Source organism: Chiloscyllium plagiosum, unplaced genomic scaffold (assembly GCF_037043375.1).
Source record: "Chiloscyllium plagiosum isolate Xiang-an unplaced genomic scaffold, Cpla_swu_hap1 HiC_scaffold_16, whole genome shotgun sequence".
NCBI lineage: Eukaryota > Metazoa > Chordata > Chondrichthyes > Orectolobiformes > Hemiscylliidae > Chiloscyllium > Chiloscyllium plagiosum.
The window spans coordinates 55,859,434-55,931,522 of NW_028270154.1; the positions used below are offsets into that span (position 1 = coordinate 55,859,434).

At 39.5% G+C, this 72,089-nt stretch overlaps 1 protein-coding gene across 3 annotated transcripts; it reads right to left on the reverse strand.

Annotated features, from left to right (window-relative positions):
- Nucleotides 1-2,840: 2,840 nt before the first annotated feature.
- pde6a (phosphodiesterase 6A, cGMP-specific, rod, alpha) lies at nucleotides 2,841-52,952 on the reverse strand. 3 transcript variants are annotated; one of them, XM_043703784.2, is made up of 22 exons: nucleotides 52,314-52,952; nucleotides 43,448-43,600; nucleotides 39,109-39,198; nucleotides 36,146-36,286; nucleotides 35,964-36,038; nucleotides 35,815-35,879; nucleotides 33,574-33,640; nucleotides 33,393-33,440; nucleotides 31,906-32,055; nucleotides 31,683-31,826; nucleotides 31,501-31,566; nucleotides 30,414-30,560; nucleotides 26,485-26,592; nucleotides 19,067-19,176; nucleotides 18,872-18,959; nucleotides 17,821-17,921; nucleotides 17,601-17,708; nucleotides 15,033-15,096; nucleotides 13,614-13,688; nucleotides 13,319-13,402; nucleotides 7,307-7,463; nucleotides 2,841-6,112 (listed from the first exon to the last, which is right to left on the reverse strand). In XM_043703784.2, exons 1-22 carry the CDS (start codon nucleotides 52,779-52,781, stop codon nucleotides 6,054-6,056), a joined length of 2,568 nt encoding a protein of 855 aa, XP_043559719.2. In that variant the 5' UTR covers nucleotides 52,782-52,952; the 3' UTR covers nucleotides 2,841-6,053. The 3 variants fall into 3 exon arrangements, with proteins under 3 accessions (XP_043559719.2, XP_087851544.1, XP_087851542.1); XM_087995418.1 differs by having other exon boundaries at nucleotides 52,239-52,339; XM_087995416.1 differs by lacking the exon at nucleotides 39,109-39,198.
- Between the last annotated feature and the right edge of the window lie 19,137 nt (nucleotides 52,953-72,089).

Sequence of the window (72,089 nt, forward strand, 5' to 3'; positions counted from 1 at the left end):
CCTATTAAAGCCTGAGCCTCACAAATCACCAGGATTTAAATTTTGAATATAGTAACATAATATGTACTCCTGTCAAACAATTCTCTGCCAGTATTCTTCACACCCTTTTATGAAATATAGTAGAACTGTGATCCCTTGTGAATGAAGGAATTAGAATTGAACTGATTGAAATGCTTCGATGAATAAAATGATTTGATATCATTGCTACTGAGAAACTCTTTGCTCTAGTAAGGGAATCCAGAACAAGGAGGATTAAGTATAAAATTGGAGCTGATCCATTCGGGGAAGATATTAGAAATCACGACTTTACACAAAACTGGAATTCTCTCACTCAAAGAGCTATTGAGGTTAGATTGATGTGAAATTTCAAAACTAAGGTTAATAGATTTTTGTCAAGTAAGAATTTAGAAATATGAAACCAAGATAAGTAATTAGAGATGAGATATAGCTGAGCCACTAGACTTAGGTGGGGGATAAATAGGTTTGCAGATTGGTCAGTTGGTTGACGATGAGGAAGAGTAATAGGAGGAGACAGATGGATTGGTCAGATGGGTAGAACAGTCGCAAATGGAATCTAATCCCAATAAATAAGGTGATGCACTTTGGAAGAAACAAGACAAAGGAATACTCATTGACTAGCTCAGAGAAACAGAGAGATCTTGGGATGTTTGTTCACAGATCTTTGAAGGCAGTTAGACAGGTTGAAAAAATAGTTAAAAAAGGCATGCAGGTCTCTCGCAGTGGATTACCAACCTATACTAGAACAGGCCATAATTGGATGAGCTATACAATAGGTAAATGTTTACTCTGCCAGTTTACTGCTTGTGTGGTAAAGATGGAAATTGCTTCCAATATCCAATCTCTGCTAGCTTGCTGCTTATGTGTATCAATAATTTTCCAATAAATACTTGAAACAATTGAGTTAAATAAAGCAGGTTTTTGCCTGTGAATCTTGCAAATCACTGCCAGATTCATATGGCAGCTCATTCAGTGAGCTGGTAGGGTGCAATTAACAGCTGTCTATAACTATCCATTGAAGATACTCAGAATGAAATGGAGAAGTTTAATGATAGTCATAACACACATAATGTGCCTCCATTTTTGCAATTGTCATCTTATGGCATGTTGCACAATTGGGAATGTCAATAGGGGAGCAGCATATGTACCTATAGCATTTGTTTACAATTAACATTCACTATCAGCAGTAAATTAATTGTGCAAGGAATGTTGTGGGAGATTTTGGATCTTTCAGCATGGACTTTTGCTATCAGTTTTGGAGAAGATGAAAAGAATCATCTTGAAACCTTTATTACAACTGTCAACTTGAACAAAAACAGAATGATTGGAGTTAGATCCTTAATATGACTGAAAATACTTGGTTTAATATTTACTGGCAGGTTTTCTGTGGGGACACGGGGTGGGGGGAATGAATGGTGAATGAGATATTGTGCTCAGAAGACAACGTGAGTAAGGTAAAAACAAGGACTGCAGATGCTGGAAACCGGAGTCTAGATTAGAGTGGTGCTGGGAAAGCACAGTAGGTCAGGCAGCATCCGAGGAGCAGGAAAATCGATGTTTTGGGCAAAAGCCCTTCATCAGGAATCAAGGCTTTGGCCCGAAACGTCGATTTTCCTGCTCCTCGGATGCTGCCTGACCTGCTGTGCTTTTCCAGCACCACACTGATCTAGAATGTGAGTAAGGTGACTATAATGGTCAATGCTAACACAAGTGTCAAGGACATGGGTTCAGTGCTGAAATGAGTTTGATGATCTCACAAAAAATTATCAAAGTCAGTGACTGCAACTGACCAATTGCATCGTTAAACTCACACTGTTCCATTCACCAAATCGTGATCATTCATTTGCTAACAATCTTCATTGATCACTACCTCACATTTATATGTTTAATCTCAACTTCACAATTTTAATATTGCTAGAAGATGCACACTCATCTCTCTCAGCTTGTACATACTGTTAACTATTCAACTATGGAGGCATATCACTCAAATATATTCAACTTTCTTTTCTCTTGAAACACCAGATGATGCCTAGAGATGGCAGCAGCAGCAAACTATAGCTGCACTTTCAGGCAGCCATGGAGAGATGGAAGTAGATATACTATTGTGGCCATCATAGATGCTGTGGGCTAAAGAGTGGCAAAACCCATTGAGAATCACGATACATTCCTGTCTAATGAACCTCAAATCCCACTTCACTCTCATACCACAATCTGTTTGGAAGTGCATGCTGCAGATGATGTAACTTTGTACTTTTAATTTTCATCCCACACCTCATTTCCTTCTTTCTAACCTTTGTTTTCTACACCTTAACTTTCTGATACTCACAAACAGCTAGACAATGGTGCCAGAAGTGGAAGGTAAGAAACATCATTACATTATCTTACATTCACAGTCACCATCTCAAATGCTGACTTGGTATGAACTTTAGAGACTAATAAGCAGCATTCATACTCTCAGAATTGCCATTCTATCAATGTTCCTACTATTGACTATGAGCCAGCCAGCTCGGACTACTGCTGCCCATGTAAAAAGTGATGCAGTCTGAAACTGGTCCAGGTCGGCTTTAAGGTCTTCTTGAAAGACAATCTGCAGTCTCTCCTACTGAAAGTCAATAGCTTTCCACCAATCACAACGTTACTGGGATAGCACTGTGTTGGAGCATTAAGTTAAAAATCACACAACACCAGGTTATAGTCCAACACGTTTAATTGGAAGCACTAGCTTTCGGAGCGCTGCTCCTTCATCAGGTGGTTGTCCTAATGAAGGAGCACCACCTGATGAAGGAGCAGTGCTCAGAAAGCTAGTGCTTCCAATTAAACCTGTTGGACTATAACCTGGTGTTGTGTGATTTTTAACTTTGTACACCCCAGCCCAACACTGGCATCTCCAGATAGGCTGAGGTATCCAGCAACTGAGGCACTAAGGGATTGCAAACAGTGATTAGTTGAGTATTGTATAGATCATTTATAAGGATTACTGGATACCATTGGTTTTGGTGTCTTTTATTTCAAACTTAGGGCCAAGAGGACACTGGATGGTACCTAATAGATGAATGGTTTGAGGATATGGTGATTTATTTGGGAAACAGCAATCTGTGGATACTCTCACAGAGTCTGTCAAGACTGCAGATCTGCTACAAATCTCGCCCCCTTCGCATCTTCCTTTTCCTCCTCCTACTCTCTGAGCTGGCTCCTGAAGCCCAAGTGGAAATGGCTGTTCCCTCCTTGTAGCCAGGTTGTGGACAATGCAGTAGACTATTGAGCATTGGGATGAATATGAAAGGTGCCTCATGAGGGATCTTAGCGTTGGAACCATTGGTTCAGCATGTCAATGATTTGCTCCATGACTCTCCCAGTTGGGCTCTCGATGTGTGAGTGACAACCACATGTGACACTATGGAAAGGAGTCTCAGCACAGCAGATAGCCCTTGCCTTTCAGCAGCAATTCTCTGGTTCAGTACAGTAGTTGAATATACAACAGCTAAATAGCACAGGTTGAATGTATCATGACTGCTGCCAGGATAGCAGACAATCACCAATATAATATTTCCAGTGTGGGTGTTAACCAACTGCACATTGAGCAAGAGATATTTTTTGTGGCTGTGATTCATCTCCCTGTTGAGATGAATTGCAAACAAGGCCATGTGTCTGCAGTAGATGGCTTCCTGCACTGAAAGAAGGCCAATATTAGAGCAAAACAACTTATCCTATTCTGACTGTTTAGAAAGAAGTTAATGAATTCACCTTTCTATGCATATAGAGCCTTTGTGTCATCTCAGAAGCAGCAACAGATGCCAAACACAATAGATTAACATTGCCACCTGTTCTCATATGGAAAGAGCTTTTGGCATTAAAGTTTGGCAGCACTGTCCTTGGCCTGCAGTTTTACTTGCTCAATTCTGTGAACCTCTACTTAGTCCATGAAGACTCTAGATGGTTCAGGCTTTCATGCTTAGAACCCTCCTCTTGCTTCTCCTTCTTCTCCATTAACCTTTTATCTACTTTTTCTGTTCAATCTTCCTCTGCTGCTGAAACTTGAGGGAAGTTTTAACTGTAGCTCCTTTGACAGGGAACAAACGACTGCTTATGAATATAAATCTGCCCTTTCACTGATCAGTTCAATAACTTCTCACAACTCCTCCAACTGCTTTTATTCCGCTGCAGCAGCAAGTTGATAGTCTAAAGCACTTCATCTGCAAATCGAATGCTGTTGCTTTTAAACGCATTGGTGGACAATTCCTTGTGCAATCCTCTTAAGCTCAGCTGTATTCATTTAAGAGAGGTCATTGTGAGTGACAAGGTTCAACATGTAGATCAAGCATCAACTCATCTGCCTGACTTCATGATCTACCCACCCTGCATTTTTCTGGCACATGTACAGATTGTTTTCATTACCCTCAACAAAATATAGCAACTGTGTCACACTAGAAATGATTGGATTTATTTTAACCCCAACCATTTCCCATAGAGCTGAAACCACTTGGATCCAGGAACTGAATTTCACCTAGTATGCAGCATGGAAAATGTCCATTCAACCCAACCAGTTCATACCAACAATGATACCCAACTTGAAACCTCCGCCATATTATTGCTTTTAAATCTGCCATTATAAGCTTCTGTTCCTTTCTCCTTGATATATTTGTCCATCTTCCCCCTTAATTCCACCTGTATGATTTGCTTCAAATACTCCCTATGGAGTAACTCCCATATTCTCACCACTCTTTGGATCAAGAAGCTTCTTCTGAATTCTACATTGGATTTCTTGGCACACTGTCTTATATTGTTGTCCTGTAGTTATTAATTTTGTGGCAGTCTTCTGCACATCTAGTCTATCAAATCCTTTAAGCAATGTAGGTCTTAGTGGACTGCAAGATCCAAGGAACCAAAAAGAAAATAGTTAGCACAGGAATGGAAAGCAACATAATATATAGTACTGCATTGAGCAACCGATCTGCTGGAAACCATATCCAATCAGGAACAGGCATATACAATAGTTCATTCTATACAAATGAACCTAAAATTGTTGATAGTAAAGCACAGTGAGCCACAGAGAATAAGGATATAAGGGTCTACCACCAGAGTTGCAATGGATCATTGGAAGATGTCTTGTGAAAGTCTGCCTTGTACACAATCAAACAGCACAACTGAGGAGAATTAATATATTTTTATTATAATTCACAATCTTTCACTTCTTCAATTTAATGGCATATTTTAGTCATAGCATCCTCAATGAGATTCAACTAGCTATTCCTCTGCCAAGTCCAGGTAACTGATTCCATTACCACACGACACCACGTTATAGTCCAACAGGTTGGATTATAATCTGGTGACGTGTGATTTTTGACCTTGTCCGAGCCAGTCCAACACTGGCACCTTCACACCATGACTCTATTACAGTTGATTTGTTTGTAGATTTAGCAAGTTGTGGCTGCCTATATTCTTTGTGTATCTATCGGTCCTCCTGTTGTATTGAGGCATAACCACAGGGTTGTAGGCCAAGATATTATAACTATAACTATGCTTTATTATTTGCTGTCGGTGATAATGCCAAAGTTCACAATTCACCAGTAGCTTCAACTCTGAATCCATAGTAAGATTTTTTTTAATAAAACCAAGATCATGGACAGTAAGAATAGGTTGTTGGAATGATTTGTGAAAATAGCAATGTCAGAGCTAATCAAATGTCAATGCATCTTCTGAAGCTCCAAATTCATCTCACAAATTGTCACATAACTTCTTTTCACCTCAATACAAGATGGAAAATAACTTCTTTATCTTTCAAAGGTATTTTAAGTTTCTGTAACACACAATATTTTATATGATTCATAAGATATAATAATTTTTTTACAGTACATATTAATCTGACTTTTTGAAATTCATTTTTCTTGTTTGAAGCCTTGTAACTAAGGAAAGGTTTTACTTTACTGTAAGCTATCTTTTAACAATGCAATTAATTTTGAAAAGTAGACTATTTTTCACAAATATTTGTAGTATACCGCCAGTGTAGACTCACAAAAATGGTTATTTGTGGTAGTTTACAAGAGATTGCATGTCTTAGACTGAGAACCTTGTGCCTTTTGTGATACATCATTAGCTGCAATTTGAAAGGGAGAGAAAGAAATCACATTAAAAGAATAAAACCTGACTTTAGCGATGCACATTAGATTGACAGATTATAATCTTTTAAATTATAGTTTAAAAATTTTAGAAACACAATTTAAATTTATATATAAACACATACATATCAGCTCTTGGCAACAGCCTAAGCAATCTGAATATCTTTTCTTATTTGCAGTTTACTCACTCATACTATTGAATTAATTTTCGTAAGTTTTACTTAGCAGATGATGGGTAGTAACACCTCAAAAAGCTGTAAGCAATGATTTAGAGTCATAGAGTTATAGAGATGTACAGCATAGAAACAGACGCTTCAGTCCAACCCGTCCATGCCGACCAGATATCCCATCCCAATCTAGTCCCACCTGCCAGCACCCGGCCCACATCCCTCAAAACCCTTCCTTTTCATGTACCCATCCAAATGCCTCTTAAATGCTGGAATTGTACCAGCCTCCAGCACTTCCTCTAGCAGCTCATTCCTTACATGTACCACCCTCTGTATGAAAAAGTTGCCTGGTAGGTCTCTTTTATATCATTCCCCTCTCACCCTAAACCTATGCCCTCTAGTTCTGGTATTGTTATAATTGTGTTTAAAATGGAAGTTAGGGCCCAATTTTGTCATCGTGTCATTGGTTCTGATTTCCACTTTTGGACTCATTTGATCTATACATGCATACTGCCAGATCTGATCAGCACCTGGTGGCTCTTCTGTTAATTGACAACCCAAAAAGTGAAGTCTACTTTTTTTTAGAGTATTCCTCCTGGCCCCAGAATCCATGCATGGACAGCTGTCAATCTAATTTCCACTAATCCTGAAGAATCATCTTCTCCTCATCTCTCTACTCTAAACCAATCATCCTCTGGCCTAACGTCCATACAGCCATCTCATATTGCAGGACCTACTTGTTTCTCCACTGCATCCAGATTCTAGCCAAAGCCTGCTGGCCAGCTACTTGAGCTTTGTGAGAAATCCAACCGTATGTGTCCAATTTAGCACATTTTACTGGATGCGCTGAGTATCTGCTACTGTATTTGATATTGAATTCACAGTATGAAGACTGGTAATTTGGCTCACCTGCCCTATGCAGGTCATAATGCTGCACACAAAAGTCCTCCTACCCTATTTAAACACAAATCCTTCTGTGTTCTGATGTATATCCAGATGTCTAACCTTGTTTTGCTGCACGTTCTTCTTCCTTCCGTTGTTTCTCTTCCTCAATGGCTTTCACTTTTGCTTCATGCTCATCAGCCAGTGCTTTCCATTCCTTTCTGTTATTGAGGATGCCACTGAGCATAGGCTGAATTTCAGAATGAAATCTGGTGAATTCCTAATATAATAGAAATAATATTAGTGCAATTGCAAATGATTAATTAAACATTCACAACATTCAAATATTCTCACATACGCAAAAGTTAGGTGGTTCGTGTTGGTTGGAAGAGAAAGGAGGTCATGTATTCTTTGCAAAATGAGGACCTAAATAAGGGACGTATGGAGATAAATGCACCAATCAGAAAAGTAAAGCATGTGCTGCACCCCCAGATGAACCATCAGTCAGCTAACAGATCCATACACAATCCTGGTTCAGCCACAGCATGAAAATCCCATTTTCAGGTTTCCCAATCAATTAGACAAACCATATACAATAAATTGCTGAATCTGGCATTGGAAAAAGTTATATCTAAAGGGATTCCTGTAGAGGGGTTAAGATGGTTGAATTGTATACTAATTCCTGAACTTTCATCAACCTCAGAATTGGAAAGGAGATGTATGAAAGCTGTCCTCAGACTCTTACCTGAAGCTCCCACTGCAGGATCAGTGAGACTGAAATTTCCCAAGTATGTGAGGAAAAGACCAGCCTTTCAAAGCATGTATGCATACATAGTTGAGGTTATGAGCAGGAACAGTTTAGTCACATGAACCTGGATATTGTGTCCAAGAGGTTCAAGGATCTCAGGAGGGCATTATAGGTAAGTAGCAAAATACTGTGTGCATTAGCCTGTAAACTGACTGCATAACACTGCTCAGAACAGCATACCTTGAAACTCCACTCATTTCCCTCTCTAGGCATCTCTCACATCCTCATCTGAGCAGCAAATGCTCACAGTCAGCTTCATCTTTGTATCATCTTGCACCCAAGCCCACAAATTTGTCCTTCTCTCCTCTCCTCATATTTCTCATGATTATAAATCCTCCCCTGGTAGAAGACAGCACAGAAATCCAGAGAGAACCATTTAAAAGTGTCCAGGCCTCTATGATAAACACATTATCAGCCAGTGGCAAACTGTCCTTACTTAGTGTACTCAGTAGGGGGTTTTGGTCAACAATGACTGAACATGGAAGTCTTCACCTTATGAGGCACTGTACTCAAATGCATTCAGAGACCTGCTGTGCTCCATATATTTAGGGGGGATTTCACTCCTAAGTTTGATTTCCCTCTTCATTCCTTCAGCCCTGTGGAGTGGCATGTGGAGGATAGGCAGCTGGTGCAGATCTCCTCCTGATGTCAGTCACGCTGCTCACTTGGTCCTTCAAAAGGTGCACAGTGGAGCAGCACCCATGCTGCAGCAAAGACTGACAGCAGGGAAGTGAATGTCCAAGTCCAAGTCAGGCAAGCTGACTTCAGGAAGTTAGAAGTCACCTGCTAAGTGGTGACAGCACTCTCTCAGATGAAGCTCTATGAATGGCAACCTTTCATCTAGGTCAGGCAGCATCCAGGGAACAGGAGAATCAACGTTTCGGGCATAAGCCCTTCTTCAGGAAAGAAGGGCTTATGCCCGAAACGTCGATTCTCCTGTTCCCTGGATGCTACCTGACCTGCTACGCTTTTCCAGCAACACATTTTCAGCTCTGATCTCCAGCATCTGCAGACCTCACTTTCTCCTCAACCTTTCATCTAGGCACAGCTGCAACTATTCAGTTGCATTCTTTGAAAGTTTCCCAACGTACTGTTTCACTGAAGACACTCTCAATGCTCAGTTCTCGTATGGTTGCCCCAATGAGTTCAGCACATTTGTAGAAAGCTGCACACTGCCTACAAAATCTAGAATTCTGGACTAAATTGCTAGTGGATTTGGACTTTTATGTGGAGTCATAGAGTTTTACAGCATAGAAACAGGACCTTTAGTCCAACTCATTCATGCTGACCAAGTTCCCCAAACTAAACTAGTCCCATTTTTTTGTGTTTGGCCCATATCCCTCCAAACCTTTCCTATTCATGTGCCAATGCAAATGTTAGTTAAATGTTATAACTGTACCTGCATCTAACGCTTCCTCTGGTAGTTAATTCCATAAAGAAACCACCTTCTGTGTGAAAAAAATGCATCTCAGGTCTCTTATTAAATCTTTCTCCTTTCACCTTAAAACTATGCTTTCTAGTTTTGAAATCCCCCATCCTAGTGAAAAGTCCTTTACTATTCACCTTATCCAATGTTCTCAAGATTTTACAAACCTCTATAAAGTCATTCCTGAACCTGCTATGTTTCAATGAAAACAATGATAGCTTATACAACCTCTCCATATAACTCAAATCCACCAGCGTCAGCAACATCCTGGTAAATCTTTTCAGAATCCTCTCCAATCTAATGATATCCTTCCAAAAGCAAGGTGACCAGAACTATGTACAGTACTCCAAAGGTGCCTTCACCAATGTCCTGTATAGCTTCACCATGATATCCCAACTCCTATACTCAATGGTCTGAGCGATAGAGGCAATCATGCTACACGTTTTCTTAACCACCATGTCTATCATTGAAATTACTCACCCAAAAGCTGCACAAAGTTGAGGGCTAGTATTGTACCCATAACAACAATATGTCTGGGTTAAAATGAGAAGTGAATGGGATAATCTCAGTTCACAACCGATTGCCATCTTTCTCAGCCTTTAGGCAACCACATACTACCCATGGTGGCTCAGTGGTTAGCACTGCTGCCTCACAGTGTCGAGACCTAAGTTCAATTCCACCCTTAAGTGACTGCCCGTGTGGAATTTGCATATTCTCCCCATGTGTGCATGCGTTTGCTCCAGATACCTCCCACAGTCCAAAACTGTGCAGTTTAGATGGATTAGCTAAATTGTCCAGGAATGTGCAGCCTAGGTGGATAGCCATGGGAAATACAGAGATAGGGTAGGGTGGAGGGTTTGTGTATTATGCTCTGTGGAGGATCATTATGAGCTGAATGGCCTGCTTCCAAACTGTACGGATTCCATAATTTTACCCAATCCCCTGCATTGAACCCATTGTTCTGCCATTTGGCAGCTAAAACTTTAATCGTTCAATAGACAATTCAGGTGGAACATTTTTATTCCCTGTCATACGAATTAGTTGAGAAGTATACAGCATATATTCACTGACAGAAAGCTAGATAAACACATGAGGGAGAAAGGAATAGAAGGACATGTTGAAGAAGTTAAGTGGAGATGGCTGGAAATAGAAACAAACTAATGTGGACCTAACTAAACGGTTTGTTTTCTATGTTAATGCTATGTAATGCTTATTTTGCTGAATTCCATTCAAGATGAATATAACTGACTAAATAACCTCAAGAAAAGTATATTCTTTTTATGCATAGCCAAAGATTTCTTGATATTTGAGAAATGTATGGTTTCTAAAATGAAATACTTTCTGTTACTCCAGGCAGTATGCTAAGCTATTATTATGGATTTAGTCAGTTATTGCGAAATCCCATCAAGACAAAGAGCACACACATCCTTCTGTTGAAATCTAGCCAACAGGAAACAAATTTACAAAAAGCACATGACTCACGAGGCAGAAAATGTGATTTTTGACTAGCAAACAATTAACTTGCTGTATTGTTGAGAAGCACATTGAAAATAATGCAGTTTTAATTGTTCTGAGATTAGTTGGAAGTGCTGAAAGACTATATGATGCAGGTTAAAAAAACTGACTTTGTACCATTCCTTTGTCCTGTCTCTGTCCCTTGAAAAAAAGTGAGCCTGCTTTATCTGGACCAAATGCTTCCTGTTCAGTTAAGGGAAAAGTCACTAATATTCAATAGGTTCCTGAGCTCAATAATAATACTTGTTTTTGCAATTGACACTACAAATTGATTTCAAAAATGTATTTGTTGTAATCTTGGGTCATACATTATTAAAATTAGCCTCTAACTGATGAAGACAAGCTATAAATAATAAAATAAGAAAAGAGCTAAACGCTATTGCCTATATGCCTATCTAGGTTTTGATGTTAGTTGATACAAAAGATCATCTTCGCAGGTAACCAGAACTATTGGTCAAAAGTACATTTCAAAACACATTTCAGAAATCTGACAAGCAACTTGGCATGGTATCTCGAAAAGATTACTACTGTAATACTCACAGAAACCCCTGATGAGACAATTGTAAACACCATAGGTAGACATATAATATATGGCAATTAATTAGCTTAACATTCAATGCTAGACAGTATTGTGACAAGCTCAATCTTAAGTATCACAAGCATCTGCCAAAGCAGCAAAACAATTTTCTCCACATGATTGTTTGAGACATCGATAATTCTAGGTCTAAACTCACACTATGAAAAATTCATTGATCACCCTGTGATTATTTACCTAAATTGACTGCTGTTTAAGTGATATATTACTTTTACCTTCTCATCTTTGTTTTTAACTCCTTCTATGACCTGATCCCTCCCTAACTCTGATATCCTCCAGCCCCACAAGCCTGTGAGATATTTGCACTCATTGAGTTCTTGCCTCCAGAGCATTCCCAGTGAGAAAAGCTCAACCGTTGGCCTTGGAGTTGCTAGGCAGTTCCAGCTGAGGGCACTTCATGTACACTGCTGCTCTGTATTAAAGCAAACAGCAGATGAGTGTATGGTTTCAGAGCAGATGGAAAGTGTGGAAAAATAAGGCTCGAAAAAAAATCAAAAAATAGTCAAGCAATGGATTCAGGACCATTCATGCAATCACCATGGATGGCCTAAAACTGAAGAAGAATTAGCTGAACCCCAGAGAAATTAGAATATTGGCGTCTGCGATTGTCCATTTGATCAACTCCACTCTCAAGACCATGCTTTTTTCAAAATTAATTGTTATATTTTAGTACAAACAACCTTGAATAGCTCCAAATTGTGATGACATGGTATTTTTCAACCTACAATGCATTTCTAACTGGACAATAAAGTTTGAAAATATATTTTGTGAATCATGCACTCAGTTAACAGAGTCATATATGCAGTCACAATATGTTAATCAATATAATTCTTTGTCTGGGATTATCCATGTAATGCTGGCTTTTTTGATTTATTTTTAGGTGGCACATTCAGTCTTTGACTGGCTTTCTTTAAACTTCATTGAATGTGCACCTTTCTAGATCCTGAAGAATTGATTCTAAATAGTCAATCAAAATAGAATTTCAATATTTAAGCTAGTTGTACCTGTCTGTTTATGGTATTGTATTGCAGCTATACATCATTTGAGATGTATACTTTTAAATGCAAATCTAGGCAAGCATTTGTAATTGTAATAACCTTACACCAAATAACACAAATTCATCAGAAGAGGCATATACTCATAAAATGATTCAGAAAAGACCTTTATACCAAACAGTAAGATCCTGCAGCACATGCTGATGTCCAAACACATTGTCATACCAACTTCTGGCAAAGCAATCCACAAAAATCAAAATTCCTGCATAACTCGAGGAAAATAATTATAAGATTCCGGCAGCACATAACTCTGATTCAGGTGATCATAACATCACCCTTCTCCCCTTTACCCCAAGTCTATGGAAATGTATGTAGACTCTATAAGATTGGAAAAGACTATTTGTATTTCATTATACTGGTCCCAAATGTCTGAATTTTCTTTTCAAACCTTATTACTCATTTCTTTACCCAAAAGCAAGTATTATTATAATTTTCTGAACATTTATAGCATATTTCATTTCCAACACCAATCCTGGACAGGTTATTTCACATGATCACCATCTGGATACATTATAGCCAAGTATTCACTTTGAATTTTGATGCATTTTGCCTAATTATGGAGATTCATTTTGAACTTTATTTAAGACCTGGTGGATTAAGGAAATAGGTCACAAAACATTCTTTATTCTGAGGATATTTTCACATTTATTGTTAAATTAAATTCACAAGTTTTAAATAGTATTTCAATAATAAAATAATAAGCAATCTTTAAATATTTTACTACCAATGTCCTTACCTTGTATACAAAAGTGCACACAAAGTCAATGAAACCAACTTGAAGTTTTGGAAGTTCATCAGCTTTGTTTCTATCCATCATGGGCTAAAATAGACATGAAAATTCTAAATAATAATTCGAATAACCATAAACACTGCAGTTCAGAAAAATTCTGACATTTGCCTTTTCTCAAATTAATTTATCAAATTACTTGTTGAATTACAATTTGTTAAATATCTTGTAACAACAAATACTCCCATTATTATGTTCAATATATCAACCCATTATTTGATCCAACCATTGTACCAGTACTTACAATAGGTTGCTGTTCCAATACAGTTCGTTCCAAGTCACCCTGTTCCCAGAATTCGGCTGCTACTAAGAGAGCTACCTTGAATACAAAGAAAATGATAGATATGCAACACAATGTAACAACTGAAAATAGGCTATCAATTTTAATGTAGGAATATAGTGGCTCTACTAATTGAAATGCAGATTGACAATGTGTAAGAAAATTTGGTATAGTTCTTTATTCAACAGTTGGCTATTATTACAATTATGGAGTTACTGGAGGCATAAGCTAACTTTATTAAGGGGAGGTGGTTGAGTGGTGGTAATATTACTGGACCAGCAATCCAGAGTCCCAGGCTAAAGTTCTGGAGATGTAGATTCAAATCCCTCTATTGGCTGCTGCTGAAATTTGAACACAATAAAAAAATCTCGATGCACTTAGTTGCATCAAGATTTTTAAAATTGAATTCAAATTTGTCATAAATATCTGGTTCACCAATGTCTTTAAGAAAGGAAATTTGCCAAACCCCAGCAATGTGATTTGCTGGAGGGAAGAGCAATAATTGCTGGCCTAGCCAGTAATGTCCGCATTCCATGAATGAATAAATATCCATTTAAGCAATTCCCAGTTGTGAAGAAAGGTCACAGACCTTAAACATCGTTCCACAGATGCTGTCTAAGCTGCTGAGTTTTGACACCTTTTTCTGTTTATATTCCAAGGAAGTGTCTGGTCATGCACTTACCATAGAAGTATGGCAAATACACTTCCACTAATTTCATAATCATTAATTAAAGCACAACTGGCACACTGGATCTTGTTGGGTAGATTCCCATTCAAGGTTTTTGGATAAGGAGAATGGTGTGATGCTAACTGCTGCCACCTGGAGTTTTTCCAATTAGGAAACTTTCTAACGAAAGTAGTCTGCTTGTTATGGTTTTGAAATGAGGCAAAAACAACACTTTTAGAAACTCTATTAAAGTTTATAAGACAATATTTGTCTTTTGTAGATCAGCGCTGGCTGTTCTTGAATAAACTGGTTTCCCAATGAGTACTAACTTTGTTATTTTTTGAATCTGCCAAGTTAACCAAGGCTAAGCAATCTGCAGTTAACTGGTTTATCCCAATTTTCCTTCTTGCATACTACCAACTCTCATTATTATTTTTCTTAGCTAAGGATGATTCATCGTTGCCTCATTCCCTATCTATACTTTCTTGGCCACTTTGAATTGTTGCAACATGCTGCATTACAGGAGCTCTAAACTATGACCTGCAGCGCTATGAACTCAAATCATTATTCTTTTATCAGTTACTGTGCAAGACAGATCAATAGAAATAAGTACAATAAGTTAAATGTAGAGTTATCTAATTCATAAAGCAAAATACTCCTCAGCAAATTGTTCATAGAACACAAAAGTAGGTATAAAACAGAAAATGATATTTTACCTTGCTTTGCACTTCCCAAGGTTTTGTGATTGCAGACAAATCACATGCTGTCATCATCATGGCCCTAAATTAATTATGCTCAGGATTACACAAAGGTAATTACCACAATAATACCCCAATAAGTACCATAACTGCAATCAACCAGGGTACCAGAACTGCGCAAAGCATTTTTTGTTGGAAGCTTTTTTGTGGGAAATGGGCATCTCTGCTTGGTTCAGCATTTCAGAAGGTGAACTGCTGTCTTTCACCATTGCAATTCATGCAGGTTTAGGTAACACCCCACAGTGCACATGGGAAAGCAGTTCTAGGACCTTTACTGAGTGACAGTGAAGGAAAGCAATTTATTTCCAGTCAGGATAATGTGTAGCTTGGACAGCAACTTTCAGGTGATGGTATTTCAATACAATAGCTGCCCCTGGTGTTTCAAGGTGATAGAGGTTACAGGTTCGGAAGGTGCTGTCAAAGGAGCTTTGATGGTTTACTGCAGTGTATCTCTTTGATAGTACACTTTGTTGATTGATTTGAACTTAGTTTCACTTTGATTGCCATTGATTTTAGCTTTGTTAGGGCTCCTTGACATCATGATAAGCCCTTTCTGATGAAGGGCTTGTGACCAAAACATCAATTCTCCTGCTCTTCAGATGCTGTCTGACCAGCTGTGCTTCTCCAGCACCACACTCTCGAATCCTTGATATCATACTCAGTTAAATCCTGCCTTAGTCAAAAGCAATCACCTTCACTTCTCGTCTGAAGTTCTGCTCTTTTGACAATGTTTAGACCAAGGCTGTAATGAGCGTTGGAGCTGAATAGCCCTCATAACCTGAGCATCATTGAGCAGACTATTGTTAAAGAAGTGTCACTGGGTAGCACTGTCAGTGATATTTTTCAACACTTCTTCTGATTATTGAAGTAGACTGATGGGGCAGTAATTAGCTGGTTGGATTTGATCTGCTTCTTATAGACAGAAATGCTTGGGCAATCTTCTGCATTTATAAGTAGATGCTAGAGGTGTAATTGCACTGCAACAGCTTAGCTAGTGGTAAAGCTGGTTCTGGAGCACATCTTCAGGACTATTGCTGGATTTGTTTTTGTCAGGGATCATAGCCTTTGCAGTATCCAATGCTTTCAGTCATTTTTGATATCACATGGATTGAATTGAATCGGCTGAAGGCTGACTATTATGATGTTGGAGATCGTAGGTTAGGATGGATTATCCTTTTGTGCTTCTAGGTTAAGGTGAATGCAAATGCTACAGCCCTATCATTTTTATTGATAGTCTGGGCTCCACCAAAGTGGACACTTCTCCAACACTGAGTTGCTTAATTATTCATCACTTTTCACAACCAAATGCAACAGGACTGCAGAGCTTAGATCTGATCCATAGATTGTCATTGCATTGCTTAGCTTTGCCAATCACATGCTGCTTGGCATGCAAATAGCTTTGCATTGTAACACCACCAAGTTGCCACCTCACGTTGTAGGCATGGTTGGTTCTACTCTAGGCATGCCTCCCTGCACTCTTCATTGAACCATAGATGATTTGCTGGCTTGTAGATAGTTATAGAATGGAGGATATGACAGATGATGAGGTTATAGATTGTGGTTGAATACAGATCTGCTGCTGATAGTCCACAATGCCTCACGGATTCTCAATTTTGAGTTGTTAGATCTGTTTGAAATCTGTCTCATTTGCTATGAAGGTAGTGTTACAGAACATAATAAAGGATACCCTCAAGTAGAAGGCCAATCTCCACACTCTGCACAGTGAATCACCCCCTACTAATACATTTATGGACAAGTGCATCTGCAACAAGTATATTGGAGAGGACGAGGACCAAGTATATTTTCCCTTCATGTCGGTTCTCTCACCACTTGCCACAGACTTAGTTTAGCAACTGTGTCCATTAAGGCTCAACCTGCTCAGTCAGTAGTGGTAGTACTGGATAAATATAATGGAGATTGAAGTCCTCCATCCAGTGTAAATTCAGTGCCCTTGCCATTCTCACGGTTTCCTCCCAAGCGGTATTCAATACGCTGGTGTACTAAATCAAGAGCTGAGGAGGGGTGGTAGGTGATAATTAGCAGAAGGTTTCCTTGCCATTTTCGACCTAATGCCATGAGACTTCATGGGGTCCAGAGTTAAAGTTGAAGATTTTCAAGATAATTCCTTCCTAACTCTATACCTGTGTGTTACCACCCCTGATGGGTCTGTCCTGATAATGTAACAAGATATGTCCATAGATGTCAACAGTGGTGCCTAGGACATAGTCTATGAGAATGACTGCCAGCTATTGCTCAACTAGTCTGTGGGTCAACTCTCTCAATTTTGGAACAATCCCTCAGATGTTAAGAGAACTTTGCAGGGTCAACTGAGATGAGTGATTTGTTGACATTTCTGGTGCCTTAGTTAATTCAGAAATAAATGTGAAGTTCAACATTCTAAAGTCACTGACTTACTGAATTTTATAAGAATAATTGAAGCCATATTTCTTCAGCACATTTTAAAGTCTAATTGCAGATTTGGAGTTTCAAAAAGATTCCATTAAGAAAAGCTAGAATTTCACTTACATGATTATTTCTTTCCTCGTTGTTTCCAGTATCATAAATTGCACCCATTCTTCATCATCTTCATATGTTTCTGACAAGTCTACTATCTTTTGAAACATTGTTCTTTTTCTGAGATGTGATAGAAATAATAAAAGTGCACATCAATTGAATGCTATGTCTCACAAAGAAATTAGATGAAATCCAAATCTGTGATGCCTTTTTAAGGTATTGAAAAACGTACTTGAAATAAAGTGCCAGATCTGTAGCAATGATGGCAATGTCCATCAGATGGAGGACATGTTCATACTGTCTTCTGTTAAGATTTTGGAAGATATTTAAATCCTGTTAAAAACCAAATAGCCACAAACTAAGTAAAAATGAGATCTAATCAGTACCACATACTGCATTACTGTTAGAACCATGTAGAAAGGAAGATATTTAGGAGCATATTATTAACTCTTTTCAACATTCATTCTCATTTATCTTTAGTTCTTTCATGTTTATTTTTCTATCATTATTTCCAGCCATTTATTACCAATGGCAGGAGAATGGGAAAAGTCTTGTTTCCACGGCTCTGTAAAAGCTGCTAACTGGATCCTGAGCGAGATGGTCAAGGATGAAACTAGGCACCAATTAATTTCCTTGATAATGGGTTTATTGATAGAACACAGGATTACACTGTGTCCCAGCAGTCTGAATTGGTAAATGTTCTAAGTCTTTTTGAGTTAACCGGTTTGGAGAAGTCATTACAGACCTCTGAAACTTGAACATGGACCTCTAGCTAAGAGGTAGGGACATTACCACTGTAGTCTTGTTTACATCAACATTTCCAAAATGTGACTCAGCCTATAGGTAGTGAAAATGACTGACATTAATGCCAAAAATTGTGGTGTTATGAATATATCAAATATGAAATAGCTGACACCGGTAGTGCAGGTATAAGTTAACAAAACTAGAATTTCCCTCTATTTTTATACAATCCTTTAGTTAATATTGAAAACTTTTTTTAAAAGTTACCATAGAAATGCCTGCTATCAAAAACATTGTTAGTATACATTTTTATCATTTTTCCAATGATCCTTACATATAAAATTATATGTAATCTTACACTTTGATCTACTGTTAGTTTTTTATTTAAAAACAACACATAATATACATAAAATATTTTTAACTTGTAAAACTTGTTCACTGTGTGTGTTATGCCCACCAGCAGACTATCTTCTTTTCTATTTCTTCCCGCCCTTCCTTGTGATGTCGTTTGAATATTGGGATTTAACACAATCCTGACATACCTCATCTTGAAGCAGGGTTTTGCCAAATTCCAAGTGATGGCGTTCCATAATGGATGAGCCATGAAGTTTTGCCAATGGATCCTGTGATCTATTGGATTGGTGAAATATAATTAATATGATTGTCTTTTGCTATAACATAGTATTCAAAATAATTGCAATAACACATGCCAACTGCCTTTAGTGATAGTTACTCACTTCATTTGATAGAGGTTGTTTGTTCCTCTGTGATCAATGTCATGGCAAAATGCTGCTGTCACCATGGCTAAAGCTTCTAGATCTGTGTAGTAGCGCTTTAGGTTTCCAGTCTAAAAGAAATTCACAGGGTAATGTTAATAGGTCAGAACTGTCTGGTACACAACAGCTCACAAAACAAGCCCCTTTCATTAGATTTATTTTCTCTCTCTTCAGCTAAAAATGTATTGCAAGATGAAGAGAGTGTCTAGGAACTTGGTGAATAATTGGACAAACAGGCTTTTACCAAACCTGAATTTTTGCTCCACAGTTGGTGACTTTGCTTTTGGGTATGTAGGTTCTAAGGTCTGGAATTCTACCCTTGAGACTTGTTGTCCCCATCTCCCTCTTTCTTCCTTAAGGCACTTCTTAAAATCCACTTCTTTGATGAAAAGGTAGATTTTTTTTATCATTTGTCCGAATATTGGCTTAAGTGATCTGGTGCCAAATTTTGCTTTTTAATACTCGTGGAATGTTTTGATACTTTAAAGACCTGATGTAAATACAAGTTGTTGATGGCAGAGTTTTAGTCCAGTTCATTGGTTGAGTAACAAAACAGAAATTGCCAGAGAAACTCTGCATGTTTGACAACATCTGTGGAGAGAAAGCAGAGTTAAGGTTTTGATTCTGTTGACTTTTCATCAGAATTCGTCATCATTGGTTGTGTCATTATTTAACTTGGTCTTAATGTACTGTTTATCATGTGTTGTGTCATCACAAGGTTGCTCTTTAATTTTTAGCTAAAGCTAGTGCCACTCTTCACATGCTCTTCTGTTATTTTGATTTGTTTTCATTTGATTTATTATTGTCACACATGATTCCTGAAGAAGGGCTTATTCCCGAAACGTCGATTCTCCTTCTCCTTGGATGCTGCCTGACCTGCTGCGCTTTTTCAGCAACACATTTTTCAGCTCTGATCTCCAGCATCTGCAGTCCTCACTTTCTCCTATTGTTACACATACCTAGGTACAGTGAAATGTTTTGTTTTGTGTAGATTTGTGAAGGAGCAAAAATTGCCTTTGCAGTGATATGTACTTCATGTCAGATGTTGGAGTTTAAAGAGAGTTTAAGGGGTTACTGCGGATTATATCTGCCATAAATGCTGTTGGATGTGAATTTTATCAGATTGAGTGGATCGGTTGGAGAGACAGATAGAAGCAATGAGGAATTTGCAACAGCAACAGTATGTGATGGATGGCAGTTATAGGAAGGGGGGAAAGTCTCAGATGCAGTCACATAGATGGGTTAACTCCAGGAAGAGTAAGAGAGGTAGGCAGCTAGTGCAGGAGTCTTTTGTGGCTATACCCATTTCAAACAGGTATGCTGTTTTGGAAAATGTAGGGGGTGATGGATTCTCAGGAGAACGTAACACGAACAGCCAAGTTTCTGGTGTTGAGACTGGCTCTAATGCAACGAGGGGTACGTCGGCTTCCAAGAGATCAATTGTGACAGGGGATTCTCTAGTCTGAAGTACAGACAGACGTTTCTGTGGCCAGCAGAGAAAAAGCAGAATGGTGTGTTGTTTCCCTGGTGCCAGAATCAGGATGTCTCAGAGAGGGTGCATAATGTTCTCATGGGGGAGAGGGGCCAGCAAGAGGTCATTGTCCACATTGGAATGACATTGGAAGGGAAAAGGTTGAGATTCTGAAGGGAGATTACAGAGAGTTAGGCAGAAATTTAAAAAGGAGGTCCTCAAGGGTAGTAATATATGGATTACTCCCAGTGCTACGAGCTAGTGAGGGCAGGAACAGGAGGATAGAGCAGATGAATGTATGGCTGAGGAGCTGGTGTATGGGAGAAGGATTCACATTTTTGAATCATTGGAATCTCTTTTGGGGTAGAAATGACCTGTACAAGAAGGACGGATTGCACCTAAATTGGAAGGGGACTAATATACTGGCAGGGAAATTTGCTAGAACTGCTCAGGAGGATTTAAACTAGTAAGGTAGGGGAGTGGGACCCAGGGAGATAGTGAGGAAAGAGATCGATCTGAGGCGGGTACAGCTGAGAACAGAAGTGAGTCAAACAGTCAGGGCAGGCAGGGTCAAGGTAGGACTAATAAATTGAACTGCATTTATTTCAATGCAAGGTGCCTAACAGGGAAGGCGATGAACTCAGGGCATGGTTAGGAACATGGGACTGGGATATCATAGCAATTATGGAAACATGGCTCAGGGATGGGCAGGGCTGGCAGCTTAATGTTCCAGGATACAAATGCTACAGGAAGGATAGAAAGGGAGGAAAGAGAGGAGGGGGAGTGGCATTTTTGATAAGGGATAGCATGACAACTGTGCTGAGGGAGGATATTCCTGGAAATACATCCAGGGAAGTTATTTGGGTGGAACTGAGAAATAAGAAAAGGCTGATCACCTTACTGGGATTGTATTATAGACCCCCCAATAGTCAGTGGGAAATTGAGAAAAAAACTTTTAAGGAGATCTCAGTTATCTGTAAGAATAATAGGGTAGTTATGGTAGTGGATTTTAACTTTCCAAACATAGACTGGGACTGCCATAGTGTTAAGGGTTTAGATGGAGAGGAATTTCTTAAGTGCGTACAAGACAATTTTCTGATTCAGTATGTGGATGTACCTACTAGAGAAGGTGCAAAACCTGGCCTACTCTTGGCAAATAAGGCATGGCAGGTGACTGAGGTGTCAGTGGGGGAGCACTTTGGGGCCAGCAACCATAATTCTATTAGATTTGAAATAATGATGGAAAAGGATAGACCAGATCTAAAAGTTGAAGTTCTAAATTGGAGAAAGGCCAATTTTGATGGTATTAGGCAAGAACTTTCAAAAGCTGATTGGAGGCAGATGTTCGCAGGTAAAGGGACGGCTGGAAAATGGGAAACCTTCAGAAATGAGATAACAAGAATCCAGAGAAAGTATATTCCTGTCAGGGTGAAAGGGAAGGCTGGTAGGTATAGGGAATGCTGGATGACGAAAGAAATTGAGGGTTTGGTTAAGAAAAAGAAGGAAGCATATATCAGGTATTGACAGGATAGATCGAGTGAATCCTTAGAAGACTATAAAGAAAGTAGGAGTATACTTAAGAGGGAAATCAGGAGGGCAAAACGCGACATGAGATAGCGATGGCAAATAGAAGTAAGGAGAATCCAAAGGGTTTTTTCAAATATATTAAGGACAAAAGGGTAACTAGGGAGAGAATAGGGCTCCTCAAAGATCAGCAAGGCGGCCTTTGTGTGAAGCCACAGAAAATGGGGGAGATACTAAATGAATATTTTGCATCAGTATTTACTGTGGAAAAGGATATGGAAGATACAGACTGTAGGGAAATAGATGGTGACAGCTTGCAAAATTTGCAGATTACAGAGGAGGAAGTGCTGGATGCCTTGAAACAGTTAAAGGTGGATAAATCCACAGGACCTGATCAGGTGTACCCTAGAACTCTGTGGGAAGCTCGAGAAGTGATTGCTGGGTTTGTTGCTGAGATATTTGTATCATCGATAGTCACAGGTGTGGTGCCGGAAGACTGGAGGTTGGCAAACGTGGTGCCACAGTTTAAGAAGGACGGTAAAGACAAGCCAGGGTACTATAGACCGGTGAGCCTGACCTCGGTGGTGAGCAAGTTGTTGGAGGGAATCCTGAGGGACAGGATGTACATGTATTTGGAAAGGCAAGAACTGAATCAGGATAGTCAACATGGCTTTGTGCATGGGAAATCATGTCTCACAAACTTGATTGAGTTCTCTGAAGAAGTAACAAAGAAGATTGATGAGGGCAGAACAGTAGATGTGATCTATACGGACTTCAGTAAGGCGTTCGACAAGGTTCCTCATGGGAGACTGATTAGCAAGGTTAGACCTCATGGAATACAGGGAGAACTAGCCATTTGGGCACAGAACTGGCTCAAAGGTAGAAGACAGAGGGTGGTGGTGGAGGGTTGTTTTTCAGACTGGAGGCCTGTGACCAGTGGAGTGCCACAAGGATCGGTGCTGGGCCTCTACTTTTTGTCATTTACATAAATGATTTGGATGCGAGCGTAAGAGGTAATGTTAGCAAGTTTGCAGATGACACCAAAATTGGAGGTATAGTGGACAGCAAAGAGGGTTACCTCAGATTACAACAGAATCTGGACCAGATGGGCCAATGGGCTGAGAAGTGGCAGATGGAGTTTAATTCAGATAAATGCGAGGTGCTGCATTTTGGGAAAGCAAATCTTAGCAGGACTTATTTACTTAATGGTAAGGCCCTAGGGAGTGTTGCTGAACAAAGAGACCTTGGAGTGCAGGTTCATAGCTCCTTGAAAGTGGAGTCGCAGGTAGATAGGATAGTGAAGAAGGTGTTTGGTATGCTTTCCTTTATTGGTCAGAGTATTGAGTACAGGAGTTGGGAGGTCATGTTGCGGCTGTACAGGACATTGGTTAGGACACTATTGGAATATTGCGTCCGATTCCGGTCTCCTTCATATCGGAAAGATGTTGTGAAACTTGAAAGGGTTCAGAAAAGATTTACAAGGATGTTGCCAGGGTTGGAGGATCTGAGCTACAGGGAGAGGCTGAACAGGCTGAGACTGTTTCCCTGGAACGTCGGAGGCTGAGGGGTGACCTTATAGAGGTTTACAAAATTATGAGGGGCATGGATAGGATAAATAGACAAAGTCTTTTCCCTGGGTTGGGGGAGTCCAGAACTAGAGGGCATAGGTTTAGGGTGAGAGGGGAAAGATATAAAAGAGACCTAAGGGGCAACTTTTTCACGCAGAGGGTGGTACGTGTATGGAATGAGCTGCCAGAGGATGTGGTGAAGGCTGGTACAATTGCAACATTTAAGAGGCATTTGGATGGGTATATGAATAGGAAGGGTTTGGAGGGGTGGGCTGGTTGCTGGCAGGTGGGATTCGATTGGTTTGGGATATCGGGTCGGCATGGACGGGTTGGACCAAAGGGTCTGTTTCCATGCTGTACATCTCTATGACTCTATGACTCTATGCATGTAGTATCATACAAAGATCATAGGGTGATTGAACACAGTGAGGAATACGAAGTAATGGCTGCAAAGAAGGTGACAAAAAGTAAGTTAACATTAGATTTGAAATTTGAGAGATCCATTTAGAAGTCAAATACAGCAAGGTAGAAGCTGTTCTTGAACCTGTTGGTCCGTGTGTTTCAGCTTTTGTATCTTCTGCCTGACAGAAAAGATTGGAAAAGATTATCATCAGGGTGGGAGTGTTCTTTGATGATGTCGGCTCCCTTTCTGAGGCAGTGAGAAGTATGCATAGAGTCATGGATAGACTGGACTGTATTCACAATTCTCTGTAGAGCAGTTGCCATACTAAGCCATGATGCATTCAGATAGAATGCTTTCTATGGTGCATCTATAAATGTTGGTGAGAATCCTTATGCACATGCTGAATTTCCTTAGCCTCCTGAGGAAGAAGAGGCATTGTTTTGTACCTTTATTACTGCATTAATATGGGTTGTCCAGGACAGAACATTTGTGATCATCACTCCTGGGAACTTGAAATTCCCAATCATCTCCACCTCAGCTTCATTGATATAGGTAGGGATGTGCCCTCCTCCTTGCTTCCTGAAGTCAATGATCAGCTCTTTAGTTTTGCTGACGTTGAGGGAGAGATTTTATTCTTTATGCCATTCCATCAAGCACTCGAATTCATTCCTGTATTCTGTCTTGTCATTGTTTGATGTTCGGCCTACAACGGTGATGTCATCAGCAAACATGGAGATGGAGTTCTGACAAAATTTGGCCACACAGTCATGAATGTACAGAGAGTACAGTAAGGGATTAAGTACACATCCTTGCAGGATGTTGGTGTTGAGGATTGTTGTGAAGGAGGTGTTGTTGCCTATCTTCACTAATTGTGGACTGGGTGTCAGGAAGTTGAGGATTCAATTGCAGAGGGTGTAGCAGAGACCAAGGTTTCTGAATTTGGAGACTAGTGTAATTGGAATTGTAGTGCTGAAGTTGAAATTGTAGTCAATAAGTAGAAGCCTGACATAGGCATCCTTATTATTGTCATTGAATCATAATTGGCTCCCGGGACTAATGGTAATGGTGATGTGATGCATGTGAAGTTGCTTATTGCAGTGGAATATAATTCTGATGTATCTAAGTGACTGCAGCATCACATGGTTCCCCAGGTTTTGAGCTGATTGATCTGTTCTGAATCCATTGCATTTAGCAAGATGTATTACTATGGAAACTCAGTGGAAGCTGTGTGCTTTCTAAGAACTAAGGAACATTTAGGAATGTGTAATAGTCAACCTCATATGTTTGTCATCAAGAGCAGATGCATCTGTAAAATGTAGACTGGTACAGGCTGATTGTTTTCTCATTGCCTGCCACAATGTCAATCTTGCATCTTTGTCATTCAGGAGCCACCCAGCTCTGTCAGTGCAGTGCTACCAAGTTATTCTTGGTGATAGACAGTGAAATTCTCCACTCAGAGTGCTTTTGTCCCCTTGCTACCCTCAGTCCTTCTTCAACTGGTGTTCAACATAGAATAGCACTGACCTATCAGCTGAGGGAGGGTAATAGATGGTACTCAGCAGGAGGTTACTTTACCTCTGATGACACGAGACATCATGGGGTCTGGAATCAATTTTGGGTACTCTCAGTGCCATTGACTTCCAAATATGCCACAGCCTCTAATGAGATAAAACATACCCAGGGATGGTGATGGAATTGCCTTGGCTGACAGGCATAATTCACTGAGTAGACATCAAAGAATAACTAATAACACAATTTTAACATGGACTGTGGATGTCATTTTGTGCTGACTATGTATTTCAGAGCAATCAAGTAGGCATAATCTTTTCTGTTTAAAGGAAACATGTCAAGGGATTGCCAATCAAAGCACACCGAAGAGATCAATTCACAACTTTATTCGTATAGTGATGCTGGGAGACCCTGTTTCACAGATTTATTCAGTTTCCCAGGTCTCAGGAAAAATGGCAGTTTAATAGAGGCAAGGACACCTTCAGGATAAAGGACAGATCCTTTACTGAATTGCTCATGGACCAGGAGGAGAAGCAAATTTGTCCCTAGCTATGCAGTTCCAACTGGGATTCAGACCTGTTAAATCAGCCTGGCTTCTTGGTGTGGAACCTGTTTAGTAAAAAGCAGGTGCCAACTAATCCATAACATGCGAGGAAACTGGGACTTGAATCCTGCCTGAAACTTCAAACTCACTTTGTTGAGAACACTAATCCCTGACAATATCAAGGTTAATGAGTCCTTTTATAATTCACAGACTGTGTAATTTAATTCAGATTTGAGGGTTATGTGGGAACAAGCAGGGAGAGACAATATTGATGCAAATAAGCTGAACAACATGCTTATGTGCTATAACCATCCTACAATTTCATATTTCATCTGTAGACCTAAGAAGGTAAGTTCTTACCATGAGAAGGGCAAACATGGTGTGCCCAACATTGAACCCATGCCGCCAGTTGTGATAGGTGATTTTTCTGTATCCTTTACTTAGAGAATAAATGAAACGGACCAATACCTGTCACATAACAAAAAGCTTTGTGACTAATTTAGTCAAAACAAAATGTTAGTTTTGTGATGAGTTTTTCTTCAAGCTGGTTACAATTGCTGTAATTTCTCTTCATTTTACAAAATCACCAAGTTATTTTCTATTCAAATGTAAATTTCAAAAGCAATAGTGACTACTGGCTGAACTTTCATTTTTTTTTGACATAAATATTGTTGTTGGTGTCAAAACAGAGAAGGAAGGCCTTTGAAAATGGTGGATATGATCAAATTCTGGATTTCCTGTTGATATTTCTATCCCCAGCAATTTTCAACAGCACCTATAAGAGTCTGGGTCACACTCTCACAAACAGCACTCCCAACATTGCTGGCTGTATTTTGGGGTTGAGCTTTTAAGACTTGCTCTTCATCTTATCTCTAAAACTTTACTGGAATCAAGAAGGGTTTTGCGTCAGACAAGATGCATGGCTCCCCAGAGAATTCATAAACTGGTATAGAAACAACAAGCCATTTCATAACACTAGCAACCCTTGAACTACTCATCAAATTTAAAAACATCATTAAAATCCCTTGTGTGTATTCCCAACCAATTATCTTTAGTGTTATCAAGGAAAATCAAAGTGTTAGAAACAAATCGTACTTTCTCGTGCCAAAGGACACTCAAGGAAGTATAAAAGGGCCCATTATCAGGTTGAGCTTTCAGAAGATATGGGATCAGGCAGATATGATGGAATCCGAGAACAGGCCCTTCTTTCTACTTTTAATGTATGGGCTCAGTAACCAAGTCTACCACCCACTTGGACGGGGCAGTAATGAAGGATACCAGGAGGAACATTAGCTGAGAAACTGGATGCCACACCTTCATCTGCATTTACATTTGGATCAGGTGTAATTCATGATTGGGGAGGAAGGAAGGGTTTTGTGATGGTTTTAGGCCTCAATAACTAGTTTCTCTGTTGTTTCCTTTGAACCTCCTCTTTGGTCCGGGGTGGTGAACAAAGAAAGAACATTTACATTTAAACCCAACCATTTCAGAGATTGCTTCAGTACAGAAACAAAAAATACATTTTATTGCTGGAAAACGTTAAAAATATAAAGAATACAGAGCAAATTACAATAACCTTGATTACATAATACCATAAGACATCTGAGCTGAATAACGTTCTGGTTAGCACTGCTGCCTCACAGCGCCAGAGACCCGGGTTCAATCCCCACCTCAGGCGACTGACTGTGTGGAGTTTGTACGTTCTCCCAGTGTCTGCGTGGGTTTCTTCCGGGTGCTCCGGTTTCCTCCCACAGTCCAAAAATGTGCAGGTCAGGTGAATTGGCCATGCTAAATTGCCCATAGTGTTAGGTAAGGTGTAAATGTAGGGGTATGGGTGGGTTGCGCTTCGGCAGGGCGGTGTGGACTTGTTGGGCCGAACGGCCTGTTTCTACACTGTAAGTAATCTAATCTAATCTAAAGACTATTTAGCCCATCGAGTCTACTTTGTCATTTAATCATAGCTGACATGTTTGTCAACCCTATTCACCTGTCCTTTGCCTATAACCCTTGATACCCTTACTAATCAAGAACCTATCAATCTCTATCTTAAAGACACTCAATGATTTGGCCTCCACAGCCTTCTGCAGCAATGAGTTCCACAGATTCACCACCAACTGGCTGAAGAAATTCCTCCTCATTTTAGTTTTAAAAGGTTGTCCCTTCACTCTGAGGCTGTGCACCTCAGTCTTAGTCTCTCCTGTGTGTAGAAACATTTTCTGCACATCCATTCTATCCATTCCTCTCAGTATTCGGTAAGTTTCAATCCGATCCCCTTCATCCTTCTAAACTCCATTGAGAACAAACCTAGAGTTTTTAACTGGTCATCATATGCCAAGCTCTTCATCCCTGTAAATTTCCACTGGACCTCGAGATACATGTCCCATAATGTTCCAACTATGGTCTGAGCAGAGCTTTATACAGCTTTGGCAGTGCATTTCTGCTTTTGGCTGTATTGTTAATGTATCATGTGAATAGTTGTAGTCCCAATACAGTCCTTGTAGAACTCCATTAGTAACTAACTGCCATTCTACTTTCTGCCAGTCAGCTAATCCTTTATTCATATCAATACCTTTCCCCTAACACTGGGTTCTTATCTTATTTAGCAACATGCTATTCAACACCTAGTCAAAGGCCTTTTAGAAATCCAGATAGATCACATCCACTGTCTCCCCTTTGTCTAACTTGCTTGTTACTTTTTGAATGAATTTTAACAGATTTATCAGACATGATCTCCACCTGACCAAGCCATACAGACAAAGCCCTATTTTACCATGCACTTTCAAGTACTCTACAATCTCATCCTTAATAATAGATTATAGAATCTTACCAGTGATTGGGGTCAGGTTAACTAGCCTATTGTTTCCTGCCTCCTGCCTCCCTCCCTTCTTAAACAAGGATGCTACATTAGTCATTTTCTAGTCCTCTGGGACCCTTCCTGACACCAGTGATTCCTGAAAAATCACCAGCAATATTTTTACAATCTCCTCAGCTATCTCCTTGAGATCTCTGGAGGATAGTCCATCTGGTCCAGATGATTTATCCACTCTCAGACTTTTCAGCTTCCCCAGAACCTTCTCCTTAGCAATGACCACTACATTTACCACTGCCCTAAATCTCTTTAAGTTCTGGTATGCTGATGATGATTTCCACTGTGAAGACTGATGCAAAGTATCTATTCAGTTCTTTTAGCATTTCTTTGGTCCCCATCACTAATTCTCCAGCCAGAAAAAAATATTTTCTTTCAGTATTCTCTGCTGATTTATAAAAGGTTTCTCAATCCTCTGACTCCCCACTAATTTCCAACACATTGTATAATTTTTATTTTGCTTTTATGCTGTTCCTGGCTTCACAAGTTAACCATGATTGCCTCATCCTCCCCTTAGTATGCTGCTTCGTCACTTGTATGAATCTCTGCTGTGTCTCCTAAATAACCACCAAAAACTGGTACTTTAGCTGTTTCACCATCTTCTCTGCTCGCTCCCCTTCCAATCAACTCTCACCAGCTCTTTGTAGTTACCTTACTCAATTGTAATACTATTACATCTGATTCAAGCTTTACCTTCTCAAACTGCAGGGTGAGTTCTATAATATTATGGTTACTGTCTGCTAGGGGCTCCTTCACCTTAAGCTCCTTAATCATCTGCTTCATTACATGTCACCAAATTTAGAACTGCCTGTTCCATAGTGGGCTGTACCACTGGTTGCTCCAAAAACATCATCTTGTAGACATCCCAAGTATTCCTTTTCTTGACATCTGCTACCAACTTGATTTTCCCAGTCCACTTCCATATTGAAGCCCACCACCCCAATGATTATTGTAATAGTTCCTTTCTTGCATGCCTTTCCTATCTGTTGATTTATTTTCTTCCCCATATCCTGACTACTGCCAGGAAGCCTGTACACAACTCCCATTAGGAACTTTTTCCCTTTGCAGTTCCTTCTATGAAAAACATTATTTTAAAACATTTTTTCCATTATAAATCTAGTGGTTTTGGGATGCTCTAACTCATCAACTTCCAATAACCTTAACTAAAGAATGCCAATGCAAAAATTCGCACATTGTTCCTTACATTGGAGATACTAGACACTATGGTGTTTTAACAATGATGTTGCAAAAGCCCTACTGAAGGAAAAAGGCTATAATCTGCTAAAACACATGCTCTTACAAAATGCATTGACTTTTTGCACATTGAGTAAAGTGCATAATGTGCCTGTCAATAGACTGGAATACAGTAACCCTAGTTTATCACATTTAATTGGTTGCAGTGTAAACAAACAAAATGACTCACCGCCTGTGGTATGTGGAACTTATCAACCACACCAAGTTCATAATACATCTGTATTCCACATTTCACAAGGTCCAATGGAGACCATTCAAAATCACAAAAGTGAAACTCATAGAGTTCTGCTTCCTCAGCATCTGGAAGTTCTTCAGCCTTAAAAATAATACAAAAACAAAGATATGAATTATAATAATTAACAATGTGGTGGAATTTCTGAGCAATTCACAATCCTGACTTTGAACTGGACCACCTGTACTTCACTGTTGCCGAGTCAAAAACTGGAACTCCCTTCCTAACAGAACTGTGCACTCCAAGGATGGTAGCAGCAAACCAAGAGGATGAACCATCACCACTGGCTCCAGGGCAGCTAGGGGTGTGCAATAAATGAAAACCTAGCTAGCAATGCCAATATCTCATGAACAAATAAATAAAATTGATCAAATATGGAGGAACGAGAGTTATACTCATTTTTAGAAGATCTTTTCATCTCCATATGGATCTTGAGATCTTCTCATGGTAGAAACCATGTGACTGGCTATAGGGGTGCCAAAGAGGGCAGGAGAGGATATGAGGGATTAGTGCTTAGTGAGTTTAACATCTTCTAAAAAACCTAGGACAAAATCCCAGAGGACTGAAGTGGGGTTTCGAAATATTCCGCCTCAGCATTTAACTACTCACATGGCCAACTCTGCTCTAGTTTCTGTGTCGGTTGGCTTGATTTTGCAACTGCCCCCATGGAGGAGAAATTGCATTTAGAGGTGCTTTTTACTGATGTCAGCAGAATGAGATGAGAAATCTCTCAACTTGTGCTATCTTAAAATCGTGCACTAAGTACCACTCTTCTGTAAACTGACCATAGCCAAGGGAGTAGGGTCAAGTTCAAAGAAAAGAAGAAAATTTCCCTTTTTTGAAAAGAGGATGCATAGTCTTTGCTGTTCGTTATTTAGAGAAATTATTTAGAGTATTCTTAAAGTTATGTTTTTGTTGAGAGTGTTTCTTCAGTCTTTTTATTTACTTATTGCAAAAGATACATCTTAAACATAAGAAAAGAATGAGATAGTGTATAACTATAAATCCAGAATTATTCACTCACCAATATTTCCTGAAGATCTTCTTCCTCACACTCATCGGGTTCTCTATCAAAGTATTCTCTAGTTTTCTGACAAATATAATGTTGTTAGTGATTTGTTTCTGGAATCATAGCATTGCTGGAAATTTAATTTCAATATGATATAATATTGCTGAACAAAGTTCATTAACTTTTTTCCAACATACCAGGATATCTTGTATTTCATCTTTAGAGCATTTAACATGATAGTTCACCATATCTTGTGCAATATCTTTCCTATTTTCTAATTTGTTCATTTTGTCATATGTATCCGTGTTCAAAACAGACCATCCAAGGAATTGTGTCAAGGCCTACAAAAGATAAAGACTTGTAAATATGCAGTATCTTGTAGTCTGATTATGATTCCAAAATTACCAGATTGAAACTTACTTCCATTAAAGTTTCATCCATTTCATCAAATGGTTTTCCATCCTTCCTATTATAAAAGGTGGCAACTCCAACAATCTCCTCTTTCTTGTTTACTATTGGCATCGATAGCACATTTTTAATTGTCCATCCCAAACTATCAAGTGGCTCTTTCTGTAAATATGAATAGAATGGATTTAAACTATACACAGGGATTTATGGCTTATCCATAGTATATCTGACAAACTGATCTATGTATGTTCACTTGAGTTCAGTCAATCTGTGCAAGCTCCAATAAATTTATATAGAACCATTGGGTTGGTTTTAGTCCTAACATTGTGGCATTCACTGGTCGTCTGGACAAGTTGGGCAAAGGATGTGTTTCCATGCTGCATGACTCTATGATTCTATGTCGTTTGGGATCTGGTACGGGTCTGTCATGGTCAGTTGAACCTAATGACATAGTGGTCGGCCAATGAATGCAGGTGATGTGGGCTTGCCACTGGATTACATGGCAAGGAGCAGCTCAAACAGTCATTGACCATGGAGAATCCTGCACCACCTGATGACTTTGAGCTGGCAGCATATTTAAAGGGCAAATAAGCCTTGTGCTGGATTTAGAAATTGTCTTTTAAGAATTGCTCTGTAGGTTTTAATTTCCAGCATCTAAATTCTTGTTGCTCCAACACAAAAATACATGCCGTTATCCAAGAAGAAGACTCCTCTGATGTCATGCTAGATCATTTGATGTGTCAAACTGAGGTCAGAAATGTCACAGTACAACTATCACATCCCCTCCAGTGCTCAAAAATAAAAAAAAAAGACAGGATAGATACTTCCCACACTGCCATTACTTCTTGATTTCCTTGCAGGCAGCCCTACAGCTATCTTCACTCGACGGCCTCAAATTTATGATGCCATTTTAAGGAATGGATTACATTATTTGAGCTGCTCCTTACCATGTAATCCAGTAGCAAGCCCACATCACCTGCATTGATTAGCCAATCACCATGTCATTAGGTTCAACTGACCCTTACCAAATTTTGGACCCAATATGTCGAGGCTCTAAATTTTCTTCCCTGAGGCTGCATCCCTCAGAGAATCTGCTCAGCAAATTTACACACAGAGTAAATATTTCCCAAAATCAATCCAGTCCAATCCGCAGCAAGTCCACCCAGTGAGTTGTGGACCCCACACACAAGTTGCTAGCTTTCACTGGATATGTAACTGAAGATACGAGAGACACATGTGAGTTTAACTGAGTTGCAGAAGCAGGATTAAAATATGCCAAATTGCAATTAATAATATATAAGGTAATTAAGCAAATCAATGAGCCAATGAATATGATTCCTGTTCTATTGCCTTCCCACTACTGACTTAATTGCTTACAGCTTTCCATCATCACGAATCTGATGCATGGACACCCGCACAATTCCCTGGGCCCAATCATCATCTTGCCCATTCTAGCAGGCTTGACAACTGTCCATCATTTTCTCTTTGCATTTACCTACCTGAAATTCAAAGAATTCATCTGCAGCTGCATTCATAATGTTGCATATCTGGAGAAACATGAAATACAGATAATTTCCCCTTTAGTCTCAGTTAACATATATTGATAGAGCAACTTGCTTTAATGTAATACTAAAGCACAGCAAGGTTCTATTGTGTCTACTGTTGGGGTACAAAACTTACAAGACTGGTTTCTGCAACATACGACGGTAACCCACTAACTAGGGCCCAATGGTCTGGAGGAGGGTTCCTGAAAAAATAAATTATCTAAATTAGAGGAAACCATTTAAGTTGAAAAAATAATTGCAGTGACTTCCTCTTAATAACAACATCTAATATCAGAAACATAAGTGCTGGCCCTCTGGTGGGCACCTTTCCAGTAACAAACATCTATTCCCCCAGTGACAGGGCAAGGAGGAGCAATTAGCTGTTGATTGTTTGGTGCCTCCTGCCTGGGTGGCTGTTTGGAATTTTGACTTCTCAGGTCCTTGATACCAAAACCCACTGTTGGCCATGAAAGTCTCTGAATGACACTTAATAAAGCAAGCCATTCCAAAAAGAGGCGACGCTGGGCTCTCACTGTTTCTCTGGCTCTTTGGTGAGAGCATAAATACCTGGATTAAATTCTGTCCTTCCTATGTGAGGGAACAGAGAGATTGCAATAAAAGGGACAGAATAGAATGGATTGAACTGAAGACGGGTGGGGAAGAACAGAGGTCAAAATTTTTCTTTGGACTTGAATACATTGCAGCTATTCTAATTTTTCTACAAATTAAGATAAGAGAGATGGGCATGACTGGAAAGCAATTGAGAAAAAGTGATGATTTTTTTTAGAAACTAAGAAATGAACATTTTTATTGCACTTTTTACAGTGTCAGGACATTCCAAAGAAACTTTAAAGCCTTGTCACTGTTGCAATATAGACAGTCATGGTTGTTAGTTTATATACAAAATCCCCTGGACATCAGTTGGAAACATACAGGACTTCTTTCAGTGATATTAGTAAAGGAAGGAAGGTTGAGTAGGGTGGCAAAAGAACTCCCCCATCCTCCCAAAAAATGGTGCAATTAGATCTACATCATCTGAGAGGTCAGTTGGGATCTCAGCTTAACATTTGTCTTAAAGGACCTGTCTCCCAACCTTGCACCGAAATGCATAAATTACTGAATGGGATTTGAAGGCAAGAATGCTACTGCTGAACCAAAGTTGACATTGAAAAGATTGGCAATGAAAAGAGCATGCAGGGGGAATGCATGTCTATGGGAATGAATTGATAACATTTTCCTGCAGTGGACCTATTAATTACAAGACATTCAAACCACTCTTCTGTTGAAAGGTTTCTTTTATAATTTCTTTTGTATTTTGAACACAGAATTTATTACCAAGGGCCAATCACGTTATATTGGACAATAACAACTTGTATCTAAAATAATGATTTTAATGGAATATTACATCCTAAAGTACTTAACAGGAGTGTTACAAAGCAAAATTGAACACCACACCAAATAAGCAGATATCAATTCAGATGACCCGAATCTCAGTCAAAGATATAGATTTTAAAGGGTGTCTTAAAACTTGAGAGTTGGAGAGGTTTAAGGAGCAATTTCCAGAACTTATGGTCTTAATAAATAAAAACATGGTCATCAGTGTGATATGAATAAAATTGGGTTTGTATAAGAGGCCTCTAATTAATGAAGTACAGAGATTATTACAGAGGTTTGTGGGACTGAATGACATTTTAGGATAGGTAGAAGTGATGCATGAAAGTATTTTAAAACGCGAACGAGAAAGAACCAAAATTGAGGTAGTGTTTAACTGGTCAGTGAGCGCAGGGACATGGGTAAATGGGAGTGGGTACAAATTACAATGCAAGCAGTGGGGTTTTGAATGACTCAAGTTTACCAAAACGTGGTCCCTTTAAATAGACCTAATAAATCCAGATTTCTTTCCTCTGTGAAATATAACTTGTCCCTTTGCAGGTGTGTATGTGTCCTTTCCCTTTGCTTCATACATAAAGGGTAACCAGCTGACTGTACAGTTTTAGCTGTTGTGTAAAGCAGCAGGCCTTTCTGACATTGGTTAATACCATTAGGAGGGGAATGAGGCCCTTAAGTAGTTATTGCTTGCTCACATAGGGGTCTCAATCGGTAGGGGGATGGGAGATTTGACCATGGGTCTTCCTGCTCAGAATATAGTTCTAGGAGAGATGGAAAGGTGGTGACATCCAGGTATGCTTTATCCTGCTTCCAAGCTCACCAATGAGAACAGAAGATTCTGTCTAAATATCCAATCAAATTACTTCTGCCCATTCTATTTTCTGATTTTTTTTTCTCTCTGAATCCAAATGTGGATCTGAGAAGTAACTTGAATCAACTTTGAACAGTGTATTCATTTCTCAACTTTTTATTGAACAGAGAGACTTACGGGATGACTTTAATTTCCTCTTTTCCATGAAGGATGTAATCAATTATTTTGTAGAAGTTTATTTCCTATAGATAAAAATAAAGTACGTAAGAATAAAAATGTCAAAACAAAAGTAATATCTTTTGAATGAAATGAATTGTAAAATATACCCTTCCATCTGGAGTTCTTGGACCATCGTATGGTGGTACTTCACCCATTTGTACTGGCCAAAGATCAAAAAATTCCTGCAATAAAAATTACAAAATCGAAATGAAAATAAAGTTACCTGAACATAACTCATAACCAAGTCAATGCTGCCATATTTGAAGTACTGATGCAAAAATTACAAGACCTTTTCCTTTGTCATGTCCAGGAGCGCAACTGAATATCTGTCACAGTTCAGAAAGGCTCGCACAGTGTAAAGGGCTTTGTGAAATTGACGCTCAATATCAGTAAGTTCTTCAAATACTTTGCTTGCGGACCATAAGAGAACCTGTGAAATAAACGTTTCTACACTCAATTGTCGAGACAAGAATGTTAACACATTTCCTGTGATACGCAAGACTAGACGTTCATCGGAGTCAACTTGTAAGATGTATGTTTTGAAAAAGCTTTTAAATAAGGTAAGAGCTCTGAAGGTGCTAAAGTTGATGTTGCATCAAGGTCCAAACAATATGATGATATCACACAGCCTTCTGGTGAGGCAAGTGAAGGTCTGCATGCATTACCAATTGGAGCTGATGTGTTTTGCACAGGTCCTGATAATCCTAATTTATTATGCCTAGTTAATTAATGCAGATTATATCTATTGTCATTATACAATAAATGGCTTTCTTATATAAGCATGTTTTTCTGTTTAGACCCTCTCTTACCATGAATGATTAGTTTATCCCTTGATTCAGCACAGTGAAAGGACAATACACCAGATAATGTTATTTTGATGTAGTAAGTTTCAATTCACCTTTTACAAGTTTCATTTAATAATTTATTTGCTTTTTTCTTTGTTACAGTGTCCCATCCAGGGCTACTTAACTTAATTTTGTGTTGTTTAAAAGAATAAAGAATGACTGATGATAGTGAACGATCAAACAAGGAATATAACAAACAGTTGTCTTTGGCAAAAAAACGGTATAGCAATAGTGCTGATTGCCAGTAATAAGTAATTGAAGTGATTGCCAGTAATTGAAGTAATAATAAAATTTTCTTCTAATGAAATGGGAAGTCAAATTGAATGTGTTGCAAATTGTGACAAAGGCCAGGAAAAACTAGATGATAAAGTTATTTCAGCAGGATTGGAAATTTAGTGTCAGTTGCAGTTCATTATAAATAGATGTTACACAATACATTTTAAAAGTAATCATAGAGAAAGAAACCCATACCCTCACCCCTTAACCAGAGCAAGAAACTTTAGCTTTTAGTTGTATAGATCATCTACAAATTTACTGGAGGACCTCACCATAGCACCTACTAAACCTGTGAAAACTACCATGTAAAAGATCATAGACAGCCAATGCATGGGAATACTATTGCCTGCAAGTTCTTCCCCAAGTTACACACCACACTGATATGAACCTATATCTCACTGCTTGGCTGTCATTGTGTCACAACACTGAAATACTCTCCTTAACCTTACTGAGTTTGTACCTTTACCAGATGAACTCCAGCAGGTCAAGAAGGCAGCTCATCACCACATTCTCAAGGAAATAGCAATAAATTCTAGGCTTGCAAACAATGCTCACACCCTATGAACAAATTATAAAATTAGCTACTTGATGTAATGGACCTCTACAGAGGTTAAGGAAAGAAATTGCCATCCTTACCTAGTCAGGCCTACATTTAAATCCAGACCCACAGCAATGTGAGTGACTCATAACTGTCTGTCTGGGCAATTAGGGATGAGCACATACAGCTGAGGGTGCATAAGATATTCCTGACAGGTAGGAGGTACAAGGATAAACAATGGTGAATTTTCCTTATTACTATCAATTATTGGGATATGTGTTGACTTGGCATACATTACAAACCTATTTGTTCAGCTACAAAAGACATGTTTTTCCATATACTGTACTCTAATGTACATCCCCTTCAGTGGAAACATGATTTTTTTTCTCATTAAAGATCAGCCTCACACTTTCATGCCAAAAAAGTGATGGGGTACACTCCTCCAGCCTTGTTTGTCATTCATAAGATCATGGTTGATCTGATTGTAAACTCAAATACACATTCCTGCCGATCTGATAAACATTTAGCCCTTGATAAAACAAGAATCTGTCTTATTCTGTCTCCAAAATAATAAAGAACACTGCTTCCACCAACGTTTTAGAAGGAGTCTTCCAAAGACTCACAGGAAAGAAAATTGTCTCATCTGTTTTGAATGAGTGACCCCTGCTTTTTAAACGGTGAGCCTTAGTTCTAGATTCTCCCATGAAAGAAAATATCGTCTCCGCATCTAACCCATCAAGACTTCTTAGGATCTTGTATATTTCAACCAAATCACTTCTTACTGTTCTAAACTCCAGTGGATACAAGCAGTTTTCCTCAGCAGATAATCCTCTCCCAACCCGACCATCCCAGGTATTAGTCAAATAATCCTTCTTTGAACTGTCTTCAACACATCTACATCTACATCTAAATCTGTACGTAGTGTTCCAGGTGAGGTTTCATCCACATCCTATATAATTAAAGCATAACCTCCTTACTTTCGTATTCAAATCCTGTTGTGATCAACTATAACATACAATTAAATTTTCCAACTGCTTACTATTCCAGCATGTTAATGTTTTATTTGTGATGCTTGCACTAGGCTACCTGCATCTCAGAACTCTGTGATATCTCACCATTTAGATAAGATACCATTTTTAAAATTTTTCCTGTCATAATGGACAATTTCACATTTTCACATTGTACTCCATTTGCAGAACTTTGCCCATTCCCTGAACCGACCTATATCCCTTTGAATGACTTTATGTTCTCTTCACAACATATATAACCTTTAATACTATTCAGAAAAAGTCTATTATGTGGAGTAGCTACTTTTATTTATCTTTTAAAATATAGTGATTAAACATAGTTACACAAAAATATATGATGCACAGAGCCCCCACCTCCAATTTCCATCAATTGCACTGTGGATTCAATTGCCCACTCACTGTCTGATATAACTGATGTCAACTTACAACTCAAACTATTTCCAAGTACTATGTTCCTATGTTCAAACTATCAACCTTTATATTTATTATAAACAGTATTATTAAGTAATTTATTAAGTTGTATAAGTACCTATGTTGTATTTTTTACATTCCCATTTAACTTTACCTGCCCTTTCCTGGTTTCACACCCATGGAGGTAATTCAGATGGTAGATCTTGAGTGTTAGGTTGAGAAAATTGAGATACTTTAATAAAATCTGAAAATAAAATTGAGATTATTTTCAATATACTAGACAAAAATGAAGAAACTTAGGTCTCATGTTTCTACCATTGTACTTACCCTGAACTTCAGTGCTGAATTTTCATGGAGTTGGAATGATACTGAAGCCTTTTAAAATTGACAATGGGACACAATTTCAGGATTCCTGACCCACTCTCAGCATTTGCTTGGATGTCATAAAGGCACAGACAGTGAGCCCACAATCTACACTTTCAAACTGACTAGTTCCATGTGGGAAAAACATCTCTGTAATTTTCATGGATTCGAACTAGCTTCTCCATAACCAGCTTCTCCATACATGGCCACACAGAGGAGTCATGAATCATAGTTTGGTTTTGGGAAATTTTTGAAAGGCAAGGCCAAAAGGTCTTCTCCATACCTTCTACATTCCAAACAATACCAACCCATGATCCCAACCATTCTGAAAGCCCCTTTTACTCGCTAGACTAACTTATGACCCCGGCCACTCCACATTGTCCCTCATGCTATCCATGCCATTTCCATGCCCTTTCATCTAATATGCATTATGTACATTGTCCAGTAAGCTGTATACAAACTAATGGAACTAGGGAGCTGCTGAGAGGAAAGTAGAAATTCACAAAATCTATTTTGAAACAGAAACTGCTGTTCCTGAAACCCCATAAAAGTATCAATCAGTTAGATCATTAAGGTAGCAATAACAGAGACTTCAAACATGTCACACTCCTTAAACTTGTCCAAAAACCATTGAAGCATTGATATAAGAGATCACAGAAAGAATACCTTGCTACAGCTATATTAAATATGTTAATGAAGCAAAGTATCTATGCACTTCCATTATCGAAACAGATTCCTGATGAAGGGTTTTTGCCCGAAACATCAATTTTCCTGCTCCTCGGATGCTGTCTGACCTGCTGTACTTTTCCAGCACCACTCTAATCTTGACTCTGGTCAGTATCACAGCCATGCTTGGTGATAAGAAATTGGATTGCAGTACAGAAAATGGTTAGAGGAAAGTAGCAAGGTTTTATCTTTGCAACTCAGGATGATCTGAGAAAAGCAAGTTGTCTTTACTGTTGACAGCAAGTCCTGATGGTGCTTTCCTGTGTTCCAACCAGATCTGGCAGTGAATGGCTAAACAAATCATATGCCAGCTGCGGAAATATTTTGGACAACAGTGAATGAAAAGTAAACAATTGAATTTTGACAGTAAAGTTATTACACTGAAATAGCAATGAATAAAATGCAGATAACTTGAACTCTGGCTGCAGAAAATTTGTCTTCTGTTCCAGCCTGCAGAACTGTATATGCTACATCACTGAGTATTCAAAGGTTTTCCTTTGACATTTACAAGCAAATCAGTTTTAATTGCAGCTTGCTTAGCTGTCTTGAAGCCGTGCCTAACACAACTTTATGAGTGGGTTGTGATACAACTTATTATGATTTTACTGTAGCTAAACAGGGGATAGTTTTATATCCCAGGGCTGGTCACAAAAGAAGGTAATGGTGGGAGAGGGAAAATGAACATGAATGGAAAACAAATTAGGGAAGTGGTCAGAGATGTCTTTACCATGTGATTAATACAATGGGGGTAGTGAGACTATGTGAGATGGAAGACCGGGGACTGTCCATAAGGGATATATTAACAGAGAAGCATAAGAGGACAGTGAACTCAAAGAAGAGAAACATGATGATATGAATGCAGCTGAAACTCCTGATGAGAAGTTTCTCAGTGCAGAGACTAAGCAAGGCTAGTCATGAAGATTGCTCAGTTTGAAAATTGGCACGGTACTTGGCTAGAGAAAGAACGTTTTACACCAGAACCAAGAGGAATGGGACAAGATGAGATGCTGAAAAGGCATAGAAAGAGCCAGGTGACAAACCAAAGTGTCATCTGCCAATAAGACCCACACTATCACCATTGCCAGCATCACTAACACAAAGGTCTGGGCAAGGAAAGTGTGGAAGATAAAGGCAGAGCAGTTTAGGCAGTAGCTGACATCAATCCTCAGCCAGGCTTCCATCAAGGCCATGATATTAACTCAATTGTCAACTATAAGATTAGATTAGATTACATTACATTACAGTGTGGAAACAGGCCCTTTGGCCCAACAAGTCCACACCGCCCCGCCGAAGCGCAACCCACCCATACCCCTACATGTACCTCTTACCTAACACTACGGGCAATTTAGCATGGCCAATTCACCTGACCTACACATCTTTGGACTGTGGGAGGAAACTGGAGCACCCGCAGAAAACCCACGCAGACACGGGGAGAACGTGCAAACTCCACACAGTCAGTCACCTGAGGCGGGAATTGAACCCGGGTCTCTGGGGCTGTGAGGCAGCAGTGCTAACCACTGTGCCACCATGCCGCCCACTATGCCACCGTGCCACCCACAAATTAGAGGTACAAGTAGCTTGCTGGTTTGTATATTCTCAATCATTCCACACCCTTCTTGCTCACTTGTGTTCTGAATGATTAAGAAGGTCCCAGGAGAAAGTTTTTGAATTCTCAGCTATAAGTTGAGAAAGCACCGGCACTGACCTGGTAGCTTAATATATTTGTAACGTCCTGGCATCACATAATTGTAAATACCCTTAATCTATTTTAGCAGAGTGAAACCAATATATGTATTCTATCAACTGTCTGATATCATTTGAAGGATAATTCCTCAAAAGTTAGCCTTTCGCTAATTCTTTCAATCTTGTCACAAAAGCAAGTTGCACAAAATGAAAAGGTAAAATTACTGGAGTCAGCACAACATATGTGGAGAACTGCATCCTTTAGAGGAGAAGGTCAAGCATTTGCCAGGAATTTTCTTTTACCTTTGGATCAAAATAATGACAACTAGGAAGGGCATGTTGACGATAAGACCATAGAAAAGTCTTCGGACCAAGATCTTCATTTATGTTCTGCTACCTTGGTCTCCATGACAACACCGTCTCTATCGCATGCTTTCACATTCATCTGTCAATTCAAAAACTTTCTCCTGGGACCTTCTTAATCATTCAGAACACCAGTGAGCAAGAAGGGTGTGGAATGATTGAGAATATACAGACCAGCAAGCTACTTGTACCTCTAATTTGAAAGTTACAAGTTTGATAAATTAGATATTTCAGGAAAGCCAAGCGTATACACAGACACTGGGGACAACCTCTCAGCATGCCTGACAATTGACACCTGTGACTATCATCTGTGATAGCATCAAGGAAACAGAAGGAACAAAAATAGACCATTCAGCCCATTGAGCCTGCTCCAGTATTTAATACAATCATGGCAAATCAATACTTCAAAACCTTTTATCGACTCTACCCCCTTTATGTCATTGATAATCAAACATTAGTTTCTACTTAAGATATACTTTCTGCTTATTAAAAGAATCTGCGCAGCATGTGGCATTTGCAGCTGTAACCATTCTCCATCTCCACAGCTATCAGGAATCAGTTAGTCTACCAAGATAGATTGAAGCCTTGGTTGTAAGTGCAGGCCAGATCAGACTGCATCCTGCATATGGATATCTGAGAGCCAGGGTGTGACCATTGGCTAAGTGCATCAGGATTAGAAAGCAGTCATAAACCAACAAGCCTGATGGTCAGTGAGGAAAGATATTTGACTCAATAAAATGGAGAGAGCAGGAGTAGACATAGGAAAAGCTTCCTTTTCTCAGCCCTAGAGAACTACTCAAACAGTGAACAGGAAGCAATGCTGCTGAGGCACAAATTTAAAATATGTAGTCAGCAACAGCTCCCTCCTATTATCAAACTGCAATAAAAGAAATGCCAAATCATCTTGTGAGACTTTCTTATCATAGGAATGGTCTACCCTGAGGTTACATCTGGGAGCAGCTCTAGAATGGGTGGAAAAAGGCTAAGTTCGACAACTGGGTGAAAAGAAAAACAATGTGGTGTAGGAGTAGTTATCTTTGGTGCCTTGGAGGCAAAATTTATGGTCTTCACAACTTCAGTGATGATCATCCCTATTTGAAAGATATTTAAATACGCGCAAATACATCAGATAATATATTGAGACAAGGCCCTAGCCAGTAATGAAACCTACACTATAATTATGGGACAGAAAGCTATTAACATTGTCATCTAATTCACCTAATTATATGGTCAAAAAAAGTAAACTGTTATTGTGGTTCCAGAAGAAGTGCTGGAAAAGACATTGAACTTTAAAGTTTTAATTTTTAAAATCTGTACATACAGAGTATGTGTACAAAATTAACCTGGAAAAATCTTACCTCTTCATCTTTGGTGGTGAAATGTGATCCTGTTTCTTTGTTTACAGCCATCACAACAGCAACTACATCTTTTCCATTCATTATTGGAGTTGCCAGAACACTTTTTGTTCTATACTCTGTCAGGGTGTCCACAAAATCACAGAAGTGTTCATCCTACAATACAGGAAGGAGTCAGTTAATAGAAATCAATGAAATCTTCAACAATCACACTAAAGTACTATATAGGAAATAAGAGCCAGTTGGACCTCACCAAATCCCTGAACCTCCAGAAATAATAATTATATCTGATCCTAAAATCTGATTTTGTTTCTGCCTTAAAGTATTATCTGTACAACTAAGAACACTAAGGTTTAACAAACAGGGGAAATGTGTACAGGATAACTTGCCCCCACCCCCACTTTTCTTACTCTTGGATAATTGCAACACCCTGTATTTTTGGGAAGGAGTGTTTTGATATTTGTAAGCTCCGTGACAAACAAGTTCTTTTTTGCATGTAAGAATAAATGTTTATTTTCACAACACCTGAAATGTAATCACAACAAAAATCCAAACCCCAAACTTGTACATTTATGCATACACAAGAAAAGATGATTTTAAAAATATACCTGCACTTATATTACTAACAGAGTATCAAGAAACACTCAATCTGTTTAACTAGTTTTAAAGATTGAGGTTGAAATTGTTACTGGTCTGAAGGATTCCCTCTTGGTTCCTTGAATAGCAATGGAGGTTGGAATTTTCTGATTGTTTCAATGAAGTTGTGGCTGAGATACTGAATGAATTAGTTCATTTTGACTGCCTCTTAGAGACAGTATTGTTTTGTTTCTGCTGTTCAATCTTTCCCTCTGTGGCGCTCATCCCAGAGTGTTCTGTAAGGCTTCCCTTTGACTTCTTCTCCAACCAATATCAGCCATATGAAGACAGTATTCAGGCATTTGATTGTCTGTACAATGGATTGGAGTTGATGCATTCGTTACACCATGAAGAGAAAAATATCCAAATGACATTTCAATTATGATCAGACCATTGAAAGATTTCTTTCGAAAAGTCATTTTCATTGGGCTGGCAGGTCTTGTAGCCATTGTCATACAGTTATAGAATCATTGAGATGTACAGCACGGAAACAGACCATTCAGTCCAACTCATCCATGCTGACCAGATATCCTAAATTAATCTAGTCAAATTTGCCAGCATTTGGCCCATATCTCTCCAAACCCTTCCTATTCATTTACCCACGCAGTTATCTTTTAAATGTTGTAACTGTACCTTTCTCCACCACCTCTTTTGGCAGCTTATTCCATAAATGCACCGCCTTCTGCATGAAAAAGTTGCCCCGGAAGTCCCTTTCAAACCTTTCCCCTCCCGCCTTATACCTATGCCCTCTCACTTTGGACTCCCCTACCCTGGGGAAAAGACCTTGGTCATTCACCCTGTCTATGCCCCTCAAGATTTTATAAACCTTTATAAGAAGCTGTCAATTAGCACCTGGAAAATCAATTCGTATTTTTAAGTAATCTCTCAGATATATTAGACTGGACTTTCTAAGGAGTGGCAATCTCAAGCAGATTGCTATAGATTCCCTCGTTTTTATGAAACAAGAGATTCCACATTTCTGACAGGAGATTCCGCTCAGCACTCTTCAGAAATACATGATTTTCATTCAGTCAGTTATCTCATAGTGCAGAACTATCAGAGGGCAGGCAACCTATGCCCCCTTTTCACAGCAATCAGCTAGTGCATTCTGAAATTTCACAGTCCAGAATCACAATCAATCCCTTTGACAGCTGCTACCAAGGGTTAAGTCCATAATGAAAGTATGAGGTTCAGGTGCCGGGAGGGTAGGTTGCCAGATTGATGTGTAAGATGTGTGAGGTGCCAGGTAGGATAGAGCCAGGTTAGATAGAGTCCAGTGTGTAAGGGAAGGGTTTTGGGATAATGGATCCAGAGAAGAGAGAAGGCTGAAAGGGGTAACCAGTACATAGCCAGGAAAGAAGGGCTGGAGAACATTTTTTTATTCATCTGAGGGATGTGGGTGTCCCTAGTTGAGCCAGCATTTACTGCCTGTCCCTAGTTGCCTTTGAGAAGGTGATGGTGAGCTGTCTTCTTGAACCACTGCAGTTTACCTGCTGTAGGTTAACCCACAATGCCATTAGGGATAGATAGAATTCCAGGATTTTGACCCAGGATTCTGCTGGGTCTGGTGGAGAAAGGAGGAGTAGGGGAAGAGGAGCTAGTTTGGAAAGGACATAGGAGGAATAGTGGAAGGTTTTTGGATATGAAGCAGGGGAAGGAGAGGAATGAGAGAGGGTGGTGAATCTCTAGATAGGCTAAGTAGGGATCAGGGTATGGAAACAAGTGTTGGGTCTGGAGTAGGGCTGAAACATCACATCATATCCCGTCACATCAGGAGGTCGATATCTGAGGAGGTGTAGTTCGGGTTGAGGGAAGTGATTATGGAGTTAATTGAAAAGTTATTCAGGAGACTATGTATTTAACAGACTAATTTTTCCTAGTAATTATTTACTTTATTTAATCAGAACCCTCCAAATTTGCCAATTTAAGTAGATCCTTTTAGAGGGGTCCAACAGGGATCATCAAATTCACCAAGCAATTTCTTTGGAGTTTGCTCTGATGGGGATTCCACAGGGTCTACATGTGCAACTCCCAAACTTGAATAATGACTGCATGGCCAGCAGCAACTCTGGGCCAAAGTCTCAGATCTTTTGCCTACCAGTGGAAACCACAAAATGAGACATGGTTTTCCAGAATATACTTTGTGAAGGTACAGTGTTTGTTTTCCATACTGCTTTCTTCTGAAAAGAAAATATTTCACCTCCTAATTAAATATCATGTCAAGTATCCTGTGACCACTACAAATATCTATAATGCGATAGGAATGTCATCAGCTCCAGTTTGCCCTGCTAGGAATACAACCTTTTTGCTTCAGCATACTTTGCCATTATTGGATTGATATTTGGTTAGAATCATGGAATTCTGTACCTAATACTATTGTTGGAATACCATCATTAAAAGCATAGCAAAATATATTACGAACATAGCCTAGACCATAACATTTTCTTATTCTTAAAAGGCAAATGTAAGGTGTTGTGTTCTGGATGCAGCTCGATTGATCAAACTACCAGACTTGAAGCAAAACACACTTTATTCTGATACTATAGTTAAAATACCACCAAAAGAAAGAACAATTGGAATAACTTAAATCTATTGGATTAGATTATTTAACTAATAAACAACAACTGTTCCAATACAGTAACATCCTTTAAACACACCCTTGGCAAACACAAATTCAGTAAAATAGATTATCTCACATGCAATTCTAGCAGTGGGAAGAGAGCCCAAGCTTTTAGCTTTTACAGAGAGAGGAAGAACAGCTTCCACATCCAGCTTCAAGACTCTAGCATCTACTGAAAGTTAAACTAAAATCCTGATTCTGTGGGAGCTTGACCCACCCTTTTATGCTGCTTCTGTTAGAGTGATAGAGTCATGGAGATGTACAGCATGGAAACAAACCCTTTGATCCAACTCATCCATGCCAACCAAATATCCTAACCTAATCTGCCAGCATTTGTCCCATATCCTTTTAAGCCCTTCCTATTCATGTACCCATCCTGATGCCTTTTAAATGTTGCAATTGTACCAGCCTCCACCACTTCCTCTGGAAGCTCATTTCATACATGCACCAAGCTCTGTGTGAAAAATCTTGCCCCGTAAGTCCCTTTTAAATTTTCCCTTCGCACCCTAAAACTATGCCCTCTAGTTCTGGACTTCCCCAACCCAGGGAAAATACATTGTTTATTTACTCTATCCATGCCCCTTATGATTTTATAAACCTATAAGGTTACCCCCTCAGCCTCCAACACTCCACAAAAAACAGCCCCAGCCTATTCAACCTCTCCCTACAGCTCAAACCCTCCAACCCTGGCAACATCTTTGTAAATCTTCTCTGAACCCTGTCAAGTTTCACAACATCCTTTCTATAGGAGGGAGACCAGAATTGCATACTATATTCCAAAAGTGGCCTTGCCAATTTCCTGTACAGCTACAACATGATGTCCCAACTCCTATACTTAATGCTCTGACCAACTTTTTAAAAAAAACCCAAGGCCTCACAAACTGTTCACATTATTGGCGTGAAATAGACTGCTCTCACCTCTGCCCCACCCTCTCTTCATATAAAAAGGACACAATACCCCTCTTAAAGCTATAGTATCATCACACAATCAACCTGCTCAAAAATGTTATTGCACACCTCTGTGCTACTTGAGGTGGGACTTGAACCTAGGCCTGCTGGGTCAGATGGTGGGACATGACATCCTTCCGGAAGGTAGCTCATCAGACAAGTGTGCGTGAGGTCCTGTTTGGCCCACTCAAGGGCATTAATTTGTGATAGGGTGGGAAGGTCACATGTAGCCTTTTGATGTGGACACATTATATTCTGTTCACGAGAACATTTAAGATAGTTGGAAGAATCCCTGCATTAGGAAAGAAAAGATTGGTGAGCTTGCCAAGTGCTGATTCATGAAAATATTGTCTGAAGTCATTTCAAGCTTGTGGTACTTCCTTTCAGTCATGTGAAAAACTGGGCAGCCCTGCCTCGAATCACTTGTGCACTTTTAAAGATAATTTGGCACTGAGTCCCAGCTTGGGCAACATTCCACATCTGGCAGATTGTGAATGGCAGCCATTGGTTTATAAATAGCCCCATTCATTCCAAATCATGTCACTTCATGATTCCATCCACACCCCCAAACCCCCAGCCCCTCATATCCTTGTGATGATATGTGCCCTTCTAACTATTGCCATTGGCCCTTATAACTCCTGTGCAAAGAAATCCAATTTATTTCATGACTCCACCGCCTTTTGCCCTTACATCAATTTATCTAGCATTCAAGATGGGCAAATTAAATGAAATAAGATTCTAAGGCTGAGATTTTTCATATTATACATAAAGATGTAAAATCTTAGGCAGCCCTCAAGATTGAGGACAACCTTCTTCCATTCCATGATGCTGGACCTGAGATGACTAAATAGTCTAAAATTAGATCTACAAACTCCACCATAAGTGGGTCAAATGTATTTCTGAAATGCATTTGTGGAATTTTTGAACATTCATATGCTCCTTCCATTGTTTCTTTTTGTCCTCCGTCTGGGCTTGTTGAAGACACTTGAATCATTTGACTCTTTTGCCAACACTTCACCTCCAAATTGGGTGATCTTGGTCTGTAGATTCCTTCAAGTTGTGTTGATAAAGATGTCAAGTGCAGGTTACTAACAGTCTAACTAATCACAAAATGTTTGTTTCTTGCTTTTATCTCAATTTTAGTTTATCTTACACAAAATATTAAGCAATTATAAATCATTTGACTGTTATTCCATCAGATGTTGCCATCAGCACCAATGGAGTGACAATATTTAACAATGAGTAAGAAATTTATCATTTTCAATGGCATGTAAAATGTTATATAATGTTATTGGATCTCAAGGAATACCACATGTTCTATTCTTTGGGGATTTACTTCTCATTTTTCAGCATAAAAACATTAGAGCCAAAATTTTGATCTGTATTTTGGACGATTGCCATCATGGTCTCACATATTTCTATGTCCCTTATCGCAATTATATTTTTATCCCAATTAATAAAGTAAGTATTAGCTCAAACATATCTGCGCCTTACAAAACGCAATTAGTGTGATCCTAAACGACATCTGTGCCTAGAAATGTAGCAAACACACCACCCTTCACTACAATACTGCAATTGTCTTTGCCTGTCACAAACTTAGACAACTATATGAGAAAACTATGTTGTAACTATCCTGCATGCACAAAACAGAAACTAAAATTCCAACTACAAGAAAATAATTGTAACTATCTCAAACTATGTCAGAAAATTTGCGTGAACATTTTGGAATTTGAAAAAGCATGGTAGTGAATATCATCCACAGTACCAATAAAAAAGCATACTTAATTTTAATCATAAATAAATATATTCATATCTGTAACATGCAAATATGCTGATTATCTCCAAATATCTCAGAAAGTATAATACTAAAGCCTATATATAGGGAGGAAGTGAGTGCATAGGGAAAAGTTAACTTGTGTAGGCACAGAAATGTTGGACCAAATTACCTTTTTAAGACCATAGTGTATCATTCTATGGTTTGAAAATGAGTTGTTGATCTCTCAGTCAAAAAAGCTTGATAGAAACACTGAGTAAGAAAATGCACTCCATATCTGAGATGTATGTACAGCATTTGATTCAACTATAAAAATACCATAGCTTTTGATTATCTTTGTACTTTAACAAGTTTATTTAAAAATGAAATATTGAAACATATTATTTTGATTGAGATAATTTAGCATGTACTTTAATTATGTGGTTTAGTTTCCTGATTATAAAATGCAAAATGCTCTGATAAAGTTGAATTTATAACTGTAACTGTGCTGACGAAGATGTTCCATTAAATCAGCTTGTAGGGTGTGACCTTCAAGATAATCCATGTGTCCATAAGTGTGACAGGATTAGTTTGCATGTTAATTTCACATTAATACTTAAGTCTTTATGAAACAACAGTCTAAATAACATACCCTCGTGTCTGATGCAAATTTGAAATATCAATAATTTGTCTTACCACTTTACAATTACTAACTAACCTGTTGTGTATTTCCAGCAGTTTTTGTTCCACAGCTCCTTATTATGCCCTCACTAAATGGTTTTATGTTTTGAGACTGCTGGCAATTGTAAGGTTTTAATAACCTTCACTACTTTTATTTTGTAACAAACATTTGACCAATAACAGAATTGTCTGTTCATGTTTGGTTAAAATATATCTCCTTTTACCAAAATACATTTTAAATTTCATTTAGTTAAACATAAATGTGATATTATTGAGATATTTCTGTAGTATTTATTATAAGTAATATTGTATCCAGAATCTGTAACTGAAATCCAAAATATAACATGACAAAGGGAGAATGAACCAATCATACATCCAAATCCTTAAAGCATGAACACAAGATTTGTATTTCAAATAATTTCAAATAATTCAAATGTTTCAAATAACAATTTCTTTCATATTTTAGTAATCACCCATTGTATCCCTTTTAATTACATTGCAAAACAAAACATTCTTTTTAAGTATTACTGTCAGTTATACATAGTCTGTAGCTAGAATTAAAATAATCAGCTCAACAGCTGCATAATGTCTACACTAAGTGCATTAATGTCTACGTTAAGTGCAATAAATGGTTTCCAAGATAATAAAAACTGAAAGAACTGTGGATGCTGGAAATCAGAAACAAAAACAGAAATTGCTGGAAAAGCTCAACAGGTCTGGCAACATCTGTGGAGAGAAATCAGAATTAATATTTTAGATCGAGTTACAATTCCTCAGAACATAATTCATTTTTGGGTCACTGGGCCCAAAACTTGAACTCTGATTTCTCTCCACAGATGCTGCCAGTACTGCTGAGCTTTTCCAGCAATTTCTGTTGTTCTTTCCAAGATAATGTCAGCTTTCTTCTTTCAACTGAATGAAGTTATGCAAATGTAGTATTTTTACCAATGCTTTGTTACTTATTCCCATGATGATGCATTACATTATATATTGTTTTACATCATAAATTGAGTCTAAAAAATAAATATATAGAGAAGCCAAAATATTAGTATAACACTAATGGTCCCAATAATACCTCTGTAGGCCATAATGGTTGCTGATACAGTTTATTACTGCAAACGGTGTTAGTTTAGTACTTGTTTTATACCATTAATAGCTAAATAGAAATTTGTCCTTTGCAGTTGTGATAAGTTAAAAATTATTACACATATTTTCTGTCTAGCTACACAACTTTGAACCCTAGAATTCAAGTGTGGAAGCTTATATTCTACAAAGTTACAAAGACAATTAAGTTAATGGGACTTTTGTTGCAATGCAATTAAATACAACATTCTGCATCCTCTCTGACTGTTCAATTTTGTGTTTACATAATCTAAGCTGCTAATTTGTTTTTAACATATTAATGTACCCTTTTTCAGATTTCCATTTCAACTGCAAGGGCTTTTCATAAACCCTGAAAAAAATAGCATAAATTATGCTAAAAACTTTGCTGATGTTTCAATAGGATTTCCACATACACTACACAACAGTACTTTATCTAATCCCATCAGAAACTCCATTACAAATAATAATTTTCAAAAATTTATTAAATGAAACTTTATATGAAGAACTATTTTATTCTGTACCATCTGCTTATTTCTGATGGCAAAATTGCATTTTAACAGTTACAGTTATTTTTTCAAATTTTCCTCTAGAAAGTTTTATTGCTTAAAATGGAAATAAACACATCTATATAAATAGTAACTTATAGTTTTGTTAGCTTATCCTTTCTGGAGTGTTACAGATATTTTTGTGCATTTTTTTCTAGTCTATTTCTCATTGTTTTTGCATTCTCTCTCCCTTATTTTCTCATTCTGCGCCTTTAAATTTTCCTCCTCATCATTTGTGTGCCTCTATATACCCTTTCTTGCTGTCTGCTTCTCATTTCCTCTTTATCTCTTTTGTCCTATCTTCTTTTGATATTTCCTGCTACCTCTGTATGCCTTCCACTGAAGATTATTTTTTACTTGTTTCATACCATAACTTTCTCTCACTATGTGATAAACATTGGCTTTCAGGAGAATAAACAGCATTGAAAAATAAATGCAATAAATTCCATTGGCTTTTGCCTGGAAACAGTGTCTCTAAAATGCAATGCAAAGTAGATAGATATTTACATGTTTTATATTATATTAAATACTTTTCATTAGATTAGAGCATCTTTGAAATGTTTTAAAAAGTATTTGCAGTACCTTATCTTTATTCTTGATATTTACTGTTTTCTTAGTGTGAGCCACATATCCAATGATCCCAGTGTCAAGAGGAAAAACTATTTCACAATCTGGTGTAACAAAACAATCTTCGAAAACAGAATCCTTTTGAACATTAAATAGCCTAGTGGCAAGTTCAGGAGTTCCATTCCTAGATCTGTACATGAACAAACTCATACAATCTGCTTGAATGAAAAATGTAATTCTTCTGAGTATATTAAACACTGTCTTTTCCATATTAATATCCTGCATGTCTCGAATCAGCTCAAAAATAATTTCACTTTCCTCAACAGTGTTTACCTCCCGGAAAGTACTGTAGTCCCTGTTTGGTTCTTGAGATCCCAGCATGTTAGCAATATGTATCGATCGTAGTCTTGTGTCATAGTATTCCTTGGCAAAGTTAGGATTGCTGTCCAAAAATTTCTCCACTTCTTCTTTCGTCGCACTCATTTTGGAATACGTTGTTTCCTGACCTTACCCACACCCAATAGAAAAATTAGTTTCCCAAAATAAGCTAATAATATATTGTCATTCATTCCATTTCAGTGCTTCAGGAGTAATGATGTTTCATGGTAACAGTAGCCTTACTAACACCTACACAGATCCACGGTTAGGTGCAGCACACAACAGCTTTCAATTACATTTTCTCAGTAATGCTGAAGATGAAAGTAGGATTACACCTTAACATCACCTGACATTAATTAAGCCTCAAACTGATCAAACTGAGATATATTTTAATATTAAATGATGATCAATTGTATAGATAATTATTCAGTGTGAACTCCTAATGTCTATTTGATTGTACTAAATAATTGAAAACAGCTGACAGTAAACTTATTGTTTCTGACATATTTATTATTTCATTCACTTAATATGTTAAAAGCTCACGTAGCATAAGAAATTTTTAAAATCTCTGTTAATATTGGAGCTGGTTTAGAAATCTCCATTCCTACATGCTGCATTATCCATGTAGGGTTACATTTTCAAATTCTGCTTGCACTTTCTTTAAATTAAAATTAAATCATTACCTTCTAAACAGAGTAGAAGGTACTTGAATTGGGTTGGATTGAAAATCCTCCTGTCATCCCTTGTTGATTTAAATGCTTGTAATGGGATAAGACGTCTTTATCCGAGGATTAAGTTAGTAGATATAGGCCTTGTAGGTACAAGGTTATTCTTGTGATGGAAGTAGTGAAAAACATTTAAGCATTTGCATACTTGCATAATTATGAATTTATACAAGTTTCAGTTATGAAAATCATTGAGAGAAAAATTAGGATAGAATTTGACAGTGGAGGGTATGGCATGTAAATAAAACTGGATGCTATAGCTGTTTGATGCTTGTATCCCCCTAATCCTGCTTTTTACCATGGGTATTTTATCCAATGTGAAGGAGGTCTTGGGCAGATTCATTGCTCATCAGCCATTTGAGGCCATTAAGTGGCCAATTGATTGTATCTTGAGGCCTCAGGCTGCCACATTTGCGATTTGTATGTGACAAATGGTGCAAAATTTGCCATTATTTTGAAATGCTTCCAGAACTAACTCAGTTGGTAAAATGTCAACATTTGCACTGGAGGCACAGTCAGTTTTGAGTTTTATGTCTCCTCACCTTTATTGATTCATTCATCGTTCCTGAGTATAAAGCTATATTTTAGATTAGAATCGCAAATTGAGGCCATTCAGCCCATTGAGTTTGCACTGACCCTCCAAAGAGCATCCCACCCAGACCCCAAACTCTCCCAACCTAACCCCGCAATAGCCATGACTAATCCACCTAGCCTACATATTCCTAGATACTACAGGCAATTTAACATGACTAATCCACTTAACTTGCACATTTTTGGACTGTGGGAGCAAACCAGAGCACCTGGTGGAAAGTTACACAGAAAGAATGTGCAAACTCTACACAAGGCTAGAATTGAACCCAGGTACCTGGCACTGAGAGGCAGCAGTGTTAACCACTGTACACCAATGCTGCCATATTCATCTTAATCAAATTCAAAAGCAGAAAGAGTTTAAACAGCAAAATGCTGAGGAACAACTGGTCAAGGAACATCCACAGAAAAAAAACTGGTATAAGATTTCACGGGGCAGCATGTGCTAATGTTTGAGTCTAAATCAAAAGCAGAATCTATTGAGGTTAATTACAGTGGAATAATAATTTTTCATGCTATCAATGCTAACACTGAAACTATGCCTATACTGGTTTGACAGAACTGGTTTCCTTTGCTGTCAAAATTGCAGAGGTCAGATTTCAAGTGCAGGTAGTTTTTCTATAATGCAATGGTTGTGTACTTGTGCAACCCCTTTTAGGAGAAAAATTGCACTTTAGAAATAGTGCTTAAAGTGTTGATGATGTAATTGCATTACAGCCAATACACATTTTAAAAGTTCGCGCTTTAGAAACAGTGTCCCCAATTTGGCAATCTTGTTATAGTGAATTCGCATTGACGAAACGCGTGTTATCGCAGAATGACCTGTACTAAACAAATTTGAGATGAGAAGTAGCCAAAGAAGCAACAAATGAACATTACATTCTGCTTGAGACAACTGAAGTTTTTGCAACTGAATTTGATCAGATTGCAACACCAACCAGTGTTATGACAAATCCAAGTTACACATTGGATGCTGAGAGACTAGAAACTTTAAAAATATCTGACCTTCTAACCATTCAAAGAAGAATCTTCAACAACTTTAACAATAGCATATAAAAAAATGCATCTCCAGATTAAATACTGTTGGAAAAAAGACACATTTTGTTAAAACTTTTTATCTTACACTTATCAGGATACTTTACTAGAATACCAATTCAAAGAAGAAAAAAACATTTTCACTGCATAAGAAGAAAGTGCTGATTGGTTGGTATCTGGACTCTGATTTATAGAGAAATTGTCTTGGAGAACACACAATTTAATTTCTTCATGGCTCACTAGAATCTTTGTCCATCCAAATTATGAAAGATATGTAAAATCTGTGCGATTAGGTATACGTGATCATTGTAGCAAATACAAATTCTTAGTTGATACTATAAGGCCTTATCATTTCAACCTTGGATCATTCTATTACTTCACAAGATGAGTTGCAGTAAAACCAATGCAAGATGTACTTATGGAAGTAATCAATGATGCCAAATTCAAAAGTTTATCTAGTGCAGATATTGTATTGAAACTTATAGTAGAGATCTCCTCAACAATGTCCTACATATCTATTTCTTCACTGGTGCAAAGAATTTACAATGCTGGAAACAACTCCCTATTGGTTCTGCTCTTAAATACTTCATTTAAATGTGGCAGTTGTTGACTGTCAAAATTCTATTATGTCTTGGTATGTCAGACTTTTGTTGAGATGATAAGCCACACTTCAAAAAGAACTCCTGATTTTTGTTACAGGAAGATCAACAATTGACAAGCTATATTCAGGCCTGGGAAATTAGTCTGTAGCTAATGGCAAGGGAGTTAAGGATTGACAAATCCATTGAGGAGAAAGTGAGGTCTGCAGATGCTGGAGATCAAAGTTGAAACTTTATTGCTGGAACAGCACAGCAGGTCAGGCAGCATCCAGGGAACAGGAGATTCGACGTTTCGGGCACAGGCCCTTCTTCACTCAAGCCTTATCTGAATGAAATGCCATTGTTGTCCAAGCTTCCAGGATCATCTCACTTTCAGAAAAGATCGAACTTGAGATTGCATGCTTTATCAGCCATGGATTTCAGGTAAGTCCTGTTCGGAAGGATTGAATTGAAATTAAGTAACGGGAATATGGTCATGGAAACAGTGGAATTGATGGATGGGTTGAGATAGATAGCAGTGATAGCTCTGCTTCTCCTGATCCTAGACAAAGGATTTTCTTTTAAATTCCATACCCGCTTATAGCTGACAATTATGAGAGAGTGAGCGCTGAAGAACTACCAGTGACACATTTCTAATATCTGTTCACACCACAAAGTCACAAACTCAAATACATATTCACCTTTCTCTCTACACATCACTGACAATCCTTCAGCCCTTTGATGTGCTGTTAAATTATTCTGCACAATAGTAGACATTATAAATAGAATGTAAGTAATTTGTTTTCTTATTTGGTAATGCATATGTGATGTTAGCATATCTCACCACAGTGCTTTCTCTACATGCTGGTAGCTTGCTTGTCTGGATGAACCACTCACCCATAAATTCTTCTCCTACTGCTGACACAACCCTACAGGATTACAGTGACAGGTAGTTAGGATTCTACTGTACTTTCTGACTTGAATTATTTCTTACACATATCCTGCATTCACTTCAGTCACATCAGCTGCCATTGTAGTTGATTGTCCTGGCTCAGTACAACATGAACACTGTCACTTTCACAGGAATATTTGACTTAACATTACCATGAGAGGGAATTTTATCTAAGTCTACTTCAGACGTACCACTGCTCTGAGACATATAATAACCTATCCACTGATCTATATAAAGAAAACCTAGGTAACAATGAACATTTGGACCAAAAAGGATGATATTGTTTCAAACCAAGGAGATTTGTAATGAGATGGCTGTAGTTTTAAAATTCATGTTGACGAGAGCACATTGTGAGTTATATGCAATACTGCAATTTTCCTGGAACAATAAGAGCGAAAGAATACACTGTGAAGACAATAGGTCTGAGCAAAAGGAAAACTGCTTGGCAATAGAATTCTGATTGGCTCCTGATCAGATGACCAAAGCTTGTGTGAAGCCAGCGCCACAGAGAAACACCTAATTTGTAGAGAGAAAGCATCAAATAATCTCTCTTTTACCTAAGAGGGAATGAAGTTTCCAGTAATTTCTGCAAATTCCCTGTTGAAGGAGAAGGAAAATGCCTTTAAAAATAGTGAAAGGGCAAATTTTCAACTGATAAATAAAAGACAACATTGATATGCAAGCAACCTCATCTCATTACCAAGGAACTTAAAAAGGAATTAAAAGGAAAAGAAAAATCAACTCATTGATTCACATGATCCAGTCTGATGCTATTGAACTACGTTTCTCCGATCTCCTTATTTCTTTTACCACTCTCAATACCCATGTCTTGTCTGTCTTTGTTTGCTGTTTGTGAAGGGGAAAGTTAAGGAAGGAGAGAATTTGCATTGCAGATTTTTATACCGGCAATTCATATTTTGTAACTGCCATTAGTTAAAGACAATTTATTCATACGAACAGTTATTTTCTTCTAAAGCACAGAAAACTGAAGCGTGTTTTCTTTTAACCTAAGTTCGTCAGTTGAGTAAATTGGGGCCCTTGGATCGCTTGACTAAATCTTTTCCAGTGAGTTCTGAAAATTATGAATACTTGCATCAATGATCTTTTAATGTAATCTTGCAGCATGTCAAGGTCAAATAAAGAACATTTCTTTATGTTGATATGTGAGGCTTCTATAACAAGAATCTGATCATTTAACAATCTTTCTTCTCCTATGACTAAAATATTTATTTCCAAGGATTCATCTGGAGGTGCTTCAGTAGTTGCTATACACCATAATGCTGTGTAGTTTTGAAAACATTTCAATAATTTTGCAGACATTTGGCTAATGAATTTCTGCATAACTTTCACCAAACCATGCAGAAATACAAATGACTTATGTTGTCAATATTGCTTAGACAGGAAGTACTTTTTATGTACACGTCCTGTGAGGCCTGGATGTTTAAGTTCTGCACCTGAAGGAGGAACTACTTTAGGTTTTGACAGGTAGCTGCATTTCAGCTACCACTACTACCACTCCTAGAGGTTCACTCAATTGTATTGAGGTGGCTCCTGGCTTTATGCAATAGCAGAAAATGGGTAATGGTAAATTACAAACTAGAAAAAGACTGAGTTCACAAACAGTAAAACTACTGCGATCTGCTTTTAGTCTAAAAATCTGTTTCTAGGCGAAGTCCATTTATAAAACTTTGAATAAATGAACTACTGAGTGGGTTACATCCGTTACAAACCCTGACTCATCAGAGTTCCAGACATGAACTAAGCCACATAATTTCCTTACAAATGTACAAGCTGAAATTTGGAGTGACTCCAAGTTTCGATAGATTTAGGTTCTCCAGTCAACAAAACATTTCTTCTTGAGTTATGATCAAAGAGAATAAGCTCTGATTTCTTCTGAGTGCAGTATGTTCATTGTTGTCCAAAAGTCGCTGGGTTATAGATTCATTGAGATGTACAGCACAGAAACAGACCATTTGGTATAACTCATCCATGCCGACTAGAAATCCTAAACTAATCTAGTCAAAAGACCTCTCAACGCTTCCCATTCATATACCCATCCAAATGCCTTTTAAATGCTCCAATTGTACTAGCCTACATTACTTCCTTTGGCAACATTCCATACATGCACCACCCTATGTGTAAAAGATTTTCCCTAGAGGTCCCTCTCACCCTAAACCTATGCCCTCTAGCTCTGAACTCCCCCACCCCAGGGAAAAGCCTTTATCTATTTATCCTATCCATATCCCTCATGATTTTAAAAACCACTTTAAGGTCACCTCTCAGCCTCTGATGATTCAGGGAAAACAGGTAGAAGTGACCTGTGCAAGAAGGATGGATTGCACCTGAATTGGAAGGGGTCTAATAGACTGGCAGGGAGATTTGCTAGAGCTGCTCAGAAGGATTTAAACAATAAGGAGGAGGTATGGGACCCAGAGAGATAGTTAGGAAAAATCAATCTGAGACTCGTACAGTTGGGAAAAGGAGCGAGTCAAACAGTCAGGGCAGGCTGAGACAAAGCAGAGAACAAGGTAAGACTGATGAAGTAGACTGCATTTACATCAATGGTAAAGCTGAAAATGTGTTGCTGGGACAGCGCAGCAGGTCAGGCAGCATCCAAGGAACAGGAGAATCGACGTTTCGGGCATAAGCCCTTCCTAAAGAAGGGCTTATGCCTGAAACGTCGATTCTCCTGTTCCCTGGATGCTGCCTGACCTGCTGCGCTGTTCCAGCAACACATTTTCAGCTCTGATCTCCAGCATCTGCAGACCTCACTTTCTCATCAATGGAAAAGGCCTAATAGGAAAGGCAAATGAACTCAGGGCATGGTAGGAACATGGGGCTGGGATATCATAGCAATTACAGAAATGTGGCCCGGAGGTGGATAGGACTGGCAGGTCAATGTTCCAGGACGCAGGAAGGATGTGTGTGTGTGTGTGTGGCGGGGGGGCATTTTTGAATAGCATTACCTCTGTACTTAGAGAGGATTTTCCTAAGAATATACCAAGGGAAGGTTTTTTGGTGGAAATGAGATATAAGAAACGGATGATCACTTTATTGGTATTGTATTATAGACTCTCCCTAATTGTTAGCAGGAAATTGAGAAACAAATTTGTTAGGAGATTTCAGTTACCTGTAAGAATAATAGGGTGATTATGGTAGGGAATTTTAATTTTCCAAACATAGATTGGGACTGCCATAGTATTAAGGGTTTAGATGGAGAGGAATTTGTTAAGTGTGTACAGGACAATTTTCTGATTCAGTATGTGGATATATCTACTAGAGAAGGTGCAAAACTTGACCTACTCTTGGGAAATAAGGCAGTGCAGGTGACTGAGGTGTCAGTGGGGGATCACTTTGGTGCCAGCGACCATATTAGTTTAAAAATGGAAAAGGATGGACCAGATCTAAAAGTTGAAATTCTAGATTGGAGGAAAGCTAATGATGACAGTATTAGGCAAGAACTTTCAAAAGTGACTGGGGGCAAATGTTCACATGTAAAGGGATGGCTGGAAAGTGGGAAGCCTTCAGAAATGAGATAACAAGAGTTCAGAGACAGTATATTCCTGTTAGAGTAAAAGGAAAGGCTGGTAGGTGTAGGGAATGCTGAATGACAAGACAAATTGAGGTCTTGGTTAAGAAAAAGAAGGAAGCATGCGCCAGGTATAGACAAGAGAGATCGAGAGAACCCTTAGAAGAGTATAAAGGCAGTAGGAATATACTTAAGAGGGAACTCAGAAGGGCAAAAAGGGGACATGAGATAGCCATGGCCAGTAGGATAAGGATAATCCAAAAGGTATTTTATAAATACATTAAGAACAAAAGGGTAATTAGGGAGAGAATAGGGCCCCGAGTTGAAAAATGTGGTGCTGGAAAAACACAGCAGGCCAAGCAGCATCCGAGGAGCAGGAGAATCGACGTTTCGGGCATAAGCCCTTCTTCAGGAATGAGGCTGGTGTGCCAAGCGGGCTGAGATAAAAGGTGGGGGGGGGGGGGATTTAGGGGAGGGGTAATGGGAATACGATAGGTGGAAGGAGGTGAGACTGAGGGTGATAGGCCGGAGAGGGGTGGGGGTGGACCGGTCGGGAAGAAGATTGCAGATCAAAAGGGCAGTGCTGAATCCGGGGGTTGGGACTGAGATAAGGTGGGGGGAGGGGAAATGAGGAAGCTGGAGAAATCTACATTCATCCCGTGTGGTTGGAGGGTTCCTAGGTGGAAGATGAGGCGCTCTTCCTTCAGGCGTCGTGTGGTCAGGGTCTGGCAATGTAGGAGGCCAAGGACCTGCATGTCCTTGGTGGAGTGGGAGGGGGAGTTAAAGTGTTCAGCCACCGGGCGGTTGGATTGGTTGGTGTGGGTGTCCCAGAGGTGTTCCCTGAAACGTTCCGCAAGTAGGTGGCCTGTCTCCCCAATGTAGAGGAGACCACACCAGGTGCAGCGGATACAGTAAATGACGTGTGTGGAGGTGCAGGTGAATTTGTGATGGATATGGAAGGATCCATTGGGGCCTTGGAGGGAGGTGAGGGGGGAGATGTGGACGCAAGGTTAGTACTTCTTGTGGTTGCAGGGGAAGGTGCCGGAAGTGGAGGTTGGGTTGGTGGGGGTTTGGACCTGACGAGGGAGTCGCGGAGGGAGTGGTCTCTCCTGAACGCTGATAGGGGTGGGGAGGGAAATGTATCCCTGGTGGTGGGGTCTGTTTGGAGGTGGCGGAAATGACGGAGGATGATACGATGTATCCGGAGGTTGGTGGGGTGGAAGGTGAGGACCAGTGGTGGTAAGGACAAGCCAGGGAACTATGGACCGGTGAGCCTAACATCGGTGTTGGACAAGTTGTTGGAGGGAATCCTGAGGGAAAGGATTTACATGTACTTAGAAAGGCATGGACCGATTAGGGAAAGTCAGCATGGTTTTGTGCATGGGAAATCATATCTCACAAACTTGATTGAGTTTTTTGAAGAAGTAACAATGAGGATTAATGAGGGCAGAATGGTGGACATGATCTATATGGACTTCAGTAAGGCGTTCAACAAGGTTCCCCACGGCAGACTGGTTAGAAAGATTAGGTCTCATGGAATTCATGGAGAACTAGTCATTTGGATACAGGACTGGCTCAAAGGTAGAAGACAGAGGGTGGTGATGGAGGGTTGTTTTTTCAGACTGAAGGCCTGTGACCAGTGGAGTGCCACAAGGATCAGTGCTGGGTTCACTACTTTTCATCATTTTTTATAAATGATTTGGATGTGAGCGTAAGAGGTATAGTTGATAAGTTTGCAGATGACACCAAAGTTGGGGGTGTAGTGGACAGCGAAGGTAGTTACCTCAGATTACAATGGGATCTTGATCAGATGGGCCAATGGGCTGAGGAGTTGCAGATGGAGTTTAATTTAGATAAATGCGAGATGCTGCATTTTAGAAAAGCAAATCAGAGCAGGACTTATACACTTAATGGTAAGGTCTTAGGGAGTGTTGCTGAACAAGGAGATCTTAGAGTGCAAGTTCATAGTTCCTTGAAAGTGGTGTTGCAGGTAAATAGGATAGTGAATAAGGTGTTTATTATGTTTTCCTTTATTGATCAGAGTATTGAGTACAGGAGTTGGGAGATCATGCTGTGGCTGTACAGGACATTGGTTAGGCCACTGTTGGAATATTGCGTGTAATTCTGGTCTCTCTCCTATCGGAAAGATTTTGTGAAACTTGAAAAGGTTCAGAAAAGATTTACAAGGATGTTGCCAGAGTTAGAGGATTTGAGCTTTCGGGAGAGGCTGAATAAGCTGGGGCAAATTCTTTTGGTTAAATGCCAATTACATTTGATTTCATGTAAGATTTCACTCCCAAGTCTATCAGATTTTCTTTTTCTATCATCCCAAAATTGCCTCATGAACAACTTACCCCGCCCCATGGCACCCCACTCATCTAATACTAACCAGACCTTTCACCTTACCTGAACAAAATGAATTCATCACTGGCCAGATATCCATGAATGCACCAGCATTCCTGACACTGGCACCAATTATAAAAAGACTGTCACATACCCAGAGAAGCACCGTCAAAACAAATTCACGCATGACATTTACCCCAGTCACAGCCAATTAGGAGAATTTGGTGTCTTGTTTTACAGGATGTCACCTGACAGTCCTGGTGATTGGGGTGGTGCAGAGGAGGGCTAACCTCTTCCCCAGAAATACCAGAGAAGTCCACAAGACCAGAGCCTGCCAGCATGGTTCATGGTTATCACACAGGTCAGTGTGGTCTCAGTTGTATGTCAATGACCTTCTCCCCACTTTTAAGTGTACCCATTGTCACTCTGCTACCTCACACTCACTTTTTATCTGTGACTGCATGCACCTCCCACTGAGGATCTTGCTCCATCAGACTAACCATTGAATGCAACATTACCTTCCCCCCATGTCAAAATCCCCACACTATGCACTCATCATGGCCTCTGCATTGTCTATTCTGTTACTCAGGGCATCTCACCAGCTTGCACTTACCAGCACCCAACACTAACAGCTACATGACCTATTTTCATCTTAATGCTTCCGTTTTTCTCATTTGAAGAGAACAGTCCATACAGAAAGAGACAAGATGTCTGGTGGGGTGCCCAACATTCACATCCTCACTCATTAATGCCAGAGGATCACCCCAAGCAGCTGGTTGACTGTGCCAAGCCTCTGGGCAGGTATTGGAGGCTGTGCGTGACTTACAGTGCACAGACCTTCTGATTCAAAAGGATCACCCTTGGCTTGATTGAGGACTGCTGACAACTGTGTAATACTTCCTGACTGGAGCCTATGCTAAACAGCAAGCCGCAACAGAGGTGCTGTGAATCTGGTAGCTCTGACAAAAAGGCAAGGCAAGACAGGAGTGCTGCGAGCATCCAGGTAGGCTCAAGATTACTGAGCAGTAGGGGAGCTGACCAACATCTTGATCAAGTCCATGAGGTCAGCTCCTGTCCCTGGACTCAAGTGCTCTTGTAGCTGCCTTACAATGGTAGTTCCTGCTGTGCCTTGAGGTGCAGCAATGTGGCTCGAGTGGATCAGAGTTGTGTTATGATGCTATAGAAAGGCTGGCAATTACCTGATGCCAAGATCCCAGGACCTGGAGTGCATGCAGTCACTGCCCATGAAGCATGCTGCAAGATGCTGGCGCTGGATGTCCAAATGGAGGTGGAAGCAGAGAGCTGGAGTTCCCAGATACCCACTTAATCTTTCATGTTGGAAAATCTCAGCATTTAGTTTGCTCCTGCCAGATATTAGGATAGAAAGCTGAATATTAGTCAAGTGAGATCTGCAGGTAATAAAGCTGACAACAAGCAATAATCCTCATTAGTAAGAATGTCACTCCTACCAAGCAAGAATCTCATTTCAGAATTCTATTGGAAATGCAACTAGTTGCACTCAACATTGAGAAAGGCCTCACTGGACTTCTTACATGATTCTCCCAGATTTCTTGCCATTGCCTACAATATTCAAAGGGCCTTATAAGATTCCACCTTGTGTTCCTAATGTTACCCTCCCACAGATTAGGAATCTGGCAAAAAATCATTTATAAACACAGCATCAATAAATACTATGATTACGATATAATCCTTATTCTAATACACATTCCTTTGAAACTTAATTGTAAACTTACTTCTATATGGAGAATCAAATATGTTTAGGATGTTTGCTCTGTCTTGCTGTTGTAACAAAATTAAATATACAGTGCTTTCAATAAATAAACTGATTTTCTCAGAGTGACAAAGAAATGCATTCACCTGATGGAATAAGAACAGTGAATCAAAGTGCTTTTCCTATACCACTCAGTTATGAAGCAAAAAGACCTGTGTGTTTCATTTGGCTCATGATAAATTGTGGAATTGTAAGACTGTTGGAGCAAAATGGCCTTGAATTGAAGTTTTGTCGCCAATATAAACCACTACTCTGACTGACTAGTCTACAATTTTCTGATATCAAAAATGCTGCATTCATTCTACGCTTGAATTAATTTACTGTATTCAGTGTCTGCCCTTTAACATTATATAACTTGTTTAAAAAAGTATTCAATAAAAAGGTGCATATTGCAATCAACCATGCCTTACTGTTATTTATTTAAATCTATCAAACATTTAATGCAGCATAAGATAAAAGCAAACTTTTGAGAAATGGTGGCAATACAAACATTAACATGGCCAACCAGAGACAGCTCCAGCTCAGAAGAGGGAAGGTGCACATGCAGTTTTGATTTAACTACTTGTGCAAAGGATGCACAGTATAACAAATAGACTTTCTGAGTAGGGATTGGAGGCAGATAGCATCAAAATATTTTGAGGCAAGTTAGATAGCTAGCTATGTGCTGACATATCACTCAGCAAAGAATCTAAGCTATTGCCAAGTTAATGCCACTTAAAGCAAGCCTTGTCTTTCAAATCAAGGTGTAATCTGACCACATTAGATACTGGAACTGTTTGTGAAAAAGTGTCTGTGTCGTAAAAAGCATGAATCATGCCAGAAATTGCTCCTAGGTCACTGATGCTATATTGGGTGATTTACTGGAGGAAGTGGAAAGCAGGAGATAAGTGATGTATCCACAGGCGATAGACACAGTCCAGACAAACTCTTAGAGGCAGTGAGACTAAAGAACCATTCAGTTGTATTCCAGGAGTCAAGCCTTTTACAGCTGCATATAGCTGCAAAAGATGCTGTATAGCAATGGTCCCTCAGATATGAACAAGCAAATTGAATGTATCTTCAAATGTCATATCCCAAAAATTGCACTGCCATCCTCATACACTGCTCAACATCTAACATCACCAATCACCTATTAAGAAACTCCAACAATCATAGTTTATTCCCAACCTTCATATACTTTACCTTACCTTACCCATTTAGCACCTACATATGAAACTTCACATATTGACAGCCATTCAACCATGATATCCAAATCATCGAATTTCATTGCTCCACATTCACTGCCAAATTCCCCTTTCTCTTGCTGGAACATAAATGAAAAGAACTAACTGGAGAGGGACTGGTGAATTGAATTGAATTGAATTATTGTCACATTATCGAGACACAGTGAAAAACTTTGTCTTGAGAGCAATACAGGCAGATCATAGAGTTAAATAGCATGGATAAGTAAATAATAAGTAAACAGCTGCAAAAACCAAAACACAGGGACAGGTGAATGCTAAGAGTTTATGAGTCCATTCAGTATTCTAAGAACAGGAGGGTAGAAACTGTTTCAAAACCGGCTGGTGCTTGTGTTCAGGCTTCTGTACCTTCTCCCGGTGCCAGGGTGGGATGAATCTTTGTGAATGCTGGCGGCCTTTCTTGTGGGCCTGGTAGATGGATTCTATAAATGGGAGTTGGCCTTTGTGATTGTCTGGGCTGAGTTCACCACTCTCTGTAACAATCTCCGATCTTGAATGGTACAGTTGCCATACCAGGTTGTGATACATCCAGACGGAATGCTCTCGATGCTGCGCCCATAAAAGTTGGCAAGAGTATTTGCCGTCATTCCAAATTTCCTCAGCTGCCTGAGGAAGAAGAGATGTTGCTGGGCCTTTGTAACCAGTGCATCCACTTGAAGAGTCCAAGAAAGCTTGTTGTTGATGACCACTCCCAGGAGCTTGTCACTCTCCACTCGTTCCACCTCTGTGCTATTAAGGTGTAGGGGGGTATGAGTAACATCCCACCGAAAGTCAATACTGAGTTCCTTGATTTGGCCAGCATTGAGAGCTAGGTTGTTTTCAGTGCATCATTTTTCCAGGTCTTCCACTTCCTGTCTGTTTCATCACCATCTGAGATTTGACCAACTATGGTGTTGTCATCAGCGGACTAGTAAATGAAATTAGTCTGGTATTTGGTAACACAGCCATTGGTATACAGTGAGTAAGTAGGGGGGTGAATATGTACCCCTGGGGGGCTCCAGTGTTGAGTGTTAGTGGGGATGAAATATTGTCTCCAATCTTTGTTTGCACATCCTCATACTCATGGGGGAGATGGCGATCATTGTCACTGGAACTAAGACTATAATCACTGTCAGAGTTGAAACTATTGAAGATGATGGCTCTTGGTTAATCTTCCCCTCACATCCCAATTTTCCTTCATCCCAGAGGCTCTTCTGATTAACAAACAGCAATGGTGAAAGCATGGATCTCTTATGTTCCTCACCATTTCTTCATCTTAACTTTATTATTGCGGCTTTCTTCATTCAGTTACCAAAGAGCTGGCACATAAAGTGGAAGAATAAGCACAGGAAGAGCAAGAAGACACAAGTGTCAGATACCAGCACAACATTATTTGAATGTTATCTTACTGTTGTGGTTTATGCATGGTGAGGCACATTGTTGAAGTGATTTGCAAACAAACTAGTGAACTAGCATAGTCCAGGTACCAGTTCAGCAGAAGACAAGTTCACACAGGAGTCCTGAGGCAAAAAATTCAAATGAGCACCTCAATGGGAATGGTACAGATGGTCATGCACACTGAAATGTTTTGGTGTATTGGGCTAGCTTACCTAAAGCCCTCTGTGTAATGTCAAGGAAAATGGTCAGAATATGGTGCTATAACTTGAAGCCTGTTTTCTCAAGCATGAAAATGCTACCTAACTCCATCATCATGCTTGTGAAAGCAACCTGATGTAATGTATGACTTCCTGGTGTAATCACTTCCTGATATCACTGTCTAAAGGTACTTACAGGATGATACGCATGTCTAGCGATCTGTCTCAGGTATTGAGTTCATGGAAGTGTCTCAATGGAACATCTACTTGTTGACCTCTCTCAGGGTGACAGTAATCATCTTGCTAGCACTCCAGCAGTCTTTGTCAATGCCTGTCAGACAGCCAGGTCACATTGCTACTGTCCATGCTGTGTGCTACAATTTTGAAGCACAGAATTCTGGGGTTAAAACTGCTCAAGCTTGTCTTGCAAGGGCATTGGCAGTCTGCACTGGTGAAGTCAGCCATCTTTCACCAGACATGCTGCAGCCACTGGGATATACAGCTGAGGAGCAGAAAAAAAGACAAATTAAAGGAATTTACAAGGATGGCTCATTGATGTATTGGATAATGTCTGAGAAATTAATATGTGAAATGGCAGATTTGCTTAATAAATTGAATTTGCTATATTCATATTGTGTTTGAAGGAAAGATGTGATGATTAGAATCAGAGAGAAGAGAAAGTGGAATTGTTGATGAATGGGATTGCATTGGATGAGTTATGCATGATCTTCCCAGTGAAAAAGGACAATGCTGATAGCCTCTTCCCTTTGTTTCTTTTCTGTTCTTTCTCAGCTGATCCTGTGGGGCAAGGGGCTGTGTCCTGATGCTGTTGAGGTTGAGCAGCAGACAACAGACAATGATCAATCTTTACCGTGGATTATTACCCTAGTCATTCTAGGGTTGATCAAGTGGATCATCTCAATATTAGGTTTGGAAATACAGACTCTACGACACTAAATTGGTCTGAACAATAGTCCATCACACCCCAAAGGAAAGGACACAGCAACTGCCTATCCCCCTCCCCCCATCCCACTCTACTCTCAGAGAATGACCATTCTTCAGATGCCCTTTTTAAACAAATTTCAGCCATTTTATATTATTGTGGATATCACTGGTTTTAACCAGAATCCTTCAGTAATATGATCTCCAAGCGAAAGGGGCATGTAGTCAGAATTGGAGGTGAGCAAAGTAGGAGATGTGTGTGACAATATAAATACTAAAGTATAAATATTCATGCAATTCAGTGCAGTCAAAACAGCCAATCACAATGAATAACGAGTTCTGGGAAAAGGAAGAAAATACAATTTAATTTCTTGGAGACAATCCAGTTAAATTCAATTATTGTTGCAGTAAAATATTTATGTGGGATATCCATCAAATAATATAGTAACATTTAACTTAATATTTCTTATTGCAAAAGCATACTTTATTCATAAAGAATCTTTGTGTACATACACAATTATGAAAGCAGTTTGATTCTGTATAGTCTTTGCATATGGAGAACAAACATTGGAGTTTGACTTTCTCTACAGTTGCATCAAACCCAAAGGCATTTCTTAGTTATGCAAGATACTATTTACATGTATTTGAAGTACTGGGAGGGTTCAGCAACTGAATGGATCCCCACTGAACTTTGCCAGGAAGATTAGGTGAATTATTAGGGGACACTGGTTCAAGGTGTGGGAAAGCGTGTTTAAAATAAATGTACATGACAAGTTTTTCACACAAAGGATCGTGAGTGATTGGAACCTGTTGCTGGAGGAGGTGGTGGAAGTAAACACAATAGCAACATTCAAGAATCATCAGGACGAATCCATGAGTAGGAAAGGAATAGAGAGATACAGATCCTGTAAGTGAAGACAGTTTTTGAATGGAAGGACAAAATTTTTCAGTGCAGGCTTGGAGGGCTGAAGGATCTGTTTCTGTTCTGTATTTTACTTTGTTCTTTATTTTATTTGACTTTAGACGGTGGCCTTTCTCCACTGTGCCTTGGTGGCACATGCCCCAAACATTAGTGTGTCCGTCAACACATAGTCCTGGACCTTGGAATGTGCCAGACTGCAACACTTTTTTTTAATTTCAAAAATATACTTTATTCATAAAATACTTCAATGGTCTGTACAGTTGGACATGCCATACATATGTAAACATTCCATTTACATTTACAGGAAAACAGAGTAATCATTCCTATTTACAGGTCTGTTTGATTACATTTTTAGCTGAGGCGTCAGCAGAGCCCAAATGACTGCATGGGCCCCCTGTTCTTCGTTAGGCAGGCGGATGTTACACGGTGGTCTTTCCCCACTGCGCCTTGGCGGCAGCTGCCCCAAGCTTCAGCGCGTCCCTCAACACGTAGTCCTGGACCATGGAATGTGCCAGTCTGCAACACTCAGTCGGGGTCAACTCCTTCAGCTGGAAGATCAGCAGGTTTCGGACCGCCCAGAGAGCTTCCTTCACCGAGTTGATGATCCTCCAGGCGCAGTTGATGTTCGTCTCGGGGTTCGTCCCAGGGAACAGGCTGTAGAGCACGGAGTCCCGCGTCACGGCGCTGCTCGGGACGAACCTCGACAAACACCACTGCATTCCTCTCCAGACTTCTTCTGCATAGGCACATTCCAGAAGGAGGTGTGTGACAGTCTCGTCCCCCCCGCAGCCGCTTCGAGGGCAGTGGGCGGTGCGGCTGAGAGTCCGGGCGTGCATAAAGGATCTCACAGGCAGAGCCCTTCTCACCACCAGCCAAGCCTGCAACACTTGGTTGAGGTCAACAGTTTACATTGGAAGGCCAACAGGTTTTGGGCAGATCAAAGAGCATCTTTCAACGAGTTGATTGTCCTTCAGACGCGGTTGATGTTTGTGTTGGTGTATGTCCCCAGAGACAGACCATTGAGCACACAGTCCTGTATCATGGAGCTGCTCGGGATGACTCCACAAGAATCACTGCATCTTTCTCCAAACCTCCTTTGCAAAGACATTTTCCATATGGAGATGTGTGACAGTCTCTACTCCCTGCAGCTGAGGGCTGTGTGAGGTGGTGGAGAGAGTCCAGGCATACATGAAGGATCTCACAGATAGTGCCCTTCTCACCATCGGCCAAGCAATGCCTTGGTACTTGTTAGAAAGCTCTGGTGATGAGGCATTTTGTCAAATCACTTTGACAGTCTGCTCAATTAACAGTCTGACAGGATTCACCTTCTCTTATTCCCTCAGGGTCTTGAGAATATTATGTGCTGAACACTGTTTTATGGACTTGTGGTCAAAGGTGTTTTCTTCACAAATCTTTCCACAAAGGGCAGGAGTTATGGAATGGTCCAACTTCTTGGAGCACTCCATGGCAACAAGGCCAGACTCATGCTTCGCAACACTGGGGACAGGTAGAAACTCAGTACATAATGACATTTACTGTTTGCGCACCAAGGTCTATGCACAACTTGATGGAGCCACACATAAAGGTGGCCATTAGGATGAGGGTGATGTTGGGTATATCCTTCTCCTCCCTTATCTCAAACATTGAACATGGTATCCTTTCAGACACGGCCTATCTTTGACCTTCAGATGAAGTGGAAGATGGCTCGGGTGACTGCAATGACACAGGTTCAGGGAATGGGCCAGACCTGTGCCACGTACAACAGCAGAGAGACTGCCTCACACCTAACGACCATGCAATGGAGGGGGAGCAGTGCTCCCATAAGCCCAGTTTCTGTCTCACCTTGATGATATGCTCCTCCCAAGATTTTGAGCACACCTTGACTCCTCCAAACCATATTCTTGCATCTTCAGATAGTCTGTCCTAACAGTGAAGGGAATAATGGATTGGTTGATCCAGTTCCCAAAGACTTACCATGGCACTGGAGGTCAGTTTGAATTGATTGCAGATGCTCATGAGTCTGCGCACTGATAGCAGATCTGAGCAGAAAATGACAACGTCACCAATGTACAGGGAAGCTTTGACCTGCAGACCTTTGCGACCTAGAGTAGCCAACCCGCTCAGGTTTGCATCTTTCTTAATGGATTCAGCAAAATGCTCTATACAATGCACACAACAAAGCAGGAGAAAGTGGGCAGCCCTGCTTGGCTCCAGATCTGATCAGAAAACTTTCTAATTCCCTCACATTGATATAGACTGAATTTTTTTTTATTTCAAAAATATACTTTATTCATAAAATAATTTGATGGTCTGTACAGTTGGTCATGCCATACATATGTAAACATGTACATACAGAGATCAGAATTTATCATTTTTATACAGGTCTGTACAATTTTCAATCATATGCCCATATAATTAGCTGAGGCGTCAGCAGAGCCCAAATGACTGCATGGGCCCCCTGTTCTTCATTAGGCAGGCAGACTTTACACAGTGGTCTATCCCCAACGCGCCTTGGCGGCAGCTGCCCCAAGCTTCAGCGCGTCCCTCAACACATAGTCCTGGACCATGGAATGTGCCAGTCTGCAACACTCAGTTGGGGTCAACTCCTTCAGCTGGAAGATCAGCAGGTTTCGGACCGCCCAGAGAGCGTCCTTCACCGAGTTGATGATCCTCCAGGCACGGTTGATGTTTGTCTCGGTGTGCGTCCCGGGGAACAGGCCGTTGAGCACGGAGTCCCGCATCACGGCGCTGATCGGGACGAACCTCGACAAACACCACTGCATTCCTCTCCAGACTTTCTCTGCGTAGGGCACATTCCAGAAGGAGGTGTGTGACAGTCTCGTCCCCCACGCAGCCGCTTCGAGGGCAGCGTGCGGTGCAGCTGAGAATCCGGGCGTGCATAAAGGATCTCACAGGCAGAGCCCTTCTCACCACCAGCCAAGCCATGTCTTGGTGCTTGTTGGAAAGTTCTGGCGATGAGGCATTCTGCCAAATGGATTTGACAGTCTGCTCAGGGAACCGCTCGATAGGATCCGCCCTCTCCTTTTCCCGAAGGGTCTCAAGGACACTACGTGCTGACCACTTCCTAATGGACTTGTGGTCAAAGGTGTTTCTCTTCATAAATTTCTCCACGAAAGACAGGTGATACGGAACGGTCCAACTACTCGGAGCGTTCCGCGGCAGCGAGGCCAG

Excerpts from the sequence above, each read along its gene's own strand:
- pde6a (XM_043703784.2), bottom strand. The coding sequence starts at position 52,781 with ATGAGTGCGACGAAAGAAGAAGTGGAGAAATTTTTGGACAGCAATCCT. Across the intron at positions 36,287-39,108 it reads GTGAAACCAGGAAAGGGCAG|GTTCTCTTATGGTCCGCAAG; the intron begins GTAAAGTTAAAT and ends TTTATTTCACAG. Across the intron at positions 31,567-31,682 it reads ATGAAATACAAGATATCCTG|AAAACTAGAGAATACTTTGA; the intron begins GTATGTTGGAAA and ends TATATTTGTCAG.